Genomic DNA, 69902 nt, shown 5'->3' with positions numbered 1-69902 from the left:
CAGTCAATCTGTGGCATGTGGCAACACACTGCTGACAGCCAGAGGTGGTGGTGGTGGTGGGGGGGAGGGAGGGGGTGCCACACTGCATGGTTCGGAGACATACCAGCTTGCCGTCTCCACATGTGACGGAGGTCGTGCCGTAGGCGACGTTTCGGATGTGTCCCATCAGCTCCAGGAGCCACTCCATTCGTTTGGAAACGCCTATAACAAAAAAACAAAAAACAAAAATGGGGACAGACCGTGTCAACATGTGGATGATAGTAAAGCTTAAACGAGAGAGGCATGCATTTCATTTTAAATCCTCGACTTTGGTGCCACCTAGTGGCCGCATCAGAAAAGGGCCGGACAGTTTTTTGATTTTTTTTTACTTTCGGAAACTTAATGGATAGTATTTCCTTCCGCGGTATTATTGCAATACGAGGTGCTTAACGATACAATACTGCAAATATACAATGAACATAAACGGTAATATACGGAGATAATATAGGAAACATAAGAAACATGGTGAAACGTCTTAAGATTTCCAGATTGGACACTAAAAATCAATTCTAAAACTGGCAGGCAACCAGTGAGGGGACTTTAGGACAGATGTGAGATGTGTGCTCTCTTTCTGGTTCACATTGAAATCAGGGTCTAGAAGCGCACCAAGATCCTTTGGCGTTTTGTGTACAATGTGAACGCAGCAAGGGAAGCTTTCTGGCTTTCCGGGAGTTGACTCGTTTCGGGGCCCAACCTGTGTTGGAGTTGGTGGCCAGCCGACACTGGTAAAAAGTCTGCAGGAGGAGCCAGCCGACTCTGCCGCTTGGCCAACCGCGAAGCACACCGGCAATGACGTCATTGAGGCCCAGGAGGGGAACTCGGCCCTGGGAGGTCAAGCAAGCCAGGACAAAGCAGGTCTTCTCCATCTGAGCCTAAACAGCACAGAGTACCTTTTTTTTTAAAAACCATTATATGTCAAGTTTCACATAAAAATGACATTGGTGCAGAATAGCGACTTTAAGCTAATGACACAAATGGTCATTTTTACATTTCTATTTACGCTTAAAGACAACATTTCTGTGTATTTTTTGAACTGTGGACTGGGCCAGGCTAGCTGTTTGCACCTGCTTCCAGCCTTTATGCTAAGCTAGGCTAACCACGTACTCCCACAAAAAAAAGCAGCAGAAAAACTGCCAAGAACCAAATGACATTTAAAATACACAGCGTACTACACCGCTTAGCTTAGCAAATGTTTGCACGTGAGGATTTCTATTACCATTTTGTGCTTGTTGGCTCTTTTGTCACATCATACTGTACCTCCGTGACTCGAGTGATTCTTTCGATCTCTGTGTCGGACATCTCAGACAGACATTTGGCGAGTCCCACATACAAATCCACTTCGTTGTCCTAAAAACAAAAGAGCGTATCATCAGCAGAGGTCCATTAGTGGACACTGGAGGACATTCTTAGGCCAACGGATGAGCAGGACTATCTTTAAAAAGCAATTCGTGTTGAAATGTCAGCTTTGGACCTGGATTTGGTTGGGCAGGAGGGTGAAGATCTTCTCTGTGGTGGAGCAGAGGATGGTCCAGCAGGCGTTGGGGGGGTTCGGAAGGGCCATGGCCTGAGCGAGGCCCCGCAGAAGGGAGTGGCAAAGGGACAGGCGCTGGGGTCGAAGGTCCTCCTGGAACTGCTGCAGGCCCAGACTCTCCACGTGGACCTGGAGCTTGTCCTCGGCGACGTGCTTCATCCACGAGCCCAGGCTCTCGCACAGGTGAGCCCGAGTCTGGTGCTGGAGGAGAAATACAAGCTTTCCAAAGGCCATTTCTGACTGTTACAGATACAGACAAGTCCAAGTACCAAGTACCAGTCGAAACCAGCAAGTACCAAAACGCTGGCATCGAGTCCCAACTGCGATCTCGCTCACTTGTTCTTTTCCTTAAATTACGATTCCGCCAACTTTAGACTGTGTGGCTGCTTGTGTTTGGACGTGTAACATTTGAGAGGTTTGACTGTCAACGGAGGGGGGGGGGGGGGGCTACCATGCTCATTTCCAGCTCTATATTTTCATCTTGTGACTCACAGCTTTGCGTGATTCACAGTTCCAAAAAAGCCCTGATTTGTCTTCTATCGGCCCTTCACGCGGCCCCCTCAGCTCACCCTCTCCGTCTGAAACAAGCCGTTTGAGCCCCCCTTCCCAAAAAAAGCCCACTTTCTTCTGAAAAACCCACTGACGTCCAGACGAGGGAACCAGAAGTGTAAAAAGTCGAACTCATTTCCGGGTTTTAGGACTCAATCCTGCAGCGCTCTATGGAGACACCACTCAAAGCATGCAGTATCTTCGGCGTTACCTTACATATCTTTCTGTACGGAAAGCTTTTGCTTCTTATCGTCCAACATATATGCAGAAACCAATATATCCGGGATAAGCCTACATCCTCCCATAATATCAACCACGTAGGCGTATCGGTCAGGCTCCACTGTGCGGGATTCAGCTTGCGTCTACAACCCGATATTCAAATGAAAACAACCATTTGACTGATCTGCCTGTCCTACTGTGCCATCCTACACGCCAACGCAAAACTCTCAGAAGGGCCGGAAAAGTCCACCTCAAGCAAAGTTGAATGTTTTGAAAAAGCTTTATCGGGATCCGACGGTTGAGCGATGCCCGGGAACGCGTGGAAGGCGCGGAGCGCTTTGACGTTTTGAATTTTGAGTTTCTAGCCGAAAGTGCGAGCGAGTGGTTAACGGTTGAAAAATTTCTCCATTCATGAAGAGGAAAATTCCCCCTTGGCTTATTTTGGAAAGTGAGAAAGTTGTGAATGAGAAAAGGCAATAGCAGGAATGTCCTACGTGATCGGAATATTTTTTGACGCTTGGATGAAGTTTCTACGTTGAAAAATGTGGGGGGAAAAGGCGAGGACGTGTGTGTTTTAATGCTCGAGAGGAACTTACACTGAGGCTGTGCACAAGGGGGGGTGACAGCCAGGAACCCAGGAAGAGCGAGGCGCTCTGAGAGGACTGAGCCTGACACGCTGCCAGCACCACACACTGATGCTGTACATCCTCTCCTGTTAGGAAAAAAACACAAACAAAACAAACATGCCGGGTTTGGTGCTTTTGGGGGGGTGGGGGGTGGGGGCACAAAAAGAGGAAACACGTGTGGGAGAACTCTCACCGAAGCTGAGCCTCATCAGAGGAGACAGGGCCGCGCTCCAGTTGACGGGTGGGTACTGGAAACTGGCTCCGGCTGACGCCAGGGGGGTCAGAGCAGTCTTGACCAGAGGTGGAGGGGCAAACTCTGGACCTGGGGACCCCAGGGGGAGAAGGATGTCCAAAAGTAAGAGCGCGAGTTACATATGCAGGCAATGTGTATGCATATACGTTTGCATTGTTGAGGGGGAAGTTATAAACTGGGGGTTCTCCTGATGAGTTTAAAGGTCCCATATTGTAGAGTGAGATTTCCAACGGCCACTGTGAGATACATAAGGACTTTTTTTTTGAACTGCACAGCTACTCCAGTGGAGTCCCAGAAGTCAAATATAGAGCTGAAATGAGCACGATATGGGGCCTTTAAGGTCAAAAGGGGGTTAAAAGGCGAGAAAAGAGACGAAAAACACGTCAACAGACCTTTTTTTCCTGCCTCCGTGATGAAGTCAACGATGGACCTGACGACGCTTCTCTCCGAGAGGTAACTGAAATCCTGAGGGACTGAGACGTTGACAGAAGAGAGAGAGAGAGAGATATATCGCATGCATATCAACAGCTACAGTCGGCTCCGGTGGTCCACGGTGGGATCGCTGCTGCTGTGCCTACCTGCTGTGCGACTGTGGCTGGTGGACACGTGGGCCAAGTGCAGATGGCCCACCAAACACGCACTGTTGGACTGCAAACCGATGGCTCCTGAGAACGTTATGATCTGCAAGGAGACCCAACATGCATGCATAAAAGGCCGGCGCACGAATTCTCCAAAATAGAAGAGCTCCTATATGTTACAATGTCGGATATTCATACTAAACGTTGCCAAATAATGAGGTACACGTATGTAAAAGTAACCCCTGCGAGCCAAAAGCTCAGGCTGCTCCGAACGCCCCGTTTCCAACTGTTTTCAACTGCCAGGTCTCTCTGATGTCAGACAGGCACGGATGTCCTTATATGGTATCTGTGCTCCAGGCACAGGCCAAATGTTTATGTCAGCGTTGCTCAGTAACGTTGGGTTTACAGTTTGCCTTTGGAAATACATCCAAAGACTTCTGGAACCTTGGCCGGCCAACCAGAAGAAAGTGGGCTTTAAGGGGGGGGGGGGCAGGGTTTAAAGAGACAGGAGCTCAAACGGCGTGTTTCAGACAGAGGGTGGACTGAGGGGGGCTGCATGAAGGGCCAGTAGAAGATAAATCTGGACTTTTTTTGAACTGTGAATCACGCGAAGCTGCTCTAGTGGAATCACAAGATGAAAATATACAGCTGGAAATGAGCCCAGTAGGTCCCCTTTAATACCTCCAGTCTCCACAGTGACGAAGCATTGGCAAAAGTAGACGAGACGTGTCTGACGTGACTTGAGGCCACAGAATAATACTGAGGAGGGGGGATTACGACGGGTCTACGTACCTGTGTGATGGCTCGAATGACCTCGTTCAGCCTGCTCTGCTGCTGGGGGGAGAGCTCCAAGTCACTCGTCAGCTGCGCCGGGGAGGACAACGGGCTCAGTGAACACATACAGTGCGGTGATATGAGAGATATGTAAACAGATTCACACCCCTCACCTGAATGAGGTAACTCTCGGACCCTACTAGGGCCACCAGGCCGTTGATGGCGGCCAGACGCTGCATCGTGGGACAACCCTGAAGAAAAAAAACAAAAAAAAAAAAAACACACCACATACAATTGCTTGGCATCATCAAACTGAAAGGCTCGGATATATATATATATCTAGAATATATTTCATATAAGTAACGCGGGTGTGAATGTGTTCAGCCCTGCATGGTTATTACAGGATACAGGGGGCAAAAGGGACCAGAAATGGTTACAACTTGCTCATCTGAACCACCCACAATCCTGTTGGAGGTTTATTTAGTGTTGTATCCCCCACTGTCAATCTGGCATATAAAGCATTTTCTTTCTTTTTTTTTTTTTTGAAAGCTGCTCTGGGACATCCCGGTCTGAGACGTCTTAAAAAGGGATACGAGAGGGGAAAAAAAAAAAGCTGTGTAAGTAGGAAAGACAACGTCGGGGCAGTACCTCGGCCAGTAGGATCTTGATCCAAGCGGCCAGCAGGCGAGGGTGGAGGTCCTCCGCTTTACCGTGGCCGGACACCGCCAGGCCGTGGACCACCAACCCCAGAGCCAGGGAGAAGCCCGGAGTCTGAGCAAGAAACACATCACAGAGGAAGTCGGACTGAGTACAGCACTCGCTGTACTGGCCTTCAACACAGACAGACTTTTGTTTTTGTTTTAAAAAAAAAAAAAAAAAAAAAAGGAGACAGTCCTCAGGACATTTTGAGAGAGGGGCGGACTCTTTTCCCGCTGACCTGCTGGCTCTCCTCAGTCAGGGCGCGCAGAGTGCTCACGACCTCCTCGGCCTTGGCCGCGTCTACGAGGCCCCCGCTGAAGGCCGAGACGCCCACACAGGCCACAGAGTACGCCAAGACCTGCACGGAGTACAAAGAGAAATAGGCCGATTAGTGAGGACTTTTTACTCAAACTGCTGTAAACGTGTCGTGGCTGCATTGCGATGTGCTCTATTTAAAGCTAACCGATGTTGACGCATCATGGCGGGCTGTGGAAACATCAGGAGACCCCCAACGTCAAAGGCTCACATTTAGTAAAAATCAGTAAAATTGACCCAGACGTGCAACACATACTGCCAATAACGTTTCCTCCTATCAGTGTGCAGCATCCGGAAGGATCCAGAGACCTCTACAACTGGATTGGAGTAAAGAAACAAAAACAAAACGTGTTGTGTGGGGCGGTTTTTGTTGTACCTCCTGCAGCATGCGTCCCTGCCCTTTGCTGTCCTGCAGGCTGGACAGCAGTTTGTCTAGTGTTTGGGCGACGCGGGCGTGTTGGTCCGCCGGTCCGCTGCCGCAGAGAGCCGCGAGCGCCAGACCCAGACCCAACACACAGCCAGTACTGAGGAGGAGGAGGAGGAGGAGGAGGGGGAGGGGGAGAGGAGGAAGGGCTCAGGAAAAAGGAAACATGGATCGTCTACTCATTCTGCAGTGAGAAATGATGCTTCAAAATAAAAGCGCAAAGCCGGAACCTCACTAAACTTCAACTGGTAAGTGTCTTCGCATCCTGTCTAAGGACTCAGCACTGACTTGTATTCCAGGTTGGGGTCGAAGGAGCAACTCTCCAGAGCCTCCAGACAGCTGAGGAGGAGATCAGTGTCCTCCTGAACAGAGACGTCACTGGATAACAGAGAGAAAGACAGACAAGGTGGACTCAGCCCGGCGGTGAATGGTGGGTTACGGCATGTGTTCGAGGTACCACAGGCGCGAGAGACCCCGTACCTGAGGCGTTGGTGGTGCAGGCTGGACAGCACCATGCCGAGCGCGAGGCCGGAGTGGAACTGAACGGCCTGGGAGTCGTCGGCGGCGGGGGAGCCCGGCAGGCCGGCCCGCAGCGCCGCCAGCGCCTGGGCCAGGCCGTCCCGCTGCCGCACCGCCGCCAGCGCCGGGGCCAGCAGCGGCAGCGCCAGGCTGGCGCAGGAGCGAGCTATGGCGCTCGCCGTGTTCTCGCCCGAGTAGGAACGCTGAGAGGGCAGAAGGCAGAAGGGTGTCTGTGCAGGAGTTTAAGGCTCATTACGTGTCATTTTCCCAGTAGCCACTTTATTAAAAAAATGTTTTTCAAGTCTGTCTCAACCACTGCACGTGTGAAAACAGTTCTATAAAGCCTTTAGTGTCTCCAGAGGGAGCTGATAAGTGTCTCTCGAGCGATGTCACTCAAGTTGGCGTTGGCTGAGGACCTCGAGTTTGAAAGTGAAAACAATCTGCTGGTGTGGAAGTCGGAGAGAAGTGAGCCGACCCAGACCTCAGCAGCCCCCCCCGCTGCAGGCTACAGGCTCCAGGCTACATTAGCCGCCGCTAGCATAACACACCTGAATCCGCGGCCAAAGTGTCAGTGGTCGAGTTGCCTTGTGGGTAATGTAGGCACCATTTCCATACTTACTTACCATACTTCCCGTTATTTTCCTCAATTAATCAAACAATCACATTGGTCCGTAAAATGTGAGGAAAACAGGGAAACGTCTAAATCAGTGATACCCAATTCTGACCTGCGATAGGGTGCCGGGTGGCCGGCTAACCATTTTCCAATTCACAAATTCACAATTTGTTTGTTTCTACCAGTTAGTAAATGTTCAATAATGTCCCTCGGCTGTTACTGGGGAAGTTACATATCAGCCTCGCAGCGATCAGCGGTGACACTTGGTTTCAAAACGTTCACGTACACCTGACCTGCTCGGGGCACGCGGGAGAAGTTTGCCTTCAGGTCTTTCTGCCAGAAAGCCTTTCTAACAGAAAGACAGGACTTTCACCCAGGGGACTGAGCTGTTCGTGTCCCGTGTGAAAGCAAAAGTCAACGTTGACTAATTATTTCAACCCAAACCAGGACCTTTTCCTAAACCTAGCCAAGTAGTTTTGGAGCCTGAACCTAACCAAACTGCGACCGTTAGCCACGTGTTAGAAAGGCTTTCTGGCAGAAAGGCCTGAGGCCTGTTAATGCTTGTTTATCAACTGGCCTTTTTTTCTTACTAAATTACTTAGACAATGAATCAATTATCAAAATAGTTGCTGATTAAGGGGCGAATGGTTTTCGGCTCCGTGTGCTCGGCTCAGGTGTGGACAGCGCTGATGCTGCGAACGTTGCCGTACAATTTCCCCCCGGGGATCAATAAAGTATTTCTGATTCTGAAGAATTAACATTTCCTGTAAATGTGCTCCCTAAAATCAGGGCTTTATTTTGAGTGTTTAGTGCAAAATCTCAGATGGAGTCAATCTAACGTCCGCTTGAAATTTAACGGATATACAATTTGCGGTACTTTGATTTGATCTGCAGACCGTATGAACCTAAATAAATACATGGTTTTCCTTATATTCATAGTCGCTATTAGGGAAGACGAAGACAAAAACATGCAAGGAGGGGAACTTACATGCAGGAACCATGGGAAAACCTGTCCTCTGGCCTTGTAGCTGCTGCTGCTGATGCTGAGCAAGGTGTTGAGGACCATGGCCAACCAGCTGGATGTGGGCACAAACTCTGGTCCAGCCTACAGAGACAAGTCAGTAAAAAAAAAAAGCACATTCATAGACGAACTGGACGATTCCTTTCCCTGCGCTTGCAATCCCACCAGGAGCCTGAACGCACCTTTGTTTGGAGGACAGAACTCATCTGAGGACACAAGCAGGTAATAAAAGGAGGCTAAATTAGATAGATGTCGCTTTCGGGAAGACCAACCGCAGTGGAAGTCTTCCGACTTTGACACCGGAGGTATAGTAATACCGTAAAATACCGAACATCGTACCGCGTGGCTGCCGTCGCTCTCAGCGGGCAGGTTGCTCTCATATTTAGCGAGGACAGAGGCCAGGCCACTCAGAGCCAGGATGGAGTTCCCCTGAACAACAGGGCTGTCCCTGCAGAACACAAAGACCACGCTGCCGTTAAGTAGGCCAGTGATAGAAGAATATAGACTGATCACAAGTGAGGGGGGGGGACTCACTTTGTAGCGGCTTTGATGGCGTCTGCCAGCTGATCTCTGGCCCTGGGAGGGATGAGGACAAGAAGATGGGGTGACAAAGAAAGGCAGAGTGAAAGAGGAATGACGTGAGAACAACAGGAGGCATTCAAAGACACGCTCTCTCCCCAGTCACCTGGCCGGCGCAGCGGACGTTGAGGCCAGCGCCCGGATTTTGAACGCAACCTGTTGACTGCCGACGCCGCCATCAGGGTGAAAACGTGTCTGAAGCGGCACTGATGGGACACCAAAAGGTAGACGAATGAACCTCTAATAATAGACAAATAGAAAGGTCTAGCCCCCAGTTACATTGCTGATCTTTTAACACTTTGAGCCGAAACGCAGCCTTAGCCTTTTTTTTTATTTGATTGGATTATTTTTTTTTTTTTTGGTCCCTTTTCTTGGAAATACTTGTAGGAATAGTTTTGATCTGTTTTTGATATGTATCTGTTTGTTGATGTGTTCTTAGTTGTATTTGTTTATATTTCACCTCATTTCTATTTTTCTGTTGCTGCCTTTGGGTTTTATTGTATGGAAAGCACTTTGTCAAATTGTATTATTATTATTATTATTATTATTATTATTATTATTATTATCATTATTTGTGCGTTTAAACTAGGGATACATTTATTTTACGATGTGTACCTAGCATCTTGGGCGCGAAAAGCGGCTAACAGCAGCTGCTAGCGAAAATGAACAGGTTGCCGCAGCATGACATATGAACATGCAGACTTGTAACTTAATGGCGTGTTATATGCAGTATGCGTATGGCCAAATTTTAATTTCCAACAAGAGTGATTCATTTGAAGAAAAAAAAGTTTTTGTACATTCCCGTGTTTTTTTGTTGTTTTTTTTTTTAGTTTTGTTGCTCAAAATCTGAGAAAAAGCTCAAAAATTCCTTCTAACTATAGTGACAAGAATTACGGCGTGAAACGGCTATTCTATTTTTGAGTTGTTTTCTGGTTTAATATCTTGGCCATGTTGGGACCTCAGCCCTCAGCCAATCCGCGTCAGTTCATCAATGGCAGCAGATGAACTTCACGTCATTTGAGGTGGCCTTAATGACGTGTACGCGCGTGTGACTCACCACAGCCAGGCACAGTGCTGTTTGTACTGCAGCTCCTGCGGCTCGTCTTTGCCTTGCTTCTGCCGCGTCTCCAAATCGGCGCGTCGGCCCTGAGGACACACACAAAACGCACATTCTGTCGAGCTCGAAAGGAAGGCACGCCGTTTGGGACGTGACGAGCGCAGTGCGGGTTTTTAGAAGACCAATGCGATGGCGAAACCTTGAAGTGACCAACTATTACACAGGAAAAAAATGGAAATAAATAACTGTAAAAGATGTGATGAAAAGATGGAATTACTGAGTGATATATAGCCCATTATTTTCTCCAATAATGTAATCACTAGCTGTTCTAAGGTTATACATGGCCATTGCAGATATAAGCCAGTGTCCTCAGAGCAACACATAGCCATAACTGTGGAATTCCAGAGCTGCCAATATTAAAATGAAATAATTGAATCAGATTGAAATCATTTTCAATTTCTATGTGGAGAGTGCATGACAAAAACACATCTAATATCAAATTCATTTACATTTATGTGTTTGAAAAAAAAAACCACGTAATTACTGCCTAAATGAAAATCAAACATTTAATAGAAATGATCTATTTCGTGGGTTTTCCTGGTCCTCTTTACTGTCAAATCTGTCAGCGTCAACCATAAAAAAAAACAACCAACGGGCGGGACGTAACTTCCAATTGGCAAAATCCCACCAGTTCGAGGCACAAACAGGTTCCACTGCTCCGGTTTGTGGTCAGGTCTGCCGTGTCTGCCTAGTATAAGCAACTGGGGGCTGTGACCAAATCAAGGTCCACTTACTGGCTTATTCTGCCATATATATATACACACGACAGCCGTGACCACCGTTCCACACATAGGTCTCATGTAATTTTCTTTTTTGTCACGTCATGCACACACACACACACAAATTGAAAATAAAAGAACATTTTTACTAAATGATTTTAATGTAATTTAATCTAATATTGGCAGCCACATACTTCCATACCTCTTCCTTGTAATTCCCATTGTGTAAAACATTCAAGTCAAGTACTAGTCAACTATATATATATATATTTGTATTTTCTAATATACCTTCTCTCCTTGCTCTACTCAACAGTGCCTGGAGAAGGTTTCCTTTCTAGAACTACACAAACCTGTAGGACGGCGTGGAAAGCTCGGCTCATGAAGCCTCGCCAGGCCTGGGGCAGGAGGAGGGCGCGGTGCCATTCGGACGGCTGAATGTTCACCTGAAAAAATAATAACACTTTTTAATAAAAAAAATCACAAAACAACAAGCAGGAGTTTTGCGTTGAAATTGTTAAAAGCAAAAGAGGAGTGTGAGGAGGAGGAGGAGGAGGAGGAGGAGGAAGAAGAGGAACCGGTTTAGATGTACCTCATGGATGAGGGCTGCCAGGGTCTGCTGGTAGCTGCGGCTGCGGCTTATGAGGAAACGATCGATTGGTCTGCCGTCGCGGTCCGTCTGCACAGGCAGCTCGTAACAGAGCAGGAGTCCAGCTACAACACACACACACACACACACACACACACTCAGCTATAGAAGGCTATGCAACAAACACACTGTGTGCAAAACAATGTAAAAGCTAAATTCATGACAGAAAGAACCGTGAAAGATTAAAGCTTTAATTCATTATTATTATTTTTTTTTTTTAGCCTCTTGGGGGCCAACCAAGTAAACAGAGACGTCAAATCTTAAGCGTCACCTGCTAGTCCAGGCTTCAGCCCAGGCTGCTTGTTCTTCTCGTAGGTTTTCAGCATGAACGACGGGATCCCTGCCACTGTTTTACCCTGGTCTGAACGCAGGCCCCCCCCCCTCAGGGCAGAGAAGTACACCCCCCGTGGCATCCGGCTCATCTCCTGCTTCACCAGGGAGGTGAGGAAGAGCTCGAAGGCTGAGAAGAAAAAAAAAAAAAAGAAAAGAGCATCGAGGTGATCGTCTGTGAGGAGGAAGTGATGCCGCCGCGACAGCATGACGTCGTGACGTTTGGCCACGACGTGAGTGCAGTTTACCCGGTAGAGCGGATGTGGGGGTGAGAGCCAGCAGCTTCACATAAGATGAACCGGGGACGGAGAGATCCTTCTCTTCTCCCTCCTCCTCCTCTTCCTCCTCCTCCTCATTTTCAGGGAGCTTTGTCGGCGGTCTGGCCTACCGAGCGGGCATGATAATAATTATCATTATTATTATTAAATTTGAAACTCTGTGAGGTCTCTGAGGCTGTACACAGCAGCGCTTTGAGCTAAATGCTAACATCAACTATACTGACATGCACACAGTGACAACGCTAACACGCTAACGTTAAGCAGGTATAATGTTAATGTATCCCATCAGGTCTACTCACCACTGGGCTCTGCTATTCATATGTATATTAGCATGTTAGCATGCTAACATTCGGTTAATTAGCAACAAACACAAAAGTATAGGTAGGGCTGAATGTCATTAGTTGAGTTGTAGAGGGAGTAGAAAAAAGACAAAACACTGATCTGAATAATCTTTTATCATTATCGTCATCATCATTATCATCCATTTTATATTGTAATACTGAAATAATAGCTAAATGCTAACATCAGCATAGTGACATGCACACAATGACAAAGCTAACGCACTCATGTTAAGCAGGTATAATGTTAACACATCCCATCAGGTCTGCTCACCACTTGGCTCTGCTATTCATGCTATGTTCACCACCATATATTAGCATGTTAGCATGCTAACATTCGGTTAATTAGCAACCAACACAAAAGTATCGGGAGGGCTGAGTGTCATTAGTTGAGTTGTAGGGTGAGCAGAAAAAGATAACACACTGATATCTGGATTATCATTTATTATTATTATTGTTATTGTTATTATTATCATCCCTTTCGTATTGTAAAACTTCTTTTGGCAAAATCAGCTAATATAAGTTGTGTGTGGGGAAAAAAACAAAACTATTCAGTGTAGAATGTAAAGTTATAGAAAGTGGGACTCTTACTGCCTCGGGAAGGAGATTCACTGTGTGGACCGCTTCAGGGAAATCTGCCAAGGCCTTGTAGCCACAGCTGGCCACATGTGGATCCTGTTACAGCAAAAACACACACACACACACACACACACACACACACACACAGACAATATTATTCTTTAACTAAGCCTTTTCTGACTCATTTGGGGGGCAGAGCAGATATCAGCAGTGCGCAGACCTTGCTCGCAGCATAATTCCAGAGAAAGCTGACCACCTCCTCTTTCAGTTTCTGGAAGAAAAAACAAAACAGATAAAAACAAAGTTTTAGGCAACAGTTTTAAATTTCAGAAGTAACATATGAACATACACACATATATACACACACACACACACACACACACACACTAACAGGGACCAACACAGTTAGAAAACCCAAAACAAGTGAATTATTTAAAGCCACAATGTGTAGATTCTTTAGCTTTTAAACTGTCAAAAGTTTTTGATTGTTGGAAAGTGAGTCCAGTGTCTTCTGTGATACTACCACTAGGGGGAGCCAAAGTCAAAAAACAGACTGAAAGGAAGACAACAAAACAAAACAAACAAAAAAAAAAAAACCCACCAAAACAAAGCTCTGGCAGTGCATCGAGCGCACCGTCTGGAAGTAGATCACATACCTCGTACTCCTCTGACTTGACTGTGAGCTGGGGAACCAGAGCCAGAATCTCCGCTACGACTTTGACCACCTGTGGACGGGAGTCGCCGCTCAGCTCGGGCCCGAGACTCCTCCATGTTGAGACGATGTCCACTACCTGCAAAACAGCAAGCCTCATAAAAAAGCCTCAGTGGCCGCATGTACTGTACAGTAATCAGCTGGCTATGTGTGTGTGTGTGTGTGTGTGTGTGTGTGTGTGTGACCTCTGCCCGGCACAGCTCCTGTAGTCCCTGCAGGGCGAGAGCAGCAGGGGTTGCCATGTCTGGTCTGGTGCACTGGTTCAGAGTGAGTGCAATGGCAGCCAACATGTCACCTCCATGCTGGTAAGGCCTGACGCACGCAAACAAAGGCTAATGATATGATACATGATATATGGCAATCTTCTAAACCAGTGGTTCCCAACACGGGGATGCCAAAGCTCCATGGGGGGGGGGGGGTTGATTTTAAGGGTGTAAGAGACAACTAAATTAAAAAAATTATTTTAGAACCATTCTATTCAAAAGTCATAAAGCCAGGCTGCTGGGACTTTTAAATCGTATGTATGATAGTGAAATTCATAATACAGACATAAAACTGTGTTCCTAAAAAATATAAGGAAGAATCGTCTGATGCAATGTAACATCCACAGGAAATAGCCAGTTCAGAATGTTCCCTTGAGAAAAAGGTTGGGAACCACCGTTCTAAATCACAACACAACTGGGGGGGGGGGGGGTGTTAAAAAGAGCGGTCTGACCTCTCTCTGCAGATGTCCCTGAGGCAGGCGGCCCTGGCCAGGATCTGCTCCCACTGGGCGTCCCTTCCAGCCACCACCCTGCCGTCCTGCTGGCTCAGCAGACGCTGCAGCTCCGGGTACACTCGATCCTTACGGGACGGAACGGAAAACATTAAAAGAGTGAAGAAGGCCGGCGCGTGTTAGTGTGACGACCGTTTCTTGTTACGCACCTGTTTCTTCCAAAGAGCAGTCATGAGGCGCATCGCCACTGCTCTCAGCTTGGGGGCGCTGGCCAGCATGTGGAGAGTCTGCAGCACCGCGGGGACGCAGAGCTGGAACACCAGATAAGAAGTACGCTTTAACAAGAACAATCTTCAAGGATGGAGACAGTGGAGAGGTGCTGCAGGCGCCCCAGTACCTTATGAGTCCCGAGGTTAGGCAGGCAGTTCAACACAGCATGGGCCTGGCCTGGATTCTGTTCTCTCCCCAGTTTGAACAGCAGAACAGGAATAAGGGAAGGGACCTGCAGAGACACAAACACAAGTTCATCAGTTCCGAACTGGCCAAAAACTCTCAGGGTGACGCGGCTTTGGTCCTGCCCGATCAAATCTTACAAATGATTAATATTGGGGGTTTAAATGAGTTGACTTGTCATTATAAAGGATTCGTTTTGGTGCTTCTTCAAGCCTCGGGGAGCAGTTTCTTCTCCTTGCTGGGTGATCCAGCAGGGTGAGCTGTGGCGACAGCATCAAGACGTACCGGATGAACCGCTCCAGGTTTATGGGCTGTCCCGCCCTCCCAGTCCTCTCACGGCCTGACCCGCGGTCACGGACGTCCCAATGCCCCAGCTCGTTCCCACCTTGATCCCACTGGCCAATCAAAGCTTCTTTTTAGATTGCAAGTTCAAGAGTGGAACGAAGGACAATGCAGGGTTAAACCGTTTATCATTCCCTTTAGAGCCGAGGTCAAAAATAGGACCTCGTCAGGGTCCTTGGACGCGTGTAGTTAACAGCTCTGCAGCGTAACAGCCTTTAATTACCATAAAGCACTTACTGCTGCCCTGCACCTGCACGTTGCATAGCAACCCAGGTCACCTGCTTCACGGGGAGAGAAGGGGCAGAGAAGAAAATAGAGGGTTAGGGTTATGGTCTGTCGCTGACCCTAAACTGCAAACTCAACCAAATAGGATTCCATTGCATCTACACACAGCGGTTTCGTTTTGCTATCACCCTCATCTCGAGCCCACAAGGTGTTTCGAGCGTTGCCGCCGGCAGGCAGATGTGAGGTGATGCGATGCCGCGGGGAGGGAAATCCAAATGGATTCAAATGTGCCAATAACCTTCTACCGACGTGTCAAACAGCCGGCCCAAGTGGCACTCTGGGAGCAATTAGACCCGCAGGGGAATACTCCGAGGCATCTAAACGAGCCCACGTAATGAGGAACCTATCACACCATGTGATATTTCACATCATCTTCTGGCGCTGGTGACTCCATTTGCCGTCCCAGTGGGGCTCGAGGGAAAGTCTGTCGGTTTAAACCTCTCTCTTTAATGCAGCTGCGGAAAATCCAGCAGCTGAAGCCTGGCTTTTTGTTTTTAAGAATGAAATTCAAAGACACAAAGTTAACAAACGTATGAATGAAATCATAACCAGCCAACAGAGGTTTTGCCGGCTTCAACCCCATCAACCACAAGTCATCTTTCCTTCCTCTCAGTTGTCGTCGTTGAGAAATCTCCAAACCTTTCAGGCCCCCACTGGTTTCCCTTTCTTTCAACAGATTATAAAAATCAAGTTGCTCAAGTGGGACTGGGGTGGGTTGGATTGGGAGGATGAGTAGGAGAGACCGGAGGGTCAAGAAAGTGAAGGGCGGTTTTAGAATTTGCGTATTTGATGGTGATCTTGTCGCTGTTGAGAATTCTCCAAACCTTTCAGGCCGCCACTGGTTTCAACGGATTATAAAAATCAAGTTGCGAAGACTTTAGCCTGGTTTCAAACCTGAACTGCTGAACTAACTGGAGACGTGGGCGACGATTCGAACAGCTCTAACGTTGTGCCCATTAGCGGCTGTTTCCCCTGGTTACAGAAACAGGGGCTGTCATTTCCCTTCACAGCTAGCTAGCTAGCTACATCCATGAATATTAGTGACAGAAAAAGTGGCCACTAAGATGGCGTCAAGATTGGCGCAGTGAGCAGTTTGCGGACAGTTGTAGTCTGCTTGAGTGGGGCCGGCGTGGGACTGGGGGGGGGGGTTGGATTGGGAGGATGAGCGGATGGTTGGGAAAGAGAAGGGCGGTGGTGTATTTGATGGTGATCTTGAATATTTTGAAAATGTATTAAAAAAGAAAAACATGAACCGCTCCCAAAGTTACCAGCCAACCTGGTGTGGTGAAGCCTGGTTCCAGACCTCTGGATCACCGCCTACATCCATTCAAATGAGTCTCAGGCTGTATTCGGAACCTTTATATTTTGCTTTTGTTTGCATAGTGCACACTACATCTTGGCCAAACCTGCACGCACTGCTAGTGTAGTAGGCGGTTTGAACACAGCTTCCATGTTGACTAAAACATCTTTTATTTAAAAATGTATGGCATTTATTTGGTATTGTATACCTATTAATGGCCGCTAAACATCTTGGTTTGTTTTTTGTTTTTTTTACATAATTTAAGCCTCATGTATTGTGAGTGCTGTAATACATTATTATTATTGTATGAATATTCACTGGGGGAGAGGAGGAGTCCTGGCGGATCATCTCACCTGGCAGGGGTCGGCTGCAGCGATGGCCTGGCTTGCATTCAGAGCCAGCTGGCAGACGTCGTCCGGCCCCGTGAGGATGAGATGGCTCACGATGAGGGCGAGGGAGGAGAGCCGGCGCCGGCCGGACGACAGCGCCGAGCTGACCGACAGCAGCCAATCAGCCGCCGCGGCCGGATCGCCGGCCACTTTGCGCAGCACGGAGAGAGCCACGCTGAGCTCGCTGTACCAGGAAGTGAGAGGGAGGGCCAGTGGCGGGCCGGACTGAGTAAGAAATTGAAAAAGGTTTAACATGCTGCTTGCTCCACGCTTAAAATCTGTCATTTAACACATAAACCGATCCACAGGACAAGTCTGAGAGGCAGCGTCACCTCTCCGGGTTCGCCGGTCTCTCGGCTGATGCCGCGCAGCAGGCTGTGGGCCAAGTCTCGGTTGAGGCCGTGCGTCTGCCGGTCGGCCAGCGGCTCGACGAGGCCCGAGCAGGACAGGAGCTGGAGCACGGGAAGAACCAGGACTGGACTCAACCAGGGCGACGGGGACTCGGCCTGGTCAGGGACTAAACTTAGCGCTGTGTCGGTGAGAGAGGGGCAGAACAAGACAGGACAAAAACGTTGCGTGTAAAGTAGCATAAAGTAGGAGCGGGGGGGGGGGGGGGTAAAGCCAATTAAAACAACAGAGCAACACTGAGGGACTTAAACATGCCACCATGGGAAGGATTATGGTAGCTCGAACTACATTTCACTTTCATTTTGAAATGCAATTGCAGAGCATGCTAAAACCTGAACCCTGCAGGTCTGGTGATCAGTGGGAACAAAAAACGCACAGTCCCTCCATTTTCCCTCCAACTACCGTAGCGCCAAAACGGTCGCACGTACACATCAGTTCCTGTCTAGGGAGTTATTAGGGGGAAACTATGGGCGCTGATAAATGCATGAGATACAATAAAAGATATGCTCCACTGTGTTCACCAGCTAGCCTCTAACTTGGTTCTTCACTGTGAGCAGTGATTGGTCGTTTGATTCAGACCGGGTCCAGTTTTTTTTTAAAAAGACTAAATACAAAGGGGGCGGGTGCTCACAGACATTTTTTTTTTTTTGGTCAAAATCAAATATTTACCCAGACTGAGCAGGCCGGTCTGCTGAGCTGCAGGGGCCTCCAGCAGGAGCAGGGCCACGCCCATCAACAGCTCGTCCAACGGCAGCCCCTACAAATAACAATAAAAGGTGTGACACAGCGCAAATAAAGTTGATAAGACATGACGTGCTGCGGTGTGTGTGTGTGTGTGTGTGTGTGTGTGTGTGTGTGTGTGTGTGTGTGAGATACTGATATTGATTATGAGGTCACCTGCTGGCAGGCAGGCAGGAGCCGCTGCAGCGAGTCGAGAAGAGGTCGGCAGTCCCCGTCCAACTCCAGGCAGCGCTGGCAGGCGCACAGCAGCTGCAGGAGGAGGCCGGCCCTCTCTGACCTCCAGCGCTCCTCGGGGGCCCGGGCGAGGCCCCGAAGCAGAGCGTCGGCGAAGCCGCGCAGCTCCAGCAGCGCCTCCACGCTGTCCACCTGCCGTGGCGGAGAGGGCGACACACAAAACACCTCTTAGCGCTTTCATGCTTTGCCTCGACCGAAGAAGCGCGCCACGTGTTCCCCTCGAAACGTATCAGTTTCATTTGGTTAGTTTTGTGTCAGTGAACATGAGTGACAGATTTTGAAAAAGTTAACTTGACATTTCGTGTTTTTTTTTTTTGTGGGGGGGGGGGGGGGGGGGGGTTGTGATTATACCATCTTTCAAGTTATTTTGATAATTGTGGCATAAGATGAAAAGAAGACTTTCCAAAGGCAAACTGTAAGCCTAACGTCATTAAGCAATGCTGACATAAACATAAACATCTGGTCTGTGCCTGGAGCAGAGATACCATATAAGGACATCCGGGCCTCTCTGACATCAGAGAGACACGGCGGTTGAAAAAACTGAAACGGAGCATTCAGAGCAGTCTGCAGCCTGAGCTTTTGGCTCACAGGGATCACTTTTACATACATTTACCTCATTATTTGGCTACGTTTAGTATCAATATCCGACATTGTAACATTATATATATATGACAGGGAATAAGGAAAAGCATAATAGCTTGTATAAATGTCACTGCTAAGCGGCCCGGGGATGCTTCCCATGGGAGTCAATGTTCAAATATTTAAGGCGAGTACATGTCTTTCATGATCTGATCATGAAAATTTGAGAGAGTCACTCGGCCGTAAAAGGCAGTTTAAGGACTACAGAGGTTTCATTATTTCGTCTTTCTACTTTTTGTACAACTGTGTCAAAAAATAATAATTACATGCACTGTGATTCAATATTGTAAAAATCAAAATAGAATCTAAATGAGGCTATGGGGGTGGGGGGGGGGGGGGACTATTTCATAAGCATAAGCAAACATTTTTAATTTAATTAAAAGAGGGAATGTGCAACTCGTGGTAAACAGTGGCCACTATGACCACAAATTATGGCACAATAGCACCTTGAATTTCCTTTCATGTCCCCAATGTTCTTTTAACCTAGAATAGTGGCCAATCACAACGGCGTGGTTTTGACAGTAAAAAACAAACAAACAAACAAACAAAAAGTGGAAAAAAAAAAAAAAAAAAGATACCAAACACTGGTATGGTAAACATTTTTTAGAGTGGTATATAATATATAATAGCATCATCATCATCATCAGGTGACCTGGCTGAGTGAGTGGAAGGTTTTTACATCTTTTCCAAACGCCGTAAAAGTCATTAAAGTCGCCCACTCATGACAGTTACACACCGATATTGATCGAAAAGTGAGCTAACATTAGCCACCATAAGCTACTGGTTGCACCGGAAAGGAAGGGTTAAAAATAAACCAACACATTCATTTGAGGCATTTGTTGACGATGTCGAACTCCGGCACCTGCATGTGTGGCACTAGCTGACAGAGGCAGTGCAGCAGGCTGTCAAACGCCGGGGGGGCCGGCTCCTGGTCTGACCCCGCCCCCGGGTGCAGGGGCAGCAGCGCCCCGAGGAGGCCGTGTCGCAGGAGGGCGTGCTGGGGTCGCCTCTGGGGTTCGCAGTACAAGTACCTCAGGAAGGGGGCCAGCATGGTGATGTAGGCCGGCTCGCGTCTGCAGTGCGCACACACACACACACACACACACAAACACAAACACAAACACAAACACACAATGCTGGCTGACACCGGGGTTGATTACCACTGGAACGTGTGTGTGAAACTGAAATGATCCGTGCTGCATGCGCCGTGGTGTGTGTGTGTGTGTGTGTGTGTGTGTGTGTGTGTGTGTGTGTGTGTGTGTATGCATTTGTCAGCGGCGGGTAATAACAGCCGACAGCGGTGTGATGAGTTATTTGGCGCTGGGGCGCTCCTCACGGATGGCTTTTGAAATTCACGCAGTGAAGGATGGATGGGTTCAAGGCCACTGGTTTTTCGCGGCCGCGCTCACCTGTCGGCAGCCCGCTGGACGAAGTCATCAATCTCCAGCAGCAGGGCGGGCCAGCACTCCGCCCGGTTCTCCAGGGCCGTGATGTACGGGTGAGGGCTGCTCCTGCAAAGCAAAAGACCCGGTGTCCCAAACTCTCCCATTTTGATCTCATGCGCGTGACACGGATGTCACCAGATGTGCTCGATGCAAAGATAAGGCGTCACCAAAGTCCCCGCAGTGCATCTTGTGGGCAACATGAAGACCTAGCACACACACCAGACTCCAGTAAAGGAAAGGATGGATTTCTGACCGGCCGCGTTTTAGCCGATAGGGTCCGTTCAAAACATGCCACATCCCTCTACTATTCACATTGCATCTTCATGATGTTCGCGTCTGCGATATAATACAATAAAAGACAAGTTTCCCTGTCCTCTACCTGGGCTGCCCAGTGTGCTCTTGAATTTGCAAAAACCCCATTAAGTCCAGACGAAACACTGGGGTCAAATGAAGTCAAGCCAAGGTGAAGTCTGTGTGTTGTTTGAGCCTCACAGCCCACAGACAGGCCAGGGGTTAACACAACAGGGTTGGTGTGTGTGTGTGTGTGTGTGTGTGTGTGTGTGTGGAGGGGGGGTGATCACCGCCATCAGGTCCACTTAACCAATGCTTTCCATTCATCATCACATATCTAAGTGTAGGAAGGAAGTTCAACAACTTGAGCGTGTCTGTGCCTGTGGCAGCCTGCAGCGGGGCTTAGACATGGACTACTTACTTGGCTGGACCCCCCCCCCCTTCTACTCTTTCTTCCCACTCTTCACATGGTGTAATCTGTCTGACCATCTCTGCCCCCCCCCCCACCCATCCTCCTCAGGTTCCCTGTGGCCGTCTCCAAAACCCTCAGCTTCAATGCAACTCCCATCCATCAGCCTCTCGCACCACTTTTTTTTTTCTCCCCCCAGCTGCCACACACAAAGGAAGAGGCAGGAAGTGTTCCTTTTAGTTCAACTCCAAGTTCACAGCTGAGTCACAGCGCTGGCAGACAAATGGGCCAGGTGAGATCAGTCCGCTGTTAACGGCCCGCTTCCTGGGGACGTCTGCAGGTTGCACTGGGGGTGAAGTCTGGGTTGCGGGACGTAGGCCTGATTTACTAACCGAAAGCACGCAAACGTCGCTACAAACGTTACTCGCCACAAACCCTCCGGCAGCTTGTCTTTAATCTTCGAGAGATAACATGTGACAAGTTCCTCTCAGATTGCAAATATAACCACTCCTCCTCCTCACTCAGCAGTAGATGGTATCTGGCAAATGTTCCCATCCTCAAAAAGCTGGGGCACTCTAACTTCAGAGAAAGCAAAAACGATGGACTTATATACATATATACACACACATATATATATATATATACATACATATATATATATACACACATACATATATATATACACACACATACATATATACATATATATATATATACACACATACATATATACATATATATACACACATACATATATACATATATACACATATATACATGCATACATATATATACACACATATACACAAAACACATATATATATTTCAAAAATATTAATTAATTAAATATTTAAGATAAAAAAATATATAAATTAAAAATAAATGACTTGCATATGGGGTTAAACGTTGTGATAATCTGCGCTGGCTTGTGAGGTGAGACATGTTATATTTGTATATATATATATATATATATATATATATATTTCTATATATATTCTTACACCCTAAAAAAATCAACCCCCGGCTTCAGCTTTGGCAACCCATAATGGGGGGGCTTTTATTTGGTACCAACGAGTAGCTTGGAGCGTTGACAACTGTAAAGTACACACGACTGGGCCTGAATTCTTTAACAAGCTTTTATCAAATATCGATATTTATAAAGTGACTTTCTGTTGACAAACGTTTCTGTTTACGATCTTTTCTTTGTCTGCTCAGCTATGACTGCTAGTGCTGCTCGTGCTAACTCGAGTTATAGGACAGGACAGGTGGTTAGACGTGCAAAAGGGTTCCATAAAATGGCTATAGGTTGACACATATTTCACACTACTACTACTAGTACTTCACACAGACTGCACGACTACAGCCAGACTAGCGTCACATGAGAAATGAAGTGGTGTGGCGGACGGAGCCCTGAACCTTCCCTGATCCCGCTGGGGCGGGGGGGGGGGGGGGGGGGGGGGCTGAAGTGGCTCAGAGTCTGTGGCGGCAGATTGCACGGGGCAGCGGCGAGCAGACGGTCAACAATGGGCACCAGTGTGCATCCTCCATTAATCCCGCAGCATTTACAGTTACCCAGCAGTGCCAGGGCCAAAGCGACCAATGGCGGGCCAGGCGGCCAGGCCAATGGCGCCACCCTGCTGCCCTCGGCGCATTCATCTTCCCACCGGGGAGGGTCGGGCCCGCCAGACAAGACGCAGACGGCAGAGGCGGCGATGAAGACGGAGTGAGAAAGAAAAAGGGACAATGGGAAAAGGACTGTGGGTGAGAAAGAAAGAAGGTTAAGATGGGATTGACTAAAAAAAAAAAAAAAAAAAAAAAAAAAAAAAAAAAAGGAAAGGTGTCAGAGGTAGAGAGAGAAACATGGAGAGCAGGAGGGAAGAAGGGGAACATGAAGAAAAAAAGACAAAGCAGCAGAGTCTTTTTATCACCCGCTGTAACTGATTAAGGAGGCCCCAACATGTTGGCAGAGGTGCAGATCTAAGACTGGAGGAGGAGGAGGAGGAGGAGGAGGAGGAGGAGGAGGCACCAGCACTACGCTATAGACGAACCTGCACCACAGAGAACCAGCCCTACTCTGAAAAGTACCTGTATCGCCTTGCATTATCCAAATCAACCGTCCTCGTAACAAAAGCGACGACAACAGCCTCGTTTTCAATTCCTTGAAAATCCAAGGACAGGAAGTCTCCGCGTTTCACCTGGACGCCCCATTCTAGACCTTCATTTCCGGTGGTTAAAACGCGGGCCCCCGAGTGACTGCTGCGACGTCCTAACACGGTGAGACAATCATGGATGGGGCAGTCACACAATCAGACTGTATAGTTTATCCAGATCATCTAAATCAAACTGAAGGTGAGAAAAGGTCCGAAATGTCGATAACAAACCCTCGCAGGCCTCAGCAGACATTTTGACTTCGCCATAGTAAGAGGGGGCCTGTATTCGAAACCGCCCACTATACTAGCAGTACATACGGATTTGCCCAAAATGTAGCATGTAGCATGCAGTACGTCAAAAACACCCGGGCGCCGTACTGATTCGGGAAAAGTACGCGTCAGACCGCCTACTGTGTCCCACAATGCAAAGCGCTGGCGGCGGTGTGCCATTAGCGTTACCTAAACGTTCACTTATTTCACCTCAGCGGTCCACCGAAATCTGCTCCTGATCGATGAGAGCATAAACACAACGAGTAGATGACTTTCCACGTTCGGCATGAAGACGTTTAATGTCCGCGGCAACCGCTGTAGTCTCATTTAGCCGCTTGTTAGCGACCGCCTTTTTTTATGACACGTAAGAGCTTCAAAATTCACGAGTGGGGGGTATCTACTGATGCATTTTATGTCGTAGAACAAAACGTTGAAATCTCTTAAGCTTGTGCGTAACCACAGACCTTACTTCAGGCATCTAACCAAAAACCCACTGACTTCCAGACTAAGGGACCGGAAGTGTAAAAATGCGGACTCATTTTTCGGTTTTAGGACTCATTCCTGCAGCGCTCTATTAGTCCAACAGCACAGTCAGAGAAAATAACCCTGATGACGCCATCATAACTACACATGTACTATCCCAGATTATACAAAACAAGACTGACCTGATGGAGTAAGGACAGGTGAAGGGCGTTTCTTGGTCTCTGTGGTCTGCCTGCATCTGTAGCAGCCGCCCAACGACCTTTATCAGCCCCTGGACATTTCTGTTCAGAGTTCAAGTCAGAAACAGGACACGCAGGATGTCAGGAAAAGACTCAGAACACAACCAAACTGATACACATTGACGTTGACGAGGAATAGTTAGACTTCTAGACTTCTAGACTTCTGGGGGGGGGGGGTAGGCGTATTTGCTTTCTTTCAGAGAGGGAGATGCGAGGATCAAAGTCAATTGATCTGTGTGTTCAGTACAGGGCTGAGTCAGGATGTGGTTAGCCTGGCTTAGCATAAACACGGGAAGCAGGGGGGGGGGGGGGAGCTGCTGGCCCTGCTGCTGCTGCTGCTGCTGCTGGAAACCAGGTTGATGAGAGCGGTGAGAGTCAACGGGAACAGTACATTTTTCGGGCCCTTGACACGAAAACAATGAGCTTGAAAGATGCTAGCACCCTCCACGGAGTCGAGGGAAACTGCGTAATGCCTAATCCTCTGTGGATCCGTCCCTAAAAGTGTAGTCATTTGGTCCATATTCGTCTAGATTTGTTCATATAAAATATTGATAGGTGCAGCTGTGCATTCATTACCAACCAGGTAATGTAGCACAGAGGACACAGTCGTAAAATTGATACACCTAATGTTGAAGCATTTAGACAAACCTAAAACTACAGCGAAGGTCCTCTTCTAATAATAATAATAATAATATAACTGAAGGAATCATTACTGTTGGTAAAAGTTAATAATCATCTGATTCAGTAAAACATTTCTTGAAAACAGAGTTCAGATAAAAAAAAAAACACTGATAAAACTGATATTCCAAATGCATTCAGACCCATCTCATATTTTATTTGAAGAACATCAGCTTTTGTTAAATCAAGAGTTTGGGTTCTCAGTAGGCCTCAGTGTTAGACTAAGTGTAGACTAAGCTCTGAATGTAAAAGAGAGCGGCTAAATTGACTGCACCGCAGCCTCTTATTTGAATGTCTGATGTTCCACTGAAAATATTCTGAATATAAAGTAAAACCAAACCAAATCTAAATTATTTTGGCATGTTTTTTTTTTTGTCCCACCTAACCATTGGCAAAAAGGTCATTTAAAATGCTCGCTCAGCCTCTTGAAGATGAGTCATGTCACGTTGAATAGAAAAGGTCACTTTGCAGTTAGATTCGGCTCCTCCGGCTCTGACGGTCGGGACATGAGAAGAATTAATGGATCCAAGTCAGCCGAGGGAAGGGGGGGGGGGGGGGGGGGGGGCAAGGACAATGAGGCAGTGTCCTATTACTAAAAGCTGAATTATGCTTCTGCGTAGAGGTGCTGTGTTACCTACAGGACTAGCATGCCATGTACTGTGCGGTGGTTTGAGTTCATTTTTGTCAGTAATTGATTAATTTAGCCTTTTTCCAAAGAAGTCCATGTGATGTCAATGATATTATACGGAGACGTAGTCACAGTTTTTGTGTCATGGTCTGTATGGTTCAGTCAACATCTTCAGGAACTACACAAACCCATGAACATATCTACTGAATAACACGTTAATACTTACAAAACTGATACAACTTTGCTCATATTCCCAGTAAATGATCCAAAGTCGACATGAGCACCGTCTCATATGTGAATGAAACAGCATCTCCAGGGTGTGAATCCGTGAATTCTCGAGGTTCAACTTAAAGGATAATTCCGGTTTATTACAAATTGGCTCAGATTTTCTGATCTGATCGTCCGACTGCGCCGTGTTTATCTTATTGAGAAACACAGGGGAAACATGGAACTCAGCGATTAACTTCCATTCATCCGGATGACTGAGCCCCTCACCCTATTGCTAAGGCTGAGCCCAGCCACCCTGCGGAGGAAGCTCATTTCGGCTGCTTGTATCCGTGATCCCATTCTTTTGGTCACTACTCAAAGCTCATGACCACAGGTGAGGGTTGGAACGTAGACCGAGCGGAAAATCGAAAAGCTTTGCCTTCCGGCTCAGCTCCCTCTTCACCACGACGGTTTGATACAACGGATCGACCGGCGGATTGATCCGGCGTCAGACATTAACTTGGTGAGTACAATCTTACCATCATCGACAGGAATGAAGGCTGAATCTCCAAAAATGAGACTCAAGTTGTAATAAACGGGGGATTATCCTTTAAGTTGTCCCAAAACCCATTTTGTGCATAGAGGTACAAGAATGGCACAAAATAGACAGAAACAATCAAAACACACCTGGCGGAGGGCAGCAGGTTGAGGACACTGTTCAGGACGTAGTGCAGGTCTGCGTGGCCTTGTTCCACCAGCAGTACTACGGCATCGCAGCAGGCCGAACGCACCAGAGCAGAGCCACTGCTGCACTGCTGCCACAGAGTCTCCAACGCTGGACCCTGACATACAGCAACAACATACACATTTAGCTTCAAAGCACCATTGAATAAGACTTTTACCGTCCAAAAGCAGAAAATGGCGCCTAACCTTAGTGGACTTGATAAAGAAGGTACAGAAATTGCTGTCCTTGATACTGTCCGGTCCATATGCAGGGTTTGGAAAGATTACTTTTTAAACAACTTGGTTCTTGTTACAAGCAAGTGACGGTGCTGCAAAACATCACCAGTGAAATGGGTACTTTAACTTCTTGAAAAAAAAAACTGTTTCCTGGACAGGCTGCACAAGTAGGCCATCGATATGAACTCCAACCAATGAAACCATCAAAGGTTTCTGACCAATCCAAGCCCCTCCAATCGCATAGTCACCTTTCTTTCAGGAAACACGTTTGGGAGTAAAGAGGCCATCTCATGGGGCCTTTAAGTCACAAAAACAACAACATTATTTTGATATGTAACTCACCTGGGTGGAGGACTGCGTGATTTGCCCATTTGGCCCTTTCTCTTTTAGCACACCAGCAACAAGATTTCTCACAGTCTGGAAAACAAAAGGCAGACATACATGTACTTTTTTTTAACTTTTCTTTATTAAAATAAAGTAAGGTACTGTTTTGAAAGAGCCATTTAAGCGATGCTCCACCAAAAGTCTTTTTTTGGTATCAAGCACTACCTACAAACCTATTTCTGTTTTGCCAACTGGCCACTCTGAATCCTCGCTGGACCGCCATTCTGACCACAGCTACAGCCGACTTAAGGTCACAGGAGACGTCTGACACAAAAACTGTAGACGTGGGTGGAAACGTCAAGTGAGAAGAACATTTCATCATCACCCTTTAGATCCCAAAGTGGACACAAACTTGGACCGAGACGAGTACAGCATGATTACAGCGTGTCTTCCTGTCCAGATGAGGGGCTAAATCGCACATCTGACGGAGCGTTTCTTGGCCAATTTCTCGACATTTCTCATCGTGATCATCATTCCGGTCTCTGAAAACTCTCTCCCTTCTAAAAGGATGGTTACTTCTTTCTAATTCAACGCAGTATTATTATGGTAGTATACACACCTTGCGCCTGGCGAGTAATTCGTCACACCTCTAAATTGATCATTCCTATCACATTGTTCATGAAGCTAACGCAAAGTTCGCCACAGGCTTGAGGCGCATGCGTCCCAAACTGCAGTACCCCTCCATAACCAGCAGGAAAATCACTTAGTCTAGAGTTTGCTTGGAGACGAGACCATTTCCACGTCGAAGTAAGTTTTTTTTATAAATAACCACTCTGCTCAAGTCATACTTTAAAAATTGATCGTAAGTCAGTTTTATAAACGAAGCCTTGGCACTGGAGTCAGGATCATACCTGCCCAGGTTTCTCCCGTATTTCAAGGCCATCTCCCAGCACCCTCTGGCTTCCCTGAATTTTTGTAACTCTGCGGCGCGTCATTTCAACATGGACGCCTGTGAGACTAGACTGGCTGAGCCGGTACGTCATTTCAAGCACCTCTACGACCGCTTCCATGAGAGACCACATGGGACGGCCACGTGATTCTGAGACCGCCGCCACATTTAATGGATAAAAACAGATAAATTCCTCCTCTGCGACAACAAGCTCTAGTGCAGAGTGCGGCCATGTTGGTTTATTTACGTCGATCTTCCACTGGCGTTTCGGAGGATACTGCAACGGACCGCCCGTTAAGCATAAGCGCCATCCATGCAATCTCAAAAGCTCACGCGACACCTACGGCGGCCTGCTCGCCTGAGCACAAACAAGGCTTTAAGTCCTCCTAACTCTTTTAACAAACTCCAATTCTTTGAACGCATCATTAAAAGGTTTTAGTTTTAAACTCTAAGACAAGACAAGATAAAGATAATCCTTTATTAATCCCTCAGCGGGGAAATTTGCATTGTTACAGCAGCATAAAGGATAGTGCAACAACAAGAGACAAGCAAGGAAAAGAAAAAAAGGTAAAGGAACTAAACTAAGAATCAAAGATAGATCATTCGCTAATTTAGCTAAATGACCTGAAATGACAAAAAGGTCCCAGGAGTGGAAATGGGAACAGGGGAAAAAAAAAGATGGGGAGAATGTTTTCGCTCTGACGTCACCGTCTAGTCTAGAGCCAGTGGCTTACCTGGGCTTGTATGACGGGGCTGGGGAAATCAAATCGGATCTTCAAGCTCTCCATCACGTCTGCGGGTCACGCCTGAGGGCAGGAAGGAAGCCCCCGTCAGAATAAGTTAACAGAACATAATGACAGCAAACAGCGTTCTAAGTCCCTGTTGTTTCGGTTTGGTGCCAACCTTCTATTTGACGCAAGAATATCGCATATCAGTGCTGGTGGGGTGATGCAGCCACCTGTTGCTTTGCAGAATTACAAAGAAGGAGTGAACATTCTGGGGGGAGAAACACTGCTTGGAGGCATTCAGGGGCCGGCCCTTTGAAAACCAATCCCTGCCACTTGTTATCAAATTATTGGCCCGCAGCCACGACACCATTTTGGCATTTTAATTATTCACAAGTCGCCCGTGCGCCAACCCACGCGCTAGCTCACTAGGTTGTGAGGCGCTGCTGACTACCAGCTGCCTTGAGGCCTGCAGGAAGCGAACGACAAAGGGCTGGGCGTCGAACTCATTGTTTCTTCTGGTGCGCACAGAAACATGTCCGCTTACACGGGTATCAAAAGCGAGTCTTGAAAATTTGGCATTGAATGCGCTGTATGGTCAGATTGTAATCTGGTTTACTTACTTAATCATATAGTTCCTAAATCTCAAATTTTGGAGAAAAAAAAAATTCAGCAGCGGTTTGAGGCCCGTTTGACGGCCAGTTCACCAGACTGTATAGAGTGAAATCCTTCCCTACCACTCGTGCTGAATGAATCAATTCGTTTACAGGCAGAAAATTAAAAGGTGCCATGTTGAATTTTTTTTTTTTGGTAAACAACGAGTTACGCCGACATTCGCTGTTTCTCACCAAAACACGTTGCGTGCGTTCTTGAGGCCAAACAAACGCGTCGAAATGCATTCCTGTACTCATAAACGATTTGCAAAGGCGTTTTTTTTTTGTTTGAGACACAAACAAAATCGTAGGGCCGCCCATCAAAACATTGCTCCATAGCAACGCTCGCGGTCCAAAAATTCAATAGGGTACCTTTAATTGACGGCTATTTAAGTGAATTATCAAGAGAAATAAATGCCCAACAATTAAAGCTTCCAGCTTCTCCGATGTGAGGAGTTTGCCTTCTCCCGTTTCATATCATTGTAAAGTGAATATCTTTGGGTTCAGGACTGTTGGTTGGACAAAAACCAAGATGTTGGAGGGCATTTTTTAGTCATTCTCGAAAAACTAGGGGTAGCGATTAAAAATGGAGTAACCGACAATGTATGTTTTGCGTGCCATGTCTCCGGAGCTCACGCACATTCACTTTTATACCGCAAGAGGGCGCGCCATACCGATAAACGTGGAGGACTGTGAGGGATTTCGTTTCGCTACCGAGCTCCACTAGCCGCGCTAAGAAACAACGCCTCGCGTAGCTAATCCGCCGCTAGAACTGTTGAAATGAAACTCCCTTCAGGCCGAATCCTGCGGCTGCGGCGACGAACGCAGGGTTGTGCGGCGGTGTGGGAGTGACACTACGCGGTCCCCAATCCAGGAGGTGGCGGTAATGCACTTAAAAGCCAAACTGCCTCGAAACCGCAAAAGAGAAGAAGAAGAAGAAAAAGAACTTTAACCCCTGACCCGGGCTGCTAGCATGCGGGTAAACGGTAAACAAGGTACTTCTTCTTCGCCCCCCCCCCCCCATCTGTTAATCAATCAATTAATTAATTTAACACTTGCAATGAGCATTATTCTCTGGACTGGACAGAGTTCAGAAAACAGCATACAAAGTCCCTTTTCCTCCAACTTTCCCCCCCGTTAATCAATACCTGTAAACCGATATATTGGTTTAACATTACCATAAACACAGGGAACACGAGCCTCATGTAAGCCCACCCCCTCCCCAAACACAGACACCCAACCCAACCCCCTGCTGTTATCTAGCTGATAAGCCAGCCTGCTGTGCTGTGCTGTGCTGTGCTGTCCACCACCCTGCTCCTGCCTCGCTCCAAACGCCCACCGCCACCTCAGCTTCACGGCCACGCAAACAGGTAAGTCAGCAGCACCTGCTACTCCCGCCTGACCCCGAAACCTCGTCAGCTCATTTATCGGCGTTTGTGCTCGTGGCGAAATGCCTTGCGCTCGTACGTCGAGCAACGCGTTGGCTTAACAGTCTTTAAAGTGAGTTGGGAGTTTGGCAAGAATGTGGTTTAGGTGTACTAACAGCGAACAAACTGGTAGACTCAGCCACCGCCTGTCATGTTTGGAGGTGGTGCCTATAATTGTAGAGGGATCTGGCTTCTTCTCTAATTAAAAAAAAAAGTCAGCTGAAGCTAAAAAAAAAAAAAAAAAAAAAAAAAGAAAGAAAAGAAAAGTTTGTACACCAAACCAGTTCCAGTGGTTTCTACAGCATATTTACCTTACAGCAAAACAATATAGGCTGGCCTGTACTGCTAGGTCTGCATTAGCGATAGAAGAGAGGACAATGCATGAGCAGTGTTGAGCCAACAGTGCTTTAGAAATGACCCCACTGAGGCTTTACTGTGTGACGCTCGCTGCTGCGAGCCGGCACATGCCGGACAGGGGCAGGCGCAAACACACACACACACACACACACACACACAGTAACACACACACACTTTCACGGCCCATGTTGGAAGGCCTGAAATCATAGCCCGGTTGACTGTATTCTTTAACCCGACACAGTTGTCTCAACTTAATGAAACTGGCTTAGCTGCCTTAGTGCTCGCCCCGATCATTTTGTTTCGTTGCTTAGTCATGAAACAATGAGTCAATTCTACATTGAAAGGGAAGTGATCAACAACAACTGTCGTCTGTTAACCTTTGCAGTCATTTCATCGAGCGATGAATGCCCACCATTCTCTCTCCGGCCTTCTGGAATGTGAAGATTTGCTGCTTTTCTCCGTTTTATTTCAAGGCGCGTTGATCATTCAGACCATTTACTGGTCAAAAATGGGCTTTTTTTTTCCCACTGGTTTTGGCATTTGCTTTGACAAGAGTGTGAAACAACAACTTGGCGAGACTGGCTGACTTACTGAAAGAGCAAAAAATATACACAGCAGCCAACACGGGCGCCGCAAGATGCCTCAGTTTGTTGTCCAATCTGGTTCAGATCTTGTGGCACACTGAACGGTGGTCGTGATGTAAAGCTTTGAAATGCAATCAGCAGTCATTCTACCAAACAGCTGAGGACTTCCCACAGGGCCCCCTGAGGATGTGCAGTGCTAACCCAACAGAAAGCCTCCATAGCAAGAACCTTAGGAGGAACTGCAGACCAAACTCAGGACCAAAAAAAGTCATTTTAACTTAACAGGTTCTGAGGGCTTTGCACCATGATAGCTATTATATTTAAGCATATTAAAGAAGAACGATTAGCGTTGTGATAAACATCAACATGCGGGGCTTGTCATGGCAGAGTGTCACTACATTCTCCATCAAGCTCGCTGCTTTACTAGCAGCTTTACTAGCAGCAGGTGCTACATCAACAGAGGGACGCGGCGGCGTGCTCTGGCAGCAAGTTGTTTTATTTCTCATTTTTCATCAGGCCCTTTGGTAGATTATATCTGTGCCGAATTAAAGGGCGCTTTCTGCTCTGTCAAAAGAATGCTTTCAGTAGCGTATTGTGCATTAGGATGCTTCTCTGATACGTACGTGAAGATAAAGTTGGCGGATTTTTTAATGGAGGGGGGGGATTCAATGTAGCGCGCTCTCTCAAGCTAGTCGTGGTCCTGATGCTGGCTACGTGTCGTACATACCAAACCAGGCACGTACCGACTTTAGCACAAACCTCTGTTGGACGAACAGTTACTACATCCGGAGCGTCCTAGTAATTATTACTGAAATCAAATGCCACAAACATGCTAGCAAATAAAGTTAGCTGAACCGGCTAATAATAGCTACACTGGAGTCATCAACTCAAAAAGGGCTATTCAACTGGCTGTGCGTCCGTGATAATAAACGACAGGTGGACTATATTTCCTGCAGTGCGCTGAGTAACATATCAACCTCTCAATTGGGAGTTAATAAAAGTTATAACTTACATGCTGCAGCCTAAACTTTCCCTCATTCGCCCAGCCTCCTGCACGCCCGCATGTAGCTACGGCGAGTACCGAGGACCAAAAGCGGCGGAGACCAACTTGACACACGCCATAGCCTCTCGTTAAAATGTACTGCTAATCATGGTGCAACGTTCTTAGTGTAGCAATCGAGACGCTTATTAAAACCTAATGAAGTAGTCTATGGCTGCCTATGTTAAAATGGGCATAGGCACCCTGAATATAATCAGAGTAACAAGGTGTGATAATTGTGCTTTGGAGAACTATTGTCAATCGAGTTTGATGCAATTTTCAAACATGAAAATAAGACAGAACAAATGGGAAAATAAAAACTTTTTTTTTTTTGACAGAAAGATCTGAATTTATTATTATCAACCAAAGTTATCCAAAGGTGAGACAGGTCCTGGTCTTTGCTCCAGAATAGCTCGTAAAAGTTTCAGGTTTATTTGTTGAAAGCCAGGTGTGGGCGATGTTTGACTGTCTCAATAACAATTTTAATCACGCTAATCGCTCGTGAACGCTCGCGTTTGACCACTTCAAAAGGGTTTGAACACCTCACATAAACTGTTGAAACTTGCCTCATTCGCCGGCTTTCCCCTGGGACCTGAAGGCAACATAATTATAAGGTGGCTGCGGCCACCTGATTGGAGGTCCGTGTATCTGCTGTTCTCCCATTGGCTCACTCCGTCTCGTGCTCTGTCTGCAGCCCCAGCGGGCACACCAAGCTGCGCGTGCGCTTTACCCCTCCGCGTCGTTAATTTCGCAGAATTGAGGCGGAGAAGGAACGGAAATACGAGGATTGCACGCTCAAAATAAAAGAAAACAGACATTTAGATTGGTCGATTGTGCAAAAAAAGTGAACAACTGTTTTAAAGAAATATGAGAGCAGGGATTTATTGATTGATACAGTTTTTTTACACAGGTCCAAAGTCAGTATTTTGATGAACAATATGATGATAGATTTTTATTTGCTGATTTGAGTATTTGTAAGACATTACATTTATTTATGTGACCACTTTTGGGCCAACTATAAATAAATGAACCATTTTCTCACCAAAAATGTATTCCTTTAGAGCTTCATGTTGGTAAATACATTTCTTAGGCAACTCAATACTTATTGAATAAATAGAAACATGATAAGTAGTTTACTTTAAAAAAAAAAACATTTTAGAGGGTTTTTGTGGTGTCTCGTCAAAATCTTCCAGTAAATAAACTACAAATACCATGTCATATTACATAAAAAAGCATCGCTTTAACAGCGTTCCGCGATAACGGTGTTTACTGCACTGCAGGTGTTTTATTTTGAAAGTCCGCAGCGGATGCCCCCGGTGTCATTGCGGGGCCTTGACAGCCGGCGAGCCTTTGAAAGTCTTGAGTCTGACTTCAGTCCAGGACCAGGAGAGACCATGTCCGCCGTCATAGGCAAACTGTACGCACCTCGACTCGCATTTAAAACTAATTCTCCATGAAATAACAGTAACGCGGGGCCTCAAGGATGGCCAACTCGGTGAGTAGCCGGCCGGAGGATTTGCTCGCCAGCCCGGTCTGAAGGAGTACAGAAAGCCTGTTTGGACATTTTGCTATTTTGTCACACCGGAGGAGTCAGTGTTTTTTTTTTTTTTTTTTACTCCGTAACGAGGGATTTTTCAAGCCTTACACAGCTAGCTAGAGCCGAGACGTGCCGCTACCTCAGTGTGACGTTAATGCATAATTCCACCCAGAAACCTGCCAGTTCCAAATATTTCTCTGCTTCCCCTGGAAAGGAGGAAAAAAAAGAAAAAAAAGAACCGCTTTTGCTAATAAATGAGGCTATTTCAGAACGGGCACGGTCCGTCCTGCCATTCGGCTTCATGTTAACGCGTCAGTCGGGTAAAATGTCAACTTTCCCAAGGGGGTTCCTTGTTATTTTTCATTGCGTTATCTTTTTAACAGCCGTCTAACGTTAACCCCCGCCACACACACACACACACACACAACACACACACTATAATAGAAAGCAGTGCGAGCCCATTTCAGTTGCGCAAAGTTTGTAGACATCTTTTCTGCCTCATGCGTGGTACTTATTATGAATTCTACCCGTGGAAAAGAAAACCAAAAAAAAAATGGAGTTAAAAACAAACCATAGAAGGCGTTATGTTATTATTTTAACATTATTTTCATTCTCTGTCAAACACGTGCAGTGCCCCCCCCCCCTTCCCAACATCATTTTTTTTCCCATTTCACAGGGTGCTGTTCAGGTGAAACTGGAACTCGGTCACCGTGCCCAGGTCAGGAAGAAACCCACCGTGGAGGGCTTCACCCACGACTGGATGGTGTTCGTCCGGGGACCGGAGCACAGCAACATTCAGCACTTCGTGGAGAAAGTCGTCTTTCACCTGCACGAGAGCTTCCCCAAACCAAAAAGAGGTGAGGTGTCGAGGGGGGGGGGGCTGTTTCTCGCTTTTATGTTCGGCACTGTTTCTTCCAGGCAGCGTGGTTTCCCTATGTTGTGAGAGAGGAGGAGGAGGAGGGGAGGGGGGGGCGGCATCCACATGCTCATGTGTCCTCCATCAAGCTGTCGAGTCCATGTAGCTGGACTCCTGACTGCATGCGTCTGTGGAGGGTGGAAGGAAAAGTGGATTTCCTCCTGTGCTGTCAGAAGACATTGGTCAGATGCTTATTGTGGAGGTGGTGGGGGGGGGGGGGGGGGGGTATATAGTGGCAAATGTCTCTGTAATTCCCAAAAGGTTGGAAATAATGTTTAATGGTGAAAAAAAATGGTGTGCTTTTTTTACTGTTTCTTCTAAATGTCACTCCCCATACAGAGTGTGTGTCGGTTTGAAACTACCTGATGTTGCTTTTGGATATGAAACACACAAACCGTGTGTGTGTGTGTGTGTGTGTGTGTGTGAGAGAGAGAGATTGAGAGAGGGCTGCTTGACTATTGGGCGCTGTAAGTGTGAAAAGGTGGAGCAGGGACAGGCCTTTGATTGGTTGCACTGAAACGCGCAAGCGCTTCAAACGAGGAAGTCGAGGTTGGACTGATGATTGCTATTGATCGTTCATATTGCTGTGCACCCCCCCCCCCCCCCCCCCCCCGTGTACCAGTTTACCATCACATGACAAAGAAAAGCAATTACATCCTGACATTCGAGAAGCTGGAACCGAGTGAGTAATCGACAAATCGCTTCGGTCTTGACCGAATCTTGTCTGTTGCAGTCTGGGTCAGATTGTTTCGACGGATCCGTAGTGAAACCGTGGAAAATGAGTTTGTGCGCGCTCTTGTGTCATCAGGTGCTGCGTCCTGATTGGTTGGTCAGCAGCCGGGAAGGCTTGTGGGTATTTGGTCCGGCGTTTCTGACGCTGTCGGGACTTCGATGAGGGCCGTCTCTGGTCGCTGAAGCTCTGTGTAAGTCGTTGATTTGGACGTAAATGAACATAGGTTCATGTGCATTAGGACCAATGTGCCAGTCGATTCATTTGCTCGATTCAAATGTCAAAAAAAAAAAAAAGTGGGAAAAAGTTCCTAGTGACCTTTTTTTTAAACTGATGTAAATGGAAAATAGTTCTTTCAATGAACTAATCAATGAATCAACTATTTGTTTGCAGCTCTGAATGTATCCTAGGAGAGTTATTAGTTGTCTCATGGTTCTGATGCTGTTTCGTAGGCGCTCTCCTCTCTGTCAAGGTGAAATGAATCGCACCACCTCATTGCTTTCGCATGGAATGGAATGGAAACAAAAAGTTCTCTGGTTCCTTTTTTTTAGTACTTATTGTGAACAAAAGTTTCACCGGTAGAACTTTTTCTCGGATCCAGGAAGCTTTTTTCTTTTAGTTCCTGGAGTAGTTCTTGGACTGGATTTTACAGGGATGGTTGAATAAACCAATAAATATCCAGCTGAGAAAATATATATATATCTATAAATCAAATTCCTATCTGCTGATATGGAACCTTTTTTTTTAAGTCTTGATTACAAGGTGCCAAAAATGAGACTTGGCTTCCTGGTCTGTTGGTCCTCAGATGCTCTTGAGGTGTTTCCTAGTTGAAACACAGAGCAAGTGTAAATAGATGCGCGGGAGGGGCCGTGTCAAGACCCTTTTTCTCCGTCTGTTCAAATGTGTGCGTTTTAATGGGTACGCGACGCGCTGGAAAATAAATAAACGGCCGGACAAAACAAGACATCTGACGAGCGCCGCCTTGGACTCTCTTGGAATCTGGAAGTGCTCTGGAGCTGGGACAATTAGTTTCGTTGTCATGTCTGACAATAAGTTGTGTTTTTCATTACCGCCAGTAAGGCATCACCGTGGGCTCTTCATTTTCATGATGTCCCATTCAAATTCAGAGTGGCAAGTTGACTTTAGGTAGCTAGTTGCAACTTTTTATTATCAAGTAATTCTGACCATTCATTTTTTATTTTTTTTAGAGTATTTTATTACTGGTTACATACTATGCAGCCTTGGACACCTGATATTTATATTATTTGAGGAGCGGGACGATGCTGGTTCACCTGGCCTGTCAGACAGTTTTGGCAGCGCAACGTCTGGATCCGCCAGGGTCTTCCCTTACATGACTGTCAGGAGTGTGTGTGCGTGTGCGTGTGTGTGTGTGTGTGTGTGTGATGAATGGAGGTTAGGGCAGCAGGAAAGCGTTCTGTTGGAAATCTGTCATTTGTCACTTGCGGGTTGAACTTAAGAGGCAGTGTACTGTTCCAGATTTGCGCCAGCCTTGCTTCATTTGCTCCCGTAAAAAGAGGCTGACGCTTGTTTCCTTATCGCTCCAAAAAAGACTGCTCTATTTGTCAACCTGTCATCCACTTGTCTGAATGTTCACGCACACACAAAGGTGTGGCAGTCAAAACACAGAAAGTGGCTCTGAGTGAGGAAGCGAGGGGAGGCGGTGAGCGTCACTTCCTACCGCCGGTCCCCCATGATTTGCCGCCGGACACCACATTTAGACGAGTGACGAGTCGGTCAGGAAAGCTGCCACTGCGCTTCATTATTGCCACGCAGTCAACGGGGCCCGGCGTTGAGGCGTCGCCATGGCGACGGCCTAATGGCAATGCCGTCTGAACAAATGGAGGTAAAGAAGCTCTTTGGAACGGGTGAAGGGGGAGAATGAGGGGGGGGGGTGCTATTTTGGCAATAGGCAGCAGCGGCTCATGCTGCTTAAGCACCTCATTTGGAGCCTCGGCTGCCATTTAATCGACTCCTGGAGATGGCATCCCTTCAGAGGTGTTTGTGATATTTCAGGGGACTGGCACTTTTATGGGGAGATGTAAGACGGTGTAATGGGAAAGGAATGGGAGAAGAGTTGAAAAGAGTTTGAGATTTGTGGTGGTGGGTGCAGTGCAGGAAAGATGCGCAAGAGCCGAGGTTCTCTTGAAACACTTGAAACCAAAACCTTTTTATTTTCCTGGTTGGAAAAGGGGGCTGTTGGTTGTGTACCAGCCTTGGCACACATGAACTTATTGTGCCTCGTTTTAGAAACCAAAACATTTTTTTAGCACGATGAATTTGGTGTGTTATGGGACGGAAAATACAGGCAGAAGATAACATTTATTCAGAAAATATGAAAAAAACACAAGGATCCGCCAGTGTGAGGGCGACTGCTGGGGCGGTGGGTAATTCCTGGAGCCCTGCACCTCGTGCTCATTTGTACAGGGGTAGCTGAATAATTCCTGGACGACTGCGCAGCAACAACTTAGTGACTGACGGTAATTCGGAAGATGCTGTCGCAAATGGGCTCAGATTGTAACGTCCACCATAACATCCCCCACAAATGATAAGAGGCGATTTATTCCGGTAAATGTTTGGCTTCCAGGGTCGTCGCTGTTACGCCCCATGTTAGCACGTTTTAGCGCGTCTGTTTTAACAGCAGAGACTCGTCACCTCAATTCGGAAACATTTGGAGCGGTAAGGATCTCTTTCTGTGAACGCACGAGATCGATGTGCAATTGTTCTGTATGCTTTCTCCTGCGAGATGTAGGGTTAAAGACATCGCCCAACGGTTGGTCTTCAAGTTTACGCCGCCACACTCACTTGAAGTCGAACTAGACAACAATAGTTGACGACAGAAGAGTATCTCCTTTCCTTTTTTAAAGAGAGAGCGCTCTGTTCCGTATAGTATAAGCCCCTTGCAATGTATACACACACATACAGATTGATGCCTTAATGATTGGGCCAACATGTTAGCCCCTGGCCATCTCCTGGGCTCTGCGGAGCGCGCTCGCACGAAGCCCTTTTTAACCTCCCCTCACCCTCCGCCCGGGCTTAATTTGTGGCTTGTGTGCACATTACCACATCAAGTTGCGTCGCTGCAGTGACCCCCGCGTGAGATACGGATCCTCCAGGCTGAAATATGCCTCGGAAGCTGCTGTGCATTCCTTTCCCCTTTGCTGTGGCTTCGCTAATGCGATCTCCCCTCTCTCTCCGATGATGCCAGTGTTGATATCCTCGGCGGGAGATGAAGGATGCTCTGGTTTTGTCTTTTGTCTTCTGCCCGTCCTGAATAAAGTCTCCATAAAGCAAACAATAGCGGCATCATGCCTCCAAGTGACTTTTTACAGTGAAGGAAGCCACATTTATATATAAAATGTCAAGACAACTGTGGAAAAATGCTCATCGCCCCAAAGTGACGCCTTCAGATTGCTCCTTTTGTCCAAAACCTCAGAGATTCTTCTTTTTACTCCCATAAACGCCGGCAGCCGGCAAACGTTTGACATTCTTGCTTGAAAAAAATGACTGAAACGATTCGCCGATCATCAGAATGGTCAACAACAACTCATTTTCTTTTCGATCGAATAAACGATTCATCGAGTAATCGCTGCAGCCCTAATTCAGTCATGCTAAGAGCGAGAGGCAGCCTGAAGGCTGTGACGGGGGAGTGACTCGCCCTCCGGTCAGGTTTTGTCCCTAATCGGCACGTTCAAGGTGACGCCGCCGCAAACGTCGCGTTCAGAAGCGACTGCAGCTGAACGACGCCACTCAACCGTTGGGGTCCGCTGTAGCTTACCGGGAAACAGGATCCTCCGACTCGGGTGTCTCATCTTGTGTTTGCCATTCGGAGGCAAACGACACCACATAAGCTCGGCTAACCTGGCTAGCCGGGGCTAATTAGCATGCTACAGCTGATAGACAACAACTCGGTGCGCTGCGGAAAACGTTCTGAGACGTTTAGAATTCCAGTTCCACGTGTGCGAAGTAGACAATTTTGACAAGTAATAGTTTGGGAAAGGGTTTCGGAGTCGGTGTGCACGTTGGGGGGGGGGTAAATGTCAGTGTGTGTGTGTGTGTGTGTGTGTGTAAAGACCCCTCAGAGCCCCCCACCCCAGTGTCTGGCGGAAATCAAAGAGCTGCAGGAATTTGCCAGTAATTGTTTTACGATTCCTCAGAAATCATACCTACCTTTTTTTTTTTTGTATAGGTGGAACACAAAGAAAGCAAGAGCCATGAAAAGCTGCGGGCATGAAAGGGGGGGTGGGGGGGGGGGGCAAATAGACGGGGGCAGCCGCCACAAAATAACAGGAACTGAAGCTGTAAATGCCGGCTCTCCCCTCGTCGGTTCAGTCAATGAAAGGAGGTTTGCAGGAAGTGGTTTATTGAAGCATGGTTTATATGGGCTGTCTGTTGGCAGCTCTTTCACTCCTTTCTCACTACCCCCCTCCACCCCCCACCCACCGTAAAACATTTGTCTTTTTTTTTTTTATTATTTACAACACCTCCACACACCAAAGCTGCAAGATTTGAGTCAGGAATCACTGGTTTAACAATTTCAAGAGATGTCCCTGGTTGTCTGAAAGGGTTCAGTATTATTATTGATTAACGGAAGAAAATAATTGGCAGATAAAATTTCCAGTGTTGACGCTAAACATCTTCAAGTAGCCCCCAAGAAGCTTTTTGATTTTCGCATATGTCAGATTTAATTTCTACGTTATATAACATCTTGCACAGTGGATGGGGTTTTTTTTCTGTCTTTGGTTGTCAGAGGCAGTTTATGTTTCATATCTTTTGAAGTGGTGCTGGTGATGAATCTCACATTAATGTTTTCAGTTTGGCTCAATAGGTACTTGAGGGAAGTTGGTGGACCTTTTTTTTTTTTTTTAAAGGAAGCACAGGCTTCAGTCAAAGCTGGTAAAACCACTGGATCCTACATTTCCTATGATGCAACTCGATAACAAATCTTTTTTTCAGGCTACTTTTTGCTTTTTCTGGTAAACGCCCACATCTCGCACATCTGGGTCATTTTTCTCCAGAGCCGCTTCACAGGCTGAGCCGGGCTACTCTACTACGAAGGCTGAACTGATCAGAGTTCAGCGACGTGAATAACAATAACCAAACGCGTCATCGGAACCAGCAGGTGTTTAAGTCCTAAGACGTGGGTTTTCCCTTTTGTGATGCACCAGGTTGTTGTGTAGTATGTAGTATTTGACTCATAAAAGTACACTTACTGTACTTCTCCTGTGTAACAGGGGAAACTACATACATTATTTTGGTGCTCCATGAAATGCGTATACTGTATGTAGGGCTACGCGACAATATCTTTATTGCACTTTCACATTCAAATAAAACATTCCTGGCCAATGTACAAACGCTGTCTGAGTTGACACTGGACGAAGACGTTATATTCACGCTTTCAGCGCACTGCAGTTTGTGGGCTTTTGCACTCTTTGCATATGATTTTGTTCTTAGCATCACTTGCCCGAAATCCAAAATACTTCCCTCTTCGCTTTCTGCTCCAGACATTTGACTTTCGCTTTTTGCCCCGTCTGCTATCGGTTGCGTTTTACTTCTTCGGCTCCGGACTGCAACCGCAAGCTCCAGCAAGTTTTTTAAGCATCAATATAGCAGTCGATCATGGTCATTTAATTTTGGAAAGCCCAAATCGTGAATGCGATTTCATATTGGATTAATTGGACAGCCCTAACTGTGGGGACTGGAGTAATCTGTTTTTTATATTTATTTATTTATATATATGAATGACTCTTGGGGAGTCCAGATGAGGAGCCGAAGGTCCCTGACTCCCAAGTCTTCGTAGTCAAACTGCTGCAATCGCTCCAAACCGTGATTCTAAATCACATTGGTGTTGTATTGGACTGTCAGTGAGAGCAGCAACGCTGACATTTCAACATCTATTGAAATTAAAATGCCACCGGTTATTTAAGTGATGCTGTGCCAGTGTGAAATCGGATTGGTTGATGGCGACAGCGTGCTAGCTGCGCAGCTTTGCCCGAGAATGTCATTGTCAGTCATGTGTCTGTATATCCAACTGGGGGGGAAAAAACAAGGAAATATTGGCATTGAAGAAAGTTCCACTGAAAAACCAAAACGCAGGCATTGAAAATTATTTTGTTTTTATTTGGAGGTTGTTCTGATGTGCGCAGGAGGTAGAGCGGGTTGGGCGTTCGAACCCAGTTGCGTCCAAGTGTCCTCGAGCAAGACACTGAACCCTGGGTCGCCCCCGATGGAGGCCGGCACCTGGGATCTGCCATCAGGAGCATCCCCATGATTTTGACCCCCCCCCCCTCCCAACTTCAATCCTCTAGCTTTCCGTTCCATCTGTGTGTGTGGTCCCTTGAGGTGGGTGTGGCTTCCCACCTATGTGGTTTTAGCCCAGGATGTGCATATGGTGTTGTTTGTGTTTAATTTGTCGTCATCCGACCTCTATTTTCTTTTTTTTTTTTCTTTTTTTTTGACAAACATGCTTCTGTCTGTGTTTTGTCCATGCTTTTACTGGCTGTTTGTTTAACCAAATGAAGATGAGGAGTGTATGCCATTATCCCGACCCCCTGTTCAACCTTTTCAACTTGCCACCTGTCGGGCCGCTTTATCTAGCAAGTTGGCTTACGACGCAAACTGAGATGTTTCTTGCGTTTTCATCTTGTGATTCCACTAGAGTAGCTTTGCGCGATTCACAGTTCAAAAACGACAAACAACAAAAAACAACAAGCCGTTTGAGCTCGGGTCTCTTTTAGGCCCACTTTCTTCTGATTGGCCGGCCAAGTTCCAGAAGTCTTTGGAAGAATTTCCAAAGGCAAACTGTAAACCCAACATTACTGAGCAACGTTGACATAAACATAAACATCTGGTCTGTGCCTGGAGCAGAGATACCATATAAGGACATCTGGGCCTGTCTGACATCAGATAGACACGGCGGTTGAAAAACTGAAACGGAGCGTTCGGAGCAGTCTGAAGCCTGAGCTTTTGGCTCACAGGGACTACTTTTACACATCTTTACCTCATTATTTGGCTACGTGAAGTATGAATATTCGACATTGTAACATTATATGTATGGCAGAAAATAAGGAAAAGCATAATGGGTCCTCTTTAATCTTGGCAGACGAGTCTTTACCCCGTTTGTGTTTTCTGGGGGGTCTTGTTGTTAGCTTATTTAGCGTGAGGTGGTTTGGATCAGCAGAGTTCCTGCAGGACTGTGTAGAAAACTATAGTGTGAGGTTTGTTTTTAAGGGAGACACCATCCCCACTGAGCTGCTAATCGCCACCCAGTGTTGTTAGAGCAGCTCATATCATGACTACTCTTATGGGGGTTTTTTGAGACCACTATACCATCACACGATCGTGGTTTGTTCCACCAAAGGTGTAGCACACTGCTCAAAGTGTGAGTTTGTATTCCAAGACTGTGCCAAGACCTTGGCTGTGTATAGCATTGTTTCCCCCCCCTCAGATGTCTTCCAGCAGCGGTGCTGAAGAGCTAACGAGGCTGAAAGACTGAGTAAAAGTGAGGGGGACGTCACGCATGGTCATTTGATCTGTCGTTAACATGTGTAAATATTGACTAGTGCAGCTTTAAGTTGGAATAAATGTAATGAAATCCAGTTAGAGCCCAACCCATACTGGATTTTTGAAACTGATATTGATACATTGGTCATTTTAAACATAAACATATTCAATAATCATCTCTAAAAATGTGGTTATGAAGGAACTGCGACCAAGATGAGCAAGTTGAAATATAAAACTGTGTATGCGGACACCTGGCCTTTATGGGACGACTGATGCTGAGATGAATGGCTCCATCAGGAAGAGGAGGGGAGTAACAGTCGACCAGCGGGCAGAAGGAGCTCATATTTGAGTCCCAAGCCGCGCTAAAGAATGTTCTTGTTTCCAGTCCTGCCTTTTGTTTTATGACCAGGCCCTGATGTCGAGCCCGGCCTCATTACAAACCAGTCTGCGCGGAAAGGGCAAATACGTAGTGACTGGCATTGTTCTGTGATTGGCATCTGGGTTTGAACCAAGGCCATGTTAATGAACGACACGGCCCTGTCCCTCCCTTTTGAAAGCCCCTGTGACCACTGGCAAGTTTTCCGTTACAGGTCAGCGGCCGCATTGTGCATCTCTGCCCGTCAGACGCTCCTTCAGATAACATTAACCTTTTCAACCTGAACTACTGAACCCCCCCAGCCAAGATGCTGCCCTGACTTCTCCTTCGCCATTAGCTGGGTTCATCTTGTGTCTAAATCCGAAAAAGTTTCTTTTCAGTCGCAACACCACGAGGGGTTTGTCGACTGTGAGTTTGGACAGTATTCGGACAATGTTCATTGCTACAATGTATTTTTCCTTTTTTAATTACTAGTAAAAGGCAGGGCGGGAGGGGCTGCTGTCAGGAAAAAAATTACTGAAGGTGTCAAGCAGCATCTCGTCTCAAGACCAACTTAGTTTCATATCGAATAAGGCCTAAACAATAACCGAGTTCATTAACCTTTTGAACTCGGCCCTCCAGTGCCCACAATGGTATTTTCTGCCTATTGTAATGTCATTTCTTGGAATAACTTCAAATGCATAATAATACCCGATATACCCAATAATATATATCCCTAGAATCTGTACAACCTAAGCTAAAAGCTAATGTAAGTCAATAAACCAACAATAAATCAAACAATTGATTTCTTTTTTTCATGGTGAACAGCTATTATCAATGCAATGCCAATCATAATTTCACAGAGCCCAAGTTTACATGTTGATATTGGTGTTATGCATTCCATATTATTGATTTATGCTTTTTATTAGATAGTGCAGGACAGGGATGACGTATTTTTGTAGGCCAACCCGGAAGTTAGCATCGCCCTGGTTCCCTCGACAAAAAGCCAATGGGATTTTTTCCACTGGATTCTAGATTATTGCAGAAAATAAGCTCTGTAGCAAAACAAAAGTTTATGACACTTACACGTTTTGTTCAGCGAGATCATCTTCACTAATGAACACCATTGTTATGATGTGAAGTGTAAACGGAAACACCAGAAGTAAAAAGCTAAGGTTAGCCTATAAATGAGCGACACCGTGGTCACGTTACTTCAACGTCACCACCGCTAAGCTTCACTTTAAAGAGAATATAGATATATAGACAGATAGATATAGAGTATAAACACAACAAGGCTGTAAAGGTGGACTTGTGAGCAGATGACTTTCTGCGTTCGGCATGAAGATGTTAATGTCTCAGTTAGCCACTTGTTAGTAACCGCCTTTTTTAATTCACAAGTTGGCTATCTACTGACGGATTTTATGTCGTAGAACAAAACGTTGAACTCTCATAAGCTTGAGTTAACCACAGACCTTATTTCTGGCATCTAACCAAAAATCTAAAAAAAAAACATTGACTTCCAGGCGTGGGAACAGGAATTTGAAGAAAATGCTGACTCATTTCCGGTATGTAGGACTCATTCCTTCAGCACTCCATTGCTGGTCGTGGTCACCCACTAGGCCACCAGGGCCAGATTATAACAGTCCTTCTCAGCGTATATACATAAGCCTATAAGTAAACAGCAAACAGTAACCAGCATGTAAAAGCCAAACCTATGTATGAGGTCATTTAGAAACGGTGTCTCCACCACAGGCAAAATAATTACAGTAACAGTTAACATAGTTACAGTAAAATGTCCTACTTGGTCACAACTCTTTGATAACATTTTTGCTTTAAAAGGAATATCCAAAAGAAATCCAGTACTGGCCCCGGGCTCGGCATGACATCGACGTGCAAATAAGAAAAATATACCAACACACATCATCTCCTCCTCCACCTCGGTTTATATAAAGGTGTGGTGGTGAATGGAATTTTAAGCATGGGTGTAATTGAACCTGACCCACTTGCACAATTAACTCTTAACCCATAATATTTGCTCAGTGGCAGCGTATTGGGTCTTGGATGGCTTTGGGCCCCCGGTGGCGAGGTCGACCTCGGCGTAGTCACCCAAACAAGAGAGCACAGTGGTGATGGTCAGGTCGGTGCCAAAGCCTGGTCTGCGCCGAGGAAGGCTCCAGGTGTTGCCAAGGTCTCCATCAGTGAAAGCCAAGCTGTCAGTCGCATGCTTAGAAATGCTTTTTATTATATTTCTTTTATTTTTTTATACTCGTTGGTTCTCCAGCAGTCCTCTGTGTCCACTTTAGGGTCTTTTTTGAGAAGCTGCCGAGAACTGGGATTATGACGCCATTCACTCGTAAACGTTTTGTACTGTTACGGACTTCTTTTGCTGCTGTTAATATCGTAAGCACTGATTAATTTGAGAATGAATTAGAATTAATTGTTTGATGCCGGGCGACCAAGGACAATTTCATGATTCAGTGTTTTCATATTATGGTGCAGTATTCTGTTTTATACAAGATTACACGTGATGTAATCATTGTAATGATGATGATAATGATGATAACTAAACCTAAGTAGCTTACTAGCTAACATGTGTGCGCCATTACAGACTTCTCCTTATAACCCCCGGATGCAGTAGCACAATAGTGACGAACTGATGGTGAAATGCAGTTATCTAAAGATCCGCTTGTATCCGTTCTTCCAGTAAACACACTCAGGTCTCTGCACACATGGACGTAATTGGTGCTTTCATCTGCGGAGTCCACTGGGAAGAGGGGCTGACAAACACGCGCCTCCAGGGGCGAACACCTGAGCTCTAGTAGAGTTTGTTTGTCTTTAAAGGCCCATGGGTATGAGGGGTTGGGGGCGGGGGGGGTCATGAGCTGGGTGGATATCAACAAGCTTTTAAAGGCCCTGGTTCTAATTTAAGCCACCGGTTTTTGTATTGATATCGGTGCAGGCAGTGGAAATGGCAAGTTAATGAGCCCTCATGAGAATGGAAGGTGCAGTGGCTCGGCACATCGGGTGACACATTGAAAGCCTTTCAGGGGCAAAGGTTCACCACGGTCACATGTGTTTTCATACGCTTCTTCGCCTGATTTTTGTGTCCGGAATGGTGTCATATTGAAGGTTGCGGCCTCTCTTTTTAATAGTTGAATTTCTCTTTCATTTCAGTGTGCAAGGATCCACCATACAAAGTGGAGGAGTCTGGGTACGCGGGCTTCATCTTGCCCATTGAAGTTTACTTCAAAAACAAGGTACATTTAACACTTTCACTCTGCACGAAACTGAACGTAACGTTGGTGGAGTCTTTGATAGATTGATTGTGACTGTTATCCTCTTTTTCTTTTTTCCTTTTTTTTTTTTTTCCTTCTCTGGGTGGATCGCCGCTTTTCCCCAGGAAGAACCGAAGAAAGTTCGCTTTGATTACGACCTGTTCCTCCACCTGGAGGGCCACCCGCCTGTCAATCATCTCCGCTGTGAGAAGCTCACCTTCAACAACCCGACGGAGGAGTTTCGCAGGAAGCTGCTGAAAGCCGGAGGGGTAGGAGCGCGAGGGAGAGGCTGGGGCTTGAGTGACGTCTCTTAATGCAATACAGCGCCGTCTACTGCAGCGGCCAGGCGGGAAAACCTTTTATCTCCATTTTTCCAGGGAGTTGCACTGCAGTTTTTTTTTTTTCCAGAAACAACTGGGACACACCCATATAGTGTCACACATACATATAGTTCTACACAATCAGCCTGCCTTTCTGCAGCCAGCCAGTTGGCCAGTAGATATGCTGTCTTTAACTGATGCTCACTCAGGTCATTTGTTGGGGACTATTTTCAGTGGCGGATGAATCCACATTTTGCGCTCTAGTGGGCATTTGGGGCAGCAGGACGGTGTGTGTGTGTGTGTGTGTGTGTGTGTGTGTGTGTGTGTGTGTGTGTGTGTGTGTGTGTGTGTGGTGATGAAGCAACATGTCACCCAGTGCAACAGTGTGGCTCACTGATGTGTTTGTAATAGTTTACCATTATTCTGCAATATACAGTTAAACTGGCCTCACTTTACCTTTAGTTGCCTCTAGTGATACCTGAAGTGTTTTTTTGGTCTCAATCCTTTAATATTTGGTGTTTGCCGCTACTTATATTTCCCTAAACCGATGATTAAATATGTATCTGACACATTGAAATAAGAGCTGTAGCTACTAGATGCGTCCCACCTTCCATTTCACAAGCTATTTGATCCAAATACTGACGGTTCAAAACTCAAAAGTTGATCATCTTAAATTATTGATATGGCACCAAGTAATATTTCACGATGCAACACCAGCAGGCCGTGGGGCAAAACACAGTGGATTTTGATTGGCTTTATTTTTGCCGATACCGATCAATTAGAATATGGGTTAGATCGGTCCCCCTATACGGATCCTTGGGATCGGCTCAGGACATCCCGAGCAGCTTCCTCAGTGTCAGTCTGTTGGCCCCCGGCCAGAGGACTCCTGTAGTCTGGAGGTTTTATGACTAGAGCTAAGTGCTCTCTATTTACTTTGCCCTGCACCCCCTCCTTAGCCTCAAAAAAAAGGGCCTAAGTGCTGACATTCACCATGTCGAAACTCAAATCCTCTATTGTCAGGATGAGAGTCTCACTACTGAACGGTCTCAGTACATTGCACTGTACAATTTCATTCAGTTCAAAGTTACTTGACCACACCTCGTCCCACAGATAATGTGGAAATATTTGGCCGAGCCGCAGTTCTTTCGTGTTTTTTATAGAATGAAGCCGGAGATGATAATCGTCCGTCTCTTCTTGTTGTCCCTCTCTTTAACAGCAACGGGATCCTCACAAACGAAGTTCAGAGGACTCAAAAGTAAGATTTCCAACATTCTTTTGGGTCATGGATGAAACGGGCTTGTCTATAGGTGACTACTGATTTGGATACCTCCCTAATAAAGTGGCTTCAAATTGTTATTTGTGCTTTTAATCCTGGCAGGGAGGTTTAGTCTAATAAAAGCCTTCTCTTAGTTCATAGTGGACCACTTGAAGTAACCAGAAGTTACTGTGCTTTTTTTTTTTTTTTTTTTTTAAACAATTCTAGATTGATTGCAATTAAATTTGATTAAATTTGTGTGCTGAGAGTGAGGTCTCAATATTATTTAACACATCTGTTCCAAAACACCTACGCTGTAGAAGTTTATGCTGGCCTTTTTTAAAGAAACATTTTAGGAAACGCACTCAATTCACTTTTTCTCCCAAGAGTGAAATGAGAAGATCCGTGTCAAGTACAGAACTGGGAGTCAAGCCGTGGTTAGCTTAACTCGGCATTAAGACTGGAAGCAGGAGAAAACCCGCTAGCCTGTCTTTGTCGGGCTCAGGCATGGTATTGTACATTTCTTGTTTGTGGATTGATTAAACAAAGAAGATGCTTGATAATTTGAGAGCTTTAGAGATGTTGGTAGGTGTGTTTTATACATATATATAGCATTGGACCAGTTTCCCCCTGCTACCAGTCTTTATGCTAAGCTAGGCTAACCACATCCTCACTCCAGCTCTGTACTTAATATAGACAGACATGAGTTCAATATCGACCTTCTCGCTCTCAGAAAGGAGGCGCATTTTGAACTATTCCTCTTTTTTTTTTGTGTAAGGAAGTTCTGAATATGTTAAAGGTTTTATTGCAAGCCATAAGCAAAAGTACTACGAGTACTGTTTCTACTCTTTCTTGAGCCTTTAGCCCAAAACAATTGAGTGGCAGAGGGCAGTTAAACACCCGTAACCATTAAAAATACACGCCACAAAATTGCTTTAGATGGTATGTTGTTTCATATTTTAGGCATTTGCAACATTTCCAGCCGCTCTTAACATAAAAAGCTTCGTTCCGTATCAGTATATGAAATAGTGTGTAGTCCCAATAGTGCATGCATTTAAGTTGGAACTATCTGATCAAAGAATCTGGCCCAGCATTCAGTGCCAACTTTCTATACTATAGTTTGACACCCAGCCCTTCTTTTCAACTTTTGTAGCTGTAGCCCAAACGAAAAATCCTCAAAAAAGCAAAGAAGCCTCTGATCATCTTGGTCTCTTGCTGTTCTTCTGGCAGGTGATGGTAATGCAGGAGGGCTCCACCTCCCTGTTCGGCCAGCACCTGAAGCTGCCCACGCTCCCCAACAGCTTGCTCACGTCCACCTTCTCGGACCCAAAGAAGAGCAAGAGCTTCCACGGGCCAAAGGTCAGTGCTGTTTCCAGGTACAGCCTGGAGCTGAACAACCTTCTCCTCTGCCTCCGCTCTCGGCCCCCGCCCGGCTCTGAAACTTTTTACCCCTTCAAAGTCTCCTTTAATCCCCCCACATATCTGGCAGGTTCAAAGACGTCCAGTGTATTTAAACTCTGGGATTTCAAAGACGTCCAACTTTGGCTTAAGCAAACTATATCTTAGCTGCCACTCAGCCATAAGCACTTACTCCACTGACTCAGAGACGTGCTGTGAATCTTTGACATCCTGCAGATTTGAAGATGCCCATATTTTGGTCTAATGTCCTTTTTTTTTTTAAAACGTCTTGTATGTGTATAGAAGTTTTAGGCAATAATGGTGTACAAAATTAGTAAAGAGAATTGAAGAGGGAGTTGGGGAGGGAAAAGGAATAAATGATGGGCGTTGAAGCTACATGTGAGATTTGAGACATTATCATGTGCTGCACTGAATGGTGTATGTCAATAAGCTGGCATGTTGTTTCCATTATGTTATTTTTAGTCCCTTTTTTTTAAAATAGTGTCATTTAAGAGCCAGGTTAGGAGAGGCCCATTTCACATGGAAACAGTTTCCAGTCTAAACACGGTGTGTGTGATGAATTACTTGTGGAGCAGGAGGTCAACCCCCCCCCCCCCCCCCCAACTCCCACCCTCTCTCTCTCTCTCTCTCTCCCCATCACATGCTGAGAATTATTGCTCTGGTATTATAACACATTAGGTATTTTTGTAATAAATCATAACTATTCATTATTATACTATTACACTGTTTTTATGTTAAATAAGTTGACTTTAGTGGGTGAAATGACATGTTAAAGCAGCACAAGAGACGTGCTTGGACAGATAAATATACGTGTGTGTAAATGTACAGTATATGTATATACATATGTAGAAAGCCATCAATTATTTCTAAATTGTAAGTTTTTGACTTAAATTTATGCAATTCCACTTAATTTTGGACCATTATTATTACTGTAACCTGTCCAGGGTGTACCCCCGCCGCCCCTCCGCCCAATGTCAGCTGGGATTGGCTCCAGCCCACCGTGACGCTGCAAAGGATAAGCGGTTATAGAAAATGGTTGGATGCATGGCTGGATTATTACTATAGATAATGCCCCAAAAGCTTAAAGACAAAACTTCCTATAGTTAGATAAATGTATCATTATTTACACGTATCACAGGCTTTGTCTTTGAGCATTTATATATACAGTGTGTGTGTGTGCGTATATATATATATATATATATATATATATATATATATATATATACACACATTGTGTATGTGTGTGTATATATATTTCATATTACTGTATTATTTTATACAGAAGAATACTGTGTTGTATATAAAACTTAGATAACATATTTGAATGGTAAATGACGTGATCCGTTTTGCTTTTTTCCTGAAAAGAATCCTCGAAAGTAAAAATGTATTCGGTATCTGTTTGTAATTATGATGTGCTTTCAGTTCCACTCTGACAGTATTATTATCATAGACCCTTCAGTGATTTACATGAACCTGGGTCACCTGCTAACCTGCCAATGTCACGGTGCTGAAAGGTTTGTTAAAAAGTGCCACTTTAGTGATCTCCTCAATGTTGACGGCAGTAGAGGCAGTGTGTCCCCTCCAGAGCACTAAACCGGTTTTTATGTGGGGCTGCCCTGGGAGGGGAATGGGTTCGCTGCAGTGGAGGAGCATGCTGGAGTTTCGAATGAGCCGGCAGCTTTACATCCTGAGGTCCCAGGGTCACCAGCAGATAGACATAATGAAAGGTTTTAGAGGTGGTTGGGCAAAGTTGTAACACACCCCGTCGTCTAGACTGCTTTAATGGGTTTACTGCATTGATGAAATATTGACAAGGGGGCTGGAGGTGAGACCCAGGGACAAATGGCCCCCGTCGTTAGAAGGAATGCATTTCCTCCTTTCTCCACGTTGCCCTTCGCTCCACTTTTAAGGTTGCGCATGTGTGGCTGTTGAAAAGGCCCCTTCACCCCACTGAACAGCACTGTTCAAAAGAAGTCCTGAGTTTGCTCTTTAAGCCCATAGATGGGGACTAAGAAGACCCTTTTGATTTTCTTTTAAGAATAGACCTCTTTTCACAGATGGTAATGCCAAACTGCAGGGTGGCATGCATGTTTTCTCTTGTGTAAAAGGCAGAGGATTAATCTTCATTTGACCTGGCTGCCTGGTTTTTTGCTCACTTTGTTGTTTGGTACTATGCATTTTAGAAGTTCTACATGTGGTCTAAATTGCAAGTCTACGCGACACGAACAGCAATAGGACGACATGATCCAAACCAAAAATGTGCCCCTGTTTTTCATATTTTGGGTTATTGAGTCATTTCCACAGGCACTTCATTTAGATCAGGTATTATCACAGCAGTACAAGCCCATACCATCCTCAGACAACAGTATTTCTCAGTGGCTAATTATGGCCCTGGCCCTATTTTGTTTGCCCACTGACCTGAAGTGGGATTTCCCTCTGCTCTGCTCCATAATCCTTTGAGCTGAAGGTTTTTCTTTTGTAGCTGGGATGATTCTTTGTAAATTTGCACCCTAAACGGCCTAAATGTTGGTTAGAATTTCTTGATGTTTTTTCGAACATGACTTAACTTGCCAATCATGCCGTCCGTACATCATGATTTAGACTGCCGGTAGCCGAGACATTTAAACCTACTGCTTATTGTTCAGTCTTTTGTTCCATATGATGTGTTCATACAATGTTGCTGGTTTTAATCCACAGGATGGCTCCAAAGGAAGCGGTACTACCCTTCTCACCACCGCCACGACCACCAGCACCAACAGCAGCAGCTTCTCCAAACTCCACAAACCCTCCAAGGACCACAAAGACAAGCCTCCAAAAGACTTGAAAGAGCCCAAAAGTGCCTTCAGAGACTCTGGCTGGGAACCCAGCAAAGCCCCCAAAGAACCTTCCAGGAAACCCAAAGAGAACCAGCCACTTAGAGATATCAATCCTAAAATGGGCTTCAAGGAACCCAAGTCTTTGTCCAAGGAGCATCGGACTGAGGGGATGACTCACGGGTCAGGGCTAAACAAGCGTTTGTCCACACCTGATGGTGACGATCACGTTACCAAAAAACGTAAGAAGGGATTTGTGGATTCATCAGGGAAGCAGGCGCCAGTGTCGGACGCTCAACATTCGGATAAGAAGCTCTTGAAGGATAGATCGCAGATGCGAACGAGTAAATTGCGACCGGAAGGTGACGAGGCAGAGCGCAGGAAGGTGTCGACACTTCCGCCATTCCAGGAACTGGTGGACCCCAATGACTCTGACATGGAGGACCAGTCTACCAAGTCAGATGTAAGTAGAACAGCTTTTTAGAATCTTTTTGGACTTTATTGAAACCAAGAATATAAGAGTCCTTCTTAAAAGTCTGTCTTAAAAGTAAAACAGCTGATTAAGTTGATGTATATGATTACAGCAAGGACACCCATGTCCCTTTTATCATCATAGAGGTTTAAGAAGCAGCTGTCTTGCCCTTGTAGGAGGCCAGCACATTGGACTCACTGATTTGAGCTTTCAGTCCACTTTACAGTGGGTTGTGGAAAGGTGTCCAATTCTTTCAAGGGTTTAAGGGGGAGGATTTGTTGGTGGTCACTCCCTCCTCAGCATGGGAGGGCTGTAAAATCAAATGACCAACAGGGAGAGGATCTTTTAATGGTGGTCTGTGGACTCCAGGGGGTTGGGCAAGGGAATTGGAAGAAAGGGTGGTGGGCACCAATAAACCTAGTGGGAGTTCAGCTGCATTCGTCTGGGTGGCCAAACAGGAAGTGGGCAAAACTGGTTAGTAAGATGGTTACAAGATGCAGTTTTGTCGCCTTATTGACAGCAAACTACATTTCAAATATGTTTGGAAACGATTTGAATTTGGATATAGAAAGTGTTCACTTACAAACTTAAAAGTCTTCCCCTCTAGCTCCACCTCTAGAGCGGGACTAGAAAAACGTCCTGCCTACAGTGGCTCCTTTCATGAATAGGCTGACGTTTGACTGGGTTGCCTGGTCCACGCACATTTGGTGGAGGACCTCCCCATAAAGAAGGACTGTTTTTAAAGCCAAAGAGTAGACGAGAAAGATTTATGGTTTTACAACACCTGAGGAGAAAGGGGGGGACGTGGCGGTGAATAGCATAGGGTTCCCCTTTTAATCCTTTTAGCTTTTGAAAGAAGGAAAAAGGGTGAGCATTTGTGGAAGAAAGGTCCAAATCTTTGTGCTTTGAGCAGATTTCTTTTTATGTGATGGTGTTTCATTTCTGTTCCCAAATGCTTGCATAAAGCGCGGGTCTCCACGTATCTGTCTCTGTGGGGGCAGCTTGTTAAGCACGGGGAGTTATTACTTAGCACTAGCAGGACCTGTGTTTTTGCGCATGTGAGTGCCTTTTTTTAGTTCTCCCATACAGGGACTGGGGGTCGGGTCGGTTGGAAAGGGGATGTGGGGTGACAAATGCCAGGTGTTTGATTCTCCCCAGGCTTGCAACCCCGGTGGCCGACACAGTGCGCCGCTCTCATTTCTCACGTGACCACTTGTTTGATCTCTCTGTGTTTTTTTTTTTGTGTTTTGTTTTTTTTTCGCTGAGGCACTGGGCCAGGAGCAGCAGAGAGGAGGAAATGTGGAGTAGGTGACGACGCGAAGGGAAAGCAGGCTGAGCGTGTTTGCACGAGAGCCTTGTGTTTTTTAGCACACTGTGGGATGTGGGCACAGGCTGAGGGTGGTTTGTCACCTGCACAAGTTGCAAGTTGTGCGTTTTCATATTTTAGAATCATCACAGAGCCACGTGTTGTAGATACCTCTCTGTTCACAAGGATGATTGACTGACGTTGTTGTGAACGTCATAGCAAAAAGTTGGTTGAAGAATTCAGGCAATCTGACACTTGGTTTTTAGAAACAACTTAACCCTTTTATGGTCTCTTTGGACAGTAACAACAAAACACTTTGACTACGCAGTTTTGTTTTGTTTTTTTCATTTTGAGCCTCTACCAAACTGTTACGTATTAACTTGTCAATGGCCATTTTAACCATCTACATACATTTGTCTCCCTTGAAGTGTGGGTAATGTAGGCGCCAGGTCAGAGTACTTTTTTTTTTTCTTTTTTTCTTTTTTATTAAATGTCCTATATAAAAAATAGCAAAAGTCATACATAACATGCAATGCAGTCTTAGATGAGCGAGTCTGAGCTAGTTCTGCTGTGTTTTGGTGCAACAGTTATTTAGTGTATCAAAAAAAACATATATATATATATATATATATATATATATATATATATATATATATATATATTTTAGTGTAAATGAGTTGTCTTTGTTTGAATGAATCTACAGTGTAAAACTGAAAGGCTGCTTAATTCACATTGAAAGCGCTGTGTTTGGATAGCCCCTGCTGAATTGGGACAAGCAAACCGAATAGTCTTGGTCAGTTCGGCCTTGTTTGCTGGCATTCCCTCCTAACTGTGCCAAGAGTTAAGAGTTGATGCCAGCAAACCCCGGCTAGAGACTATTTATTGTCTTTGAAGAGGGCAGCTTTTGGTGGCTTTGAGTAAAGCCGGGACAAAAGCCCTAAAAAAAAAAAAGTGCTGCTAAGATTTATGGCACTCTGAAGAAGCCGTCCCATAAACCAACAGACCAGCTGTGCGTTGTTTGTTGGCAGGAGGTGACAACCGTTGAAGGCGCTCATGCCTTTTGTCCTCACTCCTCAACTTTTCTCTCGCGTTTCTTCTGGAGGTCTCTTCTTTCTCACCACTTTGTTTTTCTTGGGCAGCTCTGGTTTGCACTAGCAGTCCCCCCCCCTTTTTTTTTTTTTTTATACATTTGGGTTTGCATACGAACATCCTAAACTCCCCTTAGACTGACACAGTGACACATTTTTAATCCGGCCTGGCCTCACAAGCCTCTTCCCAACTGTGGTTCGATGCTGCTTGGCATTAGGAACGTTTCTGTTGCCGGTGGGAATTCTGTTTTAATATTGTCGACTTTCCAATGAAGTAAAAACTACCAGACCGATTTGTATTTATTTATTTTTTTTGGTTGACAACCACATTAGGACCAGAAAAACCAGGCTCCTCGTCTGTCGAGTCATGTAGCAAAACGGCGGTTATTGTTGTCCCGCCCCTTGTTGTGAATTGACGTCACATAACCTCGACCAATCACGGTGGGCGGCCCCTGAAAGCAGCTGAAACTCTGATGTCCCCCTCCTGAGCAGTTCCCACATTTAGCTCCAGGATCTCGTCCCCGTTGTTTCCTTGAGTTCCTGTGGTGGAGTTGCATTGGACTGATGGCAATGTGATGTGATTTTGTATCATTGCCATGATGCTCTTTTGATTCATCAGTTTGTTTCATGTGATGGATGGGTGGCTAAGGCTTGGATGGCTAAGAAAGCTCAACACACTTGCAGCTCGGGGGCAGGGCCGGGGTTTGCGTTCAGTCTCTGCTGTCAGCAGATCAGGGGCCAGATAATCACATACTGAATATCTGGATGTGTCCATTTCATCTGTAGCCAAGTCCCCACCAACCCCCACACCCCCTGACACCACATCCTTTACTGAGGTTTATGAGCTGTCCACACATCTAAAAGTTCTGTTTGAAGAGGACGGAGAGCGACAAGTGACTCTGTAGCAAAGTGACTACACAACTGCTCACTTCAAAGCTAACTTGTCTCGAGTTTTGTGTTTTTAATCATAGATTATGAATAGAAATGTTTAGGTATTTCTAACTGCCTGCCATAGTAAAGAATGGTAAAGCACTGTAATACCCCTGTCCTACAACATATGTTACTCCACTGTCTACTTGCTGCAGTGTGAGCTTCTGTTTGACCCTGACCAAACTCCTCTGGGAGTCGGGCATTGTCGGGAGGTGAACTCCTTGCACTCATTTTGCGATAATTGGCCGTCTCCAAATTGAAGTTTTCCCCTCTCGCTGTCCTTTTAACGTCACCTGAGTCCCTCGTTCAACACTGCAGGGGTGAAATCGAAATAGATCCAGTGGGTACAAATTCATCCTCAGACCCACTCTCTACAGAACTGTGTATTTGCCACATCTGTCTCAAAGACACTCTCGAGGCTAAAGTCAGTTTCATATTGAGAGGCATGGTGGTCTATGATGTTTGCCCGAGAGTCCATGTGGTTTGTTGTAACACCCGCTGCCCACAGAGACATCAAGACTTTTTGACAACATGAACCATACTCAATCACCTCAGGGAGCAGACGTGGCCGACGTACTGGCAGCATCATAACAGCTCCAAAAAACTGGACGACTGGCTTAAGGCTGTAGATGTAAACATGCAGCTCATTCTGGTAGATTCAGATCGTTTTTAATATTAAAATTTACACTGTGTTACTGTGTTTATTTTAGGGCTGTGTTATTGGAATGCCTCAGTCTTTGCCAAGCTTATATAGCGCTGGACAACATGACTAACAACATATACAGCGCTGCAGGAATGAGTCCTAAGACCCGGAAATGAGTTAGCGGTTTTTACACTAGTTCCCCCGTCTGGAAGTCAATGGGTTTTTGGTTAGATGCCAGAAATAAGGTCTGTGGTTAACACAAGCTTAAGAGATGTCAACGTTTTGTTCTCTGACATAAAATACGGCAGTAGATACCCCCACTTGTGAATTTTGGAGGTTTTACGTGTATTAAAAAAGGCGGTAGTGAGTGGCTAAATGAGGTTGAACACGGAAAGTCATCTACTCACTAGTCCTTTACAGCCTCGTTGTGTTTGTACTCTAAATCTATCTGTCTATATATCTATATCTAGTGGTGGTGACGTTGAAGTCATGCAACCGTGTTCCTTTATAGCCTAACATTAGCTTTTTAGCTTCTGGCGATTCTATTTACGCTTCAAAAATCCTAAAAGTGATGTTCATTAGTGAAGATTATCTCGCTGAACAAAACATGTAAGGGTCATAAACGTTTGTTTTGCCACAGAGCTTATTTTCTGCAATAATCCAAAATCCCATCGGCTTTTTGTGGAGGGAACCAGGGCGATGCTAACTTTCGGGTTGGCCTACAAAAATACATCGTCCCTGCAGCACTATTACAAACATCCATATCTTTCTAAGGATATTTATGCGTATTTATTTATTAAATGTGTACCAATGTCCAAAACAAGGGACAGTCATATACTGCGTCATAAAAACTGGGTAAATAGTAGTAGAAGCAAACAATTATTTAAATGGAACCAGAAAAGATCGAAGTGCAGCACGCCATGTTGGGGACCTACAACCAAGCCAGAGGGCCCAAACCCCAGGTCCCCATGTAGTGAGGTCTTGTGTTTGTGTGTTTGTCGCATGTGTGTGGCGCGTCATTAGTCTCTAAATGTAGACGGACGGCCCGGCTCTTTTCAGGCAAAGTAGAGTGTGTGTGTGTGTGTGTGTGTGTGTGTGTGTGTGTGTGTGTGTGTGTGTGTGTGTGTGTGTGTGTGTGTTGTTGGATGGATGTTGGCTCAGGGCCCTGACGCGCCAAGAAGACTTCAAAGAATTAGTGCTGACAAAGACAGACGAATTGTGCCACCTCACGACTTGTTGAGAGCAGCACTTAACACTCACCTCAAAGGCTACAGCCAGTGGCCAGCTGTTGTCTTTTTTTTTATTATTATTATTATTTTGCTCTCAAAAGTACATCGCAGAAACCGCGTCCGCTCATGCGACAAATCGAATCCCTGCAAAATTCATCGGGTTTTGTTTCATGCGCTAGTAAAAAAAAGACCTGCCGTACTTGTATAGCTGTCATTGTTATGCATATTCAAAAACCAAGAGGTTATACAGCTATGGACTGCCAGACGCTTCAACTACAACTAGTTTGCACAATGTGTTGTCCAACCACGTCCACATGTCAAAGTGCCCTTGAGCAAGACACCAAAAAAACTTGGTTGCTCCCAACGGAGGCAGGCACCTTGCGTGGCAGCTCGGCCACCATCGGAGTGAATGAGACCGTCACACACTAAATCATCTCGTTCGACTTTGTCTGATTTGCATTCATAAAGTAGTTATACGGTGTTGATGTTTTGATGTGTGTGTGTTCTTACTCATGACTGGTTTTGTTTTCTCTTCTTTTTGTCCCAGTCCGAACAGCCCAGTCCAGCCAGCTCCAGCTCCAGTTCAGGCTTCGCTCCCACGCACCAAAAACGACAAGGTAATTATCTGGAGCAAACTCGCCTACAGCGGATCTCATGTTTGCCGGCTCCTTCAGTCAGACACGATGTGTATACGGAGCGCCTCCTGGTTTCAGCCAGTGACGGAGACAGAATTGAAACTGCGCTGGCTTTCATAGAGTGCTGCAGATTATCTCTCTAAACAAAACGCGCTCAAAAGTGTCATAAACTTTTTGTCCACCACGGAGCTTATTTTCCGCAATGATCCAAAATCCTGTGGAGAAAAAAAATAATCCCATTGGCTTTTTGTCGAGGGAACCGGGGCGATGCTGACTTGCGGGTTGGCCAACAAAAACACGTCACCCCTGCAACGCTCTGTTTACTTTCTAACTGAAGAAGAACAGCTCCATGGTCGTAACCTTTTTGCTCTGAGATCAAAACTACTTTATGGGACTGTTCTCCGGGTTTTGTGAAGAGCAAAGAGATGTGGTCTGAACAACAAAATTCAATTTCCTTGCTGAGATCTAAAATTATGACTTTATTCTGAAAATGTTTGGGTGTTTTTGTTTTTGTTTTGTTTGGTTTTATCCAACAGTGGCCAGCACATCTGGTCTACATGAACCACCAGACCAGTTGGAACCCACCTATCAAAACCACTTATTTGAAAGTGAGAACAAAGGCGAGCGTTGAGGTTGTTGTGCGTCTGCTAGATATCGCAGAGCACAGCCTCTTTTTTTTTTTTATTTCCAAATAAGTGGTTTAGATGATTAAACATGCCATATCTTTAGAACCTGCATCGACCCCTCTATTTTATTGAAACAATAAAAACAATGAAGGGGAAAAAATGGTTTTAAATGCTCCTGAAGTCATTTAGGGACTGAAAGAGGGCCAGGTGGGTCTAGAATGTATTGTTTGGTCCAAAATCTGGGGTGACCTCTGCTTGTGTGTTTTTGTAATTTTCTCCGGATGCAGTGGTGGACTTCATCATCAGGAAAAGGGTGGCTATTCCTGCCACCACCCACACAGGTAACAGTTCCTGTGAGACCCGTAAGACCCCCCCCCAAACTCCCTTTTTCACATATTTTGCATGGAGAATATTTTTTCTGTGTGCATGAAATGCTAGTTGGGGTTTGGTATTACATCATGGATGTGAGACCACCCTTCAGAGCACCCATTACACAACCAGCCACAGCCACACTGTCACTGGGTGACATGTCCCTCCATCACCATGAACACACACACACACAGTAGTTTATCAAGACTCAATCCCACGCGCACCGTCCCGCTGCCCCCAAACACTCACTAGAGCACCAACTGTGGATTCATCCGCCGCTGAAAATAGTCCCCAACAAATGCACTGTTTTTTTTTTAAGATTTACATCTTCAGTAGGAACCAATGGACTTGGAGCTGAGAGCCACAGACAGGAAGTGGCAGCGTTATCCTTTTTAAAAGTGTAAATGTGTCCCCGTCCTTACTGGGATCAAACCAGCAGCAGTTCTGCAGCCACAAGCTCCACTGGACCATCCCACCATCCCTCCCATCTCACAGCATGATCTGCTGCATGTGTTTCTTTGTTGTTTTGTTTAGTTTTTTTTACTTAATTAAAGATAATAATAATAATGATAAAATAAAACTCAATTCCAATGTGGTCTTTTGTGTTTTGTCTCTGTCACACTCGCGCACACAGTGCTGGGCCCGCTGCAGTCGGTCATGCAGGATCTGCACTCGGACGACAACGATGAAGACTCGGAGGACGACGACGACAACAACGACATGGACTCAGACGCGGAGCGGCCGGCGCACACGCATCTCACGCACCACCAACGCAGGTTTGTGAATCCGTCGACCCCACGCGGAACTGTGGTCATAGACGTAACGGAATACAGGACCGCAGACCTTTGGGGTTGTGTGGGCAATTCGGGAGCAGGTTTGTCAGTTTCGGCATATTCCCAGAAGCAGAATGGCGAGCTCGCGGTTGAGAACACGTTCGGGTTCTGCGCAGGGCTTTGATCACTGCATTGTGCACAAGACTCCAGTCAGAACTTGTCTGAATTTACGCTTTATTTTTACGTCACTGTACCCTCTCTCAGGTTGGCTATACCGCCGCTGTAAGGGCAGCATTGCTAAATAGACATAACATATAAATCAGCGCGAAGTCTACAGACCAATATGATGGTATAAACCCCCACACTGTTTACACTGAGGCACAATATCTGCCCCTTTTTTTTTTTTTTTTAAATCAGGATCTTTGCATCAATGTGATGAAGTTCCTTAGTTTTTCTGTTTTTTAAAGCAGCACTAATCAAGTCTACAGAGCTTTTTAGCCTCTTTTAGCTCATTGTTTTGGTTTTACAAAACCGCTGTCATCCAGCAGCAGCAGCAATTTTCAGCTAAAAAGTTCTGATAAAGCAACCGTATATGACCTGCTCAGCGGCAAACAGCGGACAGAAACAGTTTAGAGACTAGCTGGTGAACATAGTGGAGCAATTTCGCAGCTAAAGAGCAGAGCTAAAAGAGAGAGAATATTGGACTTCATACTCCAAATGAATGGTCATGTTGGTGTGTGTCTGCTGGATGTGCAAATAAGCAACTGTTATGCTAACGCGTTAGCCACATCGGCTTCAGCTTTGGTGATATGTCAGATGTTGTGTTTGCAGTTTGTCCTTTATGCAAAGGGGTACCCCAAAAACTGACATTTTAAAGTTGAGATGAAGTCAAAACCTATCCACCTATCTTTTTGCAATATATGCCAGAAAAAAATCCCCCCCCAAAAAATCAATTTCTTTGTCTTCTTACATCAAAATTCAATCATGTTTTCTACCTATGAAACGAAATATGACGCATGCTTACGTAAGCTTGAACCCACCAATAATATGACATCCACCCGTCATTCGGTCTTCAACTTTTAGCGGCACAGAGCTAACATTCATTAGTTAGCCAGCTAGCAACAGCATGGTACGTCGCTTAGGACACACCCACTTTTCAACGTTCAAATCAAATTCCTCCCAATTTTACGTCCATCCTAGCTATCCCGGAAATACGGCGCCATACGGACGTTGGATACTCTCAAAATGCCGTTTCATCTCGACTTTAACAACTTGTTTTAGTATCTTTTAAATGGTGCTTTATCACTATATAAAGCTGCGTATACAGATTGTTGAATTCTAGTTAACAATCTCAGCCTCTGAAGAAGTGTGATGCGTCTTCTGATGTACTGACTTTTTTCTTGTGAAAAAACCACTCAGGGTCAGTTTGAGCGACGGCAGTGAGAGTGACAGCTCCTCGCCCTCGCCCCCGTCCCGCAATGAGGCCCCGCCCATGTTAAAGACTACTAATAACCAGGTGAGATTGTATCATGCGTCGAATATATTTTGTCATTTAATGTGCCACAAAAGGGGGAAACCCAGGTGTTTTTGTAATGTTTGTCCGCTCCGAGTCACCTCGATGTGTTTCCTCTGTCCTCTTCCTTGTCAGATACTGGAGGTGAAGAGTCCCACCAAGCAGAGCAAGCAGGACAAGATCAAAAACCTAGATTGCGACAAGGTTTGTGTTTCAGTGTACAGCGAATCAAATAGACGAGGAAACACCAGCAACATGTGGGAACTGTGCATGCTCAGCGCTTGACTTCAGAGGCCGGGCTGATCTGTGATCTGCGTGCTCTGATGCTGCTTGGCTTTGATACAACACCTGTAGAAAGGGTTACTATAGTTATTATAATGTAATATTAGAATTATTATAACTTCCTAGTGGCAGCAACTTCTCAACAAACTCAAGTGGGAGTTTTCCAAAGAAGTCTTGGGTTTGAATATTTCCCCTCTATGTAATCGTAGGGCTTCACGACCCCACATGGAGCTTTGGCGACCCCTGATGGGGGTCGGGACCCCCAGGTTGGGAACCACTGAAATAAGCTACTGAACAAACAAAATAAATCCTATAGAAACACATCACAGTTAAATAACCAGTGTGTAGTGTTTTGATCATATAGTTCAGTATAGTTTGACTCTGTGTGTGTGTTAGACTGCAGCCTGGGACCAGTACAAATGGGTCAAATGTGGAGAGCGCGTGGCCCTCGCACCAGATTTCTAGCGTAAAAAAAAATGCGGCGTGAAAGCGGCAAAGCTAACGAGCTAACCTGCGTTTTCCCCAGGCTTACCTGGACGAGCTGGTGGAACTGCACAAAAGACTGATGACGCTAAGAGAAGGTCATATACTGCAACAGGTATGTATGCATCAGTGGTGTGTCACTCTGGGGAAACTGAAGGGGGTTGGAAGTCAAGAATATTGATGCGTATAAAGGAGCCTGCTGATCCGTATCCAGCGTTTGATATTAAGTGAAATTAAGTGTGTGAGAGGCTTCATTATACAAAAATCTGGCTCCAGGTCACCACCTCACCGTCTCCAAAATGTTTACCCATGGAGCTTGGGCGACACCTGACGGGGGTCGGGGGATCCCTAGGTTGGGAACCAATGGTACAGACCACATTCACAACCGTCCATTGCCTATGAGACATCATGGTTTGATCACTGCATTATTATCTTCTATGCACAAGTTACACCCCCCCCCCTTTACTGATCTCCACATAATATCACTTACACGCCGGCGCTGTTGGTCAGCCACGTTGTCGCGCTGGATTAGAAGAGGAGCCGGGATGTGTTACAGATCCTCGGCAATCTGCAGCTTCATCTGGAAGCGATTAATTATTTGGTTTAACCTCTCTCCCTCCGCCGAGGAGATTGCACGTTTTCTCGCTCGTATTCTCCAGGCCTATCGCATGACGGCATGAACGGATCTTCCCGGGCCGCGGCTGCCAAGTCCTGCCTCGCCCTCCTAACAAGACGGGGCCCTGGCTCCGAGGGGAGGACGGAATCCCGTCCAAAACGGCTTTAATTTGCACAGTAATCAAGCTAATCCAGCCCGAGTTCACCGACTGGCTCCACTTCCTGTTACAAGAGATGGAAATGATTAACTTCACAGCCTCCCCTGCACACTGGAGAGGGGACCACATATTGTGTCCCAGAACACTGTAAACTGCAGAAGGCACGTCTTCAGACAGTGGAACGAGAACAGGAGTCTTTTGAAACAAATCTTAAACGGCAACGACCAGTGACTGCAACAAGGCGCCGAAGTGGACTGAGAGAGGCGACGCCTGAGCATCTGACTTAGATCTGCCCTCTCATAAAAACTGCGCTGTAATTTCCCCCACATTTTTTTTTTTGAGAACTGTACCTACACCGACATATATGGGAATAGGGGGGGGGTTCCTTGTAATCCCCAGGACTCCAAACCAACCAAGCTTCATGTTCACCACAGGGTACAAAGTCTGAAACCAATAATGCCCAAGAAAGGCACATGAGGGAGGAGGCCTTAAACTAGAAGCAACAAACGCCTCCGACCTTATATCTAACCAAGTCTTTTCTCTTTTTGCTTGCGTGTTTGTTTCCACTCCAGTTCTCCTTGTTGTCCGACGTCCTCGCCTTCGACATGTTTAGTCAGAGATGCCATAACGATTCAATCCATCCATTCGATGTTTTATTGAAAGGTCCCACTTTGTAGAGAGTGAGATGTCCATGTCTTGTTTGATTATAAAGCAGGTCTGGGTGCTGTGTAAATACTGTGAAAGTATCGCTCAGTCCACGGAGAAATTACACACAGCCCGCATTCAGACGCTGCGCCTTTAAATGAGCCGTCAGGACTTCCGTAAGGTTGTGATGTCACAACTATACAGTCACCGCACTCTGCCACGCCCCCCAGCAGGTCATCTGCTCCAATCACAGCACCGCCCACCAAGTACAGGGCCGCTCCTCCACCCGCTCAGTCTGTCTGAGTTACTGGAGCGCTCTGCTCAGGAACTACTCTTCAGGTGTTTGGAGGTTGTTCAGTTTGTCTCAAATGGCTTGTTTCAGACAGAGGGGGGGAACTGAGGGGCTGCAGAAAGGGCCAGGAGGAGATACATAAGGACTTTTTTCAACTGTGAATCATACAAAGCTGCTCTAGTGGAGCCCCAGAATAAAAACAGAGAGCTGAGATGAGCATCATATGTGGCCTTTAATATTTTATTGCATAGGCAGGTAAATAGTTTTCACCACAGAGCCCTGATCACAGATGCATCTTGTGCTCACCCATTGTGCCCTGTTTTCCAGATTGTGAACCTCATTGAAGAGACGGGACACTTCCACATCACTAACACTACTTTTGACTTCGACCTTTGCTCCTTGGACAGAAGTACAGTAAGAAAGCTCCAGAGTTACCTGGAGACCTGCGGACTGTCCTGAGGCTCTGAGCAGCTGGCTGCTGGATCTCATGTCTCCACATAGACTTTAGATATTTTTTTTTTTTCCCTTGAATGAACTCCCATCGTTGGATGCAATGCAAAAAGCCCCACTGTGGCCGGGTCGAGTTGCTGTGTGTGTCCAGCCTGCTGGCTCTCTGAAGAAGATGAAGAAGAAGAAGAAGAAGAAGAAGAAGAGGTCGTCCCGCTGCAGAAACCAGAGCCAGGTGTCGTGGGGATGAGCCCTGTCGATCAGGAGATCACCCAGAAAGCCTTGAAAACGTCACTTGATTCATGGTGGGGAGTGGCAACCTTGTTGCTCTTAATGAATGTGCATATTGATACCATGTATGTTTCTTGATTTGTTGTTCATTGTGACAAATGCATGGTCAACATTGCCTTACAACATTGTAAGTCTTATTTATTGAATTTAATTTGCAGGTGTGTGTGTGTGTGTGTGTGTGTATGTGTGTGTGCGAGTGTATTTGAAATGGCAACAAAAAAAAAAAAAAGAAAAGCAGCAGAATGAGACTTTTGTTGAAGCACTTCACAACAGGTGTGTCTTTGAATTGCATTGCTGCGACACTCTGTCACTGACTTGAATTCATTTGGATGGGAACAAAAAACTGCCACAGTTATTTACGCTTATACATTCATATTCCAATCCATGAGAGACATAATACACGTGTGCAACGCTGTTTCGCAAATGCAGTTCGTAAAAGGTGCAACTCGCATTGTGCAACAAAAAAAAAACTGCTTTCCACAGCCTTGCAGGTCAGTTTCTGTGAGACTCCAGGTTAAAGGCCCGGCCCGGCCAATGAAGGGGAGTGGTTTGGACCGGATTGGGATAAATCCGGGTCCAGTTGTAGCCCCATCTTTTGAAAACAAAAAAGTTTTGGGGTTCTAAGTGGTTGGAACTCTTAGCACTAGCAAATACCACAAGAAGAAGTTTATACACAAATAACATGTAGGTTTGGCACCAATGAAGAGTTACACCCGCACACAAAACCACACATGTAAAAAAAAAAAAAAAAGCTACGCCGCCGACATCGGAAAGGGTGTTAGAGACGCTGTTCGATGTCGTTTGAAGCATAATGAGGCCTTCAGTGTGCTGGCGCTATTCTAGCTGCATCTGATTCTTTAGCTAAAAATGGCAATCCGTTGCAAATAACAAGTAAGTTCGGCATCAATGAAGAGTTACACCCGCACACAAAACCACACATGTAAAAAAAAAAAAAAGTTAAGCCTCCGACGTTAAAGGGTGTTTGAGTCGCTGTTCGACGTCGTGTGAAGCATAACGAGGCCTTCAGTGTGCCGGCGTTATTCTAGCTGCATCTGATTTGAAACAAAGAATCAGGAAGATTAAAGGGACTCTCGTGACATAAAAAGTCTACACATCGCGGCTTTAAACCCCCACCTTTTGGTTGTGACCCCTTTTTAAAGAAAAACTTTTCACTGTGACTGGCATTAGACTAAAGTGTATATCTGTACTACGCATGCATGAAACATTTCGATTACATTGCACACACACAGACAGACTTTCCGGCTGCAGGAGTCCAGCGCACCACCACATTTCACACACTAGTGCAACGTCATTTGGCAGTTTTTTATTCCCATGTTTTTGACACTGTATAAAGGAAGACGTACGTGGCTGCTGGAGTGAGCGGAGCACAAATCGCTGAGGTGAAAAGTTCTCATGATGCAATTGAAAATCAATTTTGGTTTTTTGGGGTTTTTTTTTTTTTTTTACCAAATCCAGTTTGAACGTGCCGCAGCAGGTCCTGCCCGCCTGCCCGCTGGCTGCAGCTTAAAGAGAGGTGTGGCGTCGGCTCATTTTCTGCTACAGGGCCAATGGAACATGCCAAAAGCATAGTGAATAGATTCAGTTGCTTTAGGATACTACTAATGTTTGTCTACAGAATATTTGCCATTGGGAGGGGGGTGGGGGATGGATGTGTAGACCAAGCCCTGTTAGAGGAAAGGGAGAAAAGTCCCTTTTTATGATGTCAGAGAGGACAAAATGCGCCTGTGTTCTGCATTTCTGAAATGTGTGAAAATGTTTTGGATAAATTTAACACAAATAAAACTATAAAAAAAAAAATTAAAAAAAGCCAATGGGACTTTTGGCTGACAGGTACTGTTACGGGTGTAAGGGGGAGGGGGGAAAAAAAAGAAAAGAGGAAAAAAAAAAAAGAGATCTTTTATTTATTTTGTGGGAGTTTGAGTTGTTTCAATCAAAGCTCTTGAATCTCTCTCAGCGTTCATTTCTTTCCGCGGAGAATGCCTTCGTTTTGATTTGTAACTAGGAGGACGCACGTTTGCCCGGTCTGCTCCACTACAACCGTGCCGGCCCTTTCCAAATGACCTTAAAGGGGTTTTCTCGCCCTTTGTTCTGTCTTATGGTTTCTTGTGTATTTTTGAGGACATACAATAAATATTCTGTATGATGTACAGATGAATTATTAAGTCACTTGTGGAGGAGATTTTCAATTGACTTTTCTTTTTCTTATCCTGGTGCAAAAATGTTTTGTACTTGGTGGGCGTGCTGTGCCTGGAGCAGATGACCTGCTTGGGGTGATGAACCCACAGAGAATTATCACCAACGACGGAGCTTAGAGAAGGTGAACGTTGGACTTTCTTCAGGAGGACGCGAACACAGCTCCAAGTGATTGCTAACGTTGCTCGGTGTACGCTAGAAATAGACAAAAGAAAAGACACCAAATCATTGAATTTTAGTCACTGAAATCTGGAATTTGAGAGAGAAACTGCCATAAATCAAACAGGTCGACTGGAATTTACTGGGACAAGAATCATCTTTCCAACAAACTTGTACATTATTAAAGGTCCCATGTTATGCTCATTTCCAGCTCTATGTTTTTATTCGGGGACTCCACTTGCGTAGCTTTGCGTGATTCACAGTTCAAAGAAGTTGCTGGGGGGGGGGGGGGGGGGGCGTGACTGTATAGTTGTGACATCACAACCTTACGGAAGTCCTGACGGCTCGTTTTAAAGGCACAGTGTCTGAATACGGGCTGTGTTGCATTTCTCCGTGGACTGGGCGTTTTGATTCTTTGACAGTATTTATGCAGCGCCCAGACCTGCTTTATAATCAAACAAGATGTGGAGAGCTCACTTTCTACAATATGGGACCTTTTAATAACGTCATTTAGTTTAGTTCTCTGATGGTATACACGAAAACTTTAAAGTTTGCCAGTTAACAAGGGCCGCTCTCTCCAAGCAAACGCTTCAAGCCGAGCGAGGCCGCAATGACGCCACAGCGCCGCAGTCATTGTTGCGGAGACAAAGCCGCCCCCATTTTTCTTCTTCTTCTCCAATCACAACACTGACAAATCTAGAGACTCTGAAGTGATCGATTCGCTGACACCCCCAGCTGTCAAAACCAAAAGGAGTGCAGAAAAGGAGCTCGGAGCGACTTGGTGTGCGTCTGCATTGAAGCTGCTGTCTGTGTGAAGGGAGCTGAATGTAGGCCGGATGAAAACCACACTGCTGTACGGTGAGGACCCCCCCCCCCCCCTCTTTCTGGAGTACGATTTACAAACGCAAAAGTGATATTTATGTGCGGGCGGTGTTAATTAAACGCTCCTTCATCAAAGCGCAAAGGGGGATAAACGTACAGCAGCGGAGTGAACTATTGCATTCTGGGATCGAAATGTCGACGATCTCCCTCCCTCCAGCGGACGGCAAGATCTGTGCCGTGCATGTTCTTCTTATGTCAGCCTGAGTGGGTGGTCTGAAAAGTTGGAAGTCCTCCAGTTTCCTCATTTATTGTGGGGGCGGGAAAAGAATCGCACACGCTTGCATCAGTCGGCATGTCACACATCTTAGCCCGGCCTGTTCCTGCTGACTGCAGGATGCACGTTTTTAAAAATGTCTCCGCGGAGGAGTTGGAAGGTGCTCAGCTGTGTTCTTCTATATTTAGTCGCGGCGCGATTCTGTGCTCTTCCAGTCCACTTTCATCCTGTGGATTTTTTAGCACAAGCTGTGCACCACAGCAGCAGCAGCAGGGGCCGACCCCACCTGGCAAGAAATAAATAGATATCGAAAATATGCTTTTATCCAGCGTCAGCCTGTCCGGCTTTACATTTTAGCGCCGCCGTGTAAAGGCCTCGGTATGCTTCACATGGTCATGTGTCGTAGTGTGTCTGTAGGCCTTTAAAGGAAGAGTTTTTACGGGGAGAGTCTCTGTCAGTTCACCCGTGACAATCCAATGAGACACATGAATAGCAAACAGTACAAAATGCAGTCACAGAGACCGGAGTACATGTTATTGTAGTTTCATGTACGCGTCTTGTTCTTATTGGACAACTGACAAAGGCTCAGCCGTCCTGAGTTATTAGCCCAGCTGGCAGCAGGGCTCTGAGGGTGACTGACAACTAGCGCCATCATCAGGTCAGAGTTTGTACAGCACTGTCTTGTACTTAAGAAAAGAAAAAGGTTTAGGCAC

General features: G+C 45.9%; 2 protein-coding genes across 2 annotated transcripts in view; one reads left to right on the top strand and one right to left on the bottom strand.

Moving 5' to 3' along the window:
* Window positions 1–28806, bottom strand: part of focad (focadhesin) — a 31096-nt gene extending 2290 nt beyond the window's left edge. Inside the window, exons 1-40 of the mRNA XM_070929677.1 lie at window positions 28732–28806; window positions 27067–27141; window positions 26452–26606; window positions 24195–24293; window positions 20374–20475; window positions 19827–20037; window positions 18248–18457; window positions 18020–18107; window positions 17275–17471; window positions 16907–17167; window positions 14571–14675; window positions 14383–14484; window positions 14174–14301; window positions 13644–13770; window positions 13403–13537; window positions 12967–13017; window positions 12759–12842; window positions 11800–11935; window positions 11493–11681; window positions 11165–11286; window positions 10926–11018; window positions 9797–9885; window positions 8695–8736; window positions 8500–8608; window positions 8128–8244; window positions 6488–6729; window positions 6296–6385; window positions 5960–6107; window positions 5507–5626; window positions 5218–5340; window positions 4743–4820; window positions 4588–4659; window positions 3796–3898; window positions 3610–3690; window positions 3158–3286; window positions 2935–3050; window positions 1511–1771; window positions 1297–1386; window positions 734–911; window positions 104–201 (exon numbers count right to left, since the gene is read on the bottom strand). Of these exons, the coding sequence (XP_070785778.1) occupies window positions 104–201; window positions 734–911; window positions 1297–1386; window positions 1511–1771; window positions 2935–3050; window positions 3158–3286; window positions 3610–3690; window positions 3796–3898; window positions 4588–4659; window positions 4743–4820; window positions 5218–5340; window positions 5507–5626; window positions 5960–6107; window positions 6296–6385; window positions 6488–6729; window positions 8128–8244; window positions 8500–8608; window positions 8695–8736; window positions 9797–9885; window positions 10926–11018; window positions 11165–11286; window positions 11493–11681; window positions 11800–11935; window positions 12759–12842; window positions 12967–13017; window positions 13403–13537; window positions 13644–13770; window positions 14174–14301; window positions 14383–14484; window positions 14571–14675; window positions 16907–17167; window positions 17275–17471; window positions 18020–18107; window positions 18248–18457; window positions 19827–20037; window positions 20374–20475; window positions 24195–24293; window positions 26452–26606; window positions 27067–27141; window positions 28732–28785 (5010 nt within the window). The 5' untranslated portion in view covers window positions 28786–28806. The remainder of the gene's footprint in view (window positions 1–103; window positions 202–733; window positions 912–1296; window positions 1387–1510; window positions 1772–2934; window positions 3051–3157; window positions 3287–3609; window positions 3691–3795; window positions 3899–4587; window positions 4660–4742; window positions 4821–5217; window positions 5341–5506; window positions 5627–5959; window positions 6108–6295; window positions 6386–6487; window positions 6730–8127; window positions 8245–8499; window positions 8609–8694; window positions 8737–9796; window positions 9886–10925; window positions 11019–11164; window positions 11287–11492; window positions 11682–11799; window positions 11936–12758; window positions 12843–12966; window positions 13018–13402; window positions 13538–13643; window positions 13771–14173; window positions 14302–14382; window positions 14485–14570; window positions 14676–16906; window positions 17168–17274; window positions 17472–18019; window positions 18108–18247; window positions 18458–19826; window positions 20038–20373; window positions 20476–24194; window positions 24294–26451; window positions 26607–27066; window positions 27142–28731) is intronic.
* Window positions 28807–34265: 5459 nt separating this feature from the next.
* On the top strand, window positions 34266–65441 carry mllt3 (MLLT3 super elongation complex subunit). Its single transcript, XM_070930082.1, has 14 exons — window positions 34266–34277; window positions 34996–35176; window positions 47016–47098; window positions 47242–47385; window positions 48653–48691; window positions 49922–50050; window positions 52808–53386; window positions 59139–59208; window positions 60140–60193; window positions 60856–60997; window positions 62414–62510; window positions 62643–62711; window positions 63316–63387; window positions 65310–65441. Exons 1-14 carry the CDS (start codon window positions 34266–34268, stop codon window positions 65439–65441), a joined length of 1803 nt encoding a protein of 600 aa, XP_070786183.1.
* Window positions 65442–69902: the final 4461 nt, after the last annotated feature.

Source organism: Enoplosus armatus, chromosome 23, assembly GCF_043641665.1.
Source record: "Enoplosus armatus isolate fEnoArm2 chromosome 23, fEnoArm2.hap1, whole genome shotgun sequence".
In the NCBI taxonomy this organism is placed as follows: Eukaryota; Metazoa; Chordata; class Actinopteri; order Centrarchiformes; family Enoplosidae; genus Enoplosus; species Enoplosus armatus.
This window is presented reverse-complemented; position numbering and strand designations above follow the sequence as displayed.

Excerpts from the sequence above, each read along its gene's own strand:
- mllt3 (XM_070930082.1), top strand. Across the intron at positions 35,177-47,015 it reads CTTCCCCAAACCAAAAAGAG|TGTGCAAGGATCCACCATAC; the intron begins GTGAGGTGTCGA and ends CTTTCATTTCAG. Across the intron at positions 47,099-47,241 it reads AAGTTTACTTCAAAAACAAG|GAAGAACCGAAGAAAGTTCG; the intron begins GTACATTTAACA and ends GCTTTTCCCCAG.